Source organism: Helianthus annuus, chromosome 15 (assembly GCF_002127325.2).
Source record: "Helianthus annuus cultivar XRQ/B chromosome 15, HanXRQr2.0-SUNRISE, whole genome shotgun sequence".
Taxonomy (NCBI): Eukaryota; Viridiplantae; Streptophyta; class Magnoliopsida; order Asterales; family Asteraceae; genus Helianthus; species Helianthus annuus.
Window position 1 is genome coordinate 49889645 of NC_035447.2, and position 68503 is coordinate 49958147.

The window sequence follows — 68503 nt, forward strand, 5'->3', positions numbered from 1 at the left end:
TCCATAATCTCGATGGGTTCTTCTACAAACTGCAGCTTGTCGTCGATCTTTAACTCTTGAAAAGGTACCGTTAATGGGTCGTCAGCATAACACTTCTTCAACTGCGACACATGAAATACATCGTGAACATTACCCAGTTCAGTAGGTAACTCCAATCTATAAGCCACCTTACCAATACGCTCCAGAACCTTAAACGGCCCAACATATCGTGGATTCAGCTTGCCACGTTTCCCAAAGCGCACAACCCCTTTCCACGGTGAGACTTTCAACATGACTCGGTCATTCACTTCAAACACTACTTCTTTAGCACGCTTGTCTGCATAGGCTTTCTGACGATCACGAGCAGCTGCCATACGTTCTCTGATTTTCACGATCTTATCTGAAGTTTCGAGTACTATCTCAGGGCCTGTGATCTGACTATCACCTACCTCAGCCCAGCAAAGGGGTGAACGACACTTCCTCCCGTACAGTGCCTCAAATGGTGCCGCCTTGATACTGGTGTGATAGCTGTTATTGTAGGAAAACTCTACCAACGGCAAGTGCTTCTCCCAACCTTTCCCAAAATCAATAACGCATGCCCGCAACATGTCTTCGAGCGTCTGAATGGTGCGTTCACTCTGACCATCCGTTTGTGGGTGATAGGCTGTACTCATATCGAGACGTGAGCCGAACGACTTATGCATAGCCTGCCATAACTCCGAGGTAAAACGAGGATCTCGATCGGAAATAATAGAAGTCGGCACTCCGTGCCTAGAAACCACCTCTTTAAGGTACACCGCTGCGAGCTGCGAATATTTATCTGTCTCCTTGATCGCTAAGAAGTGTGCCGACTTTGTGAGACGGTCGACAATCACCCATATAGTATCGTTCCCAGCCTGTGTTCTCGGTAACCCCGTAACAAAATCCATAGCGATCTGTTCCCATTTCCACATGGTTATCTCCGGCTGCTGAAGTAGACCCGAAGGTTTCTGGTACTCTGCTTTGACCCTAGCACAAGTCAAGCACTTACTCACGTATGTTGCAATGAGAGCTTTCATATTCGGCCACCAATACAAAACCTTGAGGTCCTGATACATCTTATCGGACCCTGGGTGAATAGAATATCGTGACTTGTGTGCTTCGTCCATCACAAGCTCTCGAAGATCACCAAATAAAGGAACCCATATTCGTGCCATGAAGTAGTAAATACCGTCAGACCGTTGCTCGAACTTCTTCTTGTGTAGACCTCGTAATCCTTCAGCCTCGATATTTTCTTCTTTTAATGCCTCAATCTGAGCTGAACGGATCCGAGCAGGTAGATCAGAGTGAATAGTAAGCTGTAGGGCACGAATACGCTTCGGTTTTGGTTCTTTGCGGCTAAGAGCGTCCGCCACCACGTTAGCTTTACCCGGGTGATACTTGATAGCACATTCATAATCATTGAACAACTCTACCCAACGACGCTGACGCATATTCAATTCTTTCTGGTCGAAGATATGCTGAAGGCTTTTGTGATCCGTATAGATGGTGCATTTCGTGCCGTATAGATAATGCCTCCATATCTTCAGTGCAAAGACCACTGCTCCCAACTCCAAGTCGTGTGTCGTGTAGTTTTTCTCGTGTACTTTCAACTGACGAGAAGCATAAGCTATCACCTTCTCGCGTTGCATCAACACGCAACCGAGACCCTGAATCGAAGCATCACAATAAACCACAAAATCCTCGGTACCATCTGGTAGAGATAGAATCGGCGCGCTGCATAATTTTTGTTTCAAGAGTTGGAATGCATCCTCTTGTTTCGCTCCCCATGAGTAAACGACCTTCTTCTGTGTTAATGAGGTGAGTGGTTGAGCAATCTTCGAGAAATTCTGAATAAAACGACGATAGTACCCTGCTAGACCGAGAAATTGCCGCACCTCCGAAGGATTCTTTGGTGCCGCCCAATTTCTAATGGCGTCGATCTTGGCAGGATCCACATGTATGCCTAATTCGTTAACTATATGCCCCAGAAAATGCACCTCCCGTATCCAAAAATCACACTTCGAAAATTTTGCATACAGTTGCTCCCTCCTCAGGAGTTCTAAGATGAGGCGCAGATGCCGCTCATGATCTTCCTTGCTCTTGGAATAAATTAGAATGTCGTCGATAAAAACGATAACGAAGTCATCAAGGTATGGCTTGCACACGCGGTTCATGAGATCCATGAAAACCGCTGGTGCGTTGGTCAACCCGAATGGCATAACCAAGAACTCGTAGTGACCATATCGCGTCCGAAACGCTGTTTTGGGAACGTCTTCTTCTCTAACTCGCACCTGATGATATCCCGACCTTAAGTCGATTTTCGAATAGAAACTTGACCCTTGCAGCTGGTCAAACAGGTCGTCAATACGAGGCAAAGGATAACGGTTTTTAATCGTCCCCTTATTGAGCTCACGATAATCTACACACATCCGGAAGGACCCATCCTTCTTCTTCACAAATAGAACTGGGGCTCCCCAAGGGGAAGAGCTAGGTCGGATGAAACCCCTATCCAATAGCTCTTGGAGTTGGTTTGACAATTCCTGCAACTCCCCTGGCGCAAGACGATAAGGAGCACGAGCAACCGGGGCTGCCGCTGGGGCGAGGTCGATCTGGAATTCCACCTGACGATGTGGAGGTAAACCAGGGAGTTCCTCAGGAAATACGTCAGGATATTCACGAACAACTGGAATATCTTCAATCTTCCTTTCGTCTGACTGTGAATCAGTGACAAGAGCGAAAATTGCCGGATAGCCCTTACGCAGATACTTCTGAGCCTTTATTGCTGAAACAATACTAACTGGGGTCCCACTGCGATGACCCTGAACTGATAAAAATTCCCCACTAGGAAGGGGAACACGTATGATCTTCTCCTTACAGAGAATCTCCGCTTGATACTTGGACAGCCAGTCCATTCCAACGATCACGTCGAAGCTTCCAAGAGTAATAGGTATTAAGTCAATGTCGAATACTTGACCCAGAAGATCGATTTTACACCCAAGTAGAACATGTGTAGCTTCGATTGTTTTACCATTTGCGATTTCTACTATGTGTTTCATTACGAGAAGTGTAGGACTTAACCCTAACTGAGAACTAAATTCCAAAGACACGTAACTCCAGTCGGCACCAGAATCAAATAAAATAGAAGCAATAACACCGTTCACTGAAAACGTACCCGTAACCACGTTGCCGTCGTTCCGTGCTTCACCAGCCCCCAACACAAACCCGCGCCCACGCGCGACATTACCCGCATTGTTCCCCGCATTGTTGTTCCCATTACCACCCCCTGTGTTCTGCTTCAGCTGAGGACAGTCTCGCTTGAAGTGCCCATCGGCCCCACACTGATAACACCCTCTCTGAGTACCCTGATTTTGTTGAGATTGTTGCTTACCCATCTGCTGTGACGGCTGCTGCTGAGCTGGAAAAGTGGCCCTACAATCCCTAGCCATATGCCCTGGTCGATTACATCGATGACAAACCCGAGCACACTGTCCCTTGTGATGATAATTACACTTGCTGCACAAGGGTAGCTTCCCCGCATATGATCCCTGCCCCGATTTGTTACTCGCGTTCTGATTCACTGATGCTGTCTGACTGGAACTGCGGGTGCTGCCAGTATCCGTCTTCTTCTGAGGCTGTGCAGAATTGGACCCCTTGTCCGTATCGTTCCACTTACGTTTGCCATCAGCAGCAGATGTAGTGGAAGTAGTGGCAGCTGTGGTAGTGCTAGAAATACGAGGTGGCAATGAGTCGCTCTCCACCTCCTGGTCAACGATTTTATGTGCCAACCTAACAATCTGGGTTAGGTTATTGAGGTTCGCTGCTGTAACTAAACCCTTCACCCGTGGAGGTAACCCCTTAATAAACAGCTCAATTCTTCGTGGCATGGGTCGGGACAAGTTTGGACACAAATCAGCTAGCTCATATGACCGCTTCACATACGCCTCGATTTCAGACCCCACCATTGTCAGATGATAGTACTCATTCTCTAACTTCGCTATTTCATCTCGAGGACAGTATTCCTCCCTCATCAGTTCTTTAAAATCATCCCACGTAGTGGCGTTCGCCGCCTCAATACCTAGCAGTTGGACCTGGGCATTCCACCAGGTCAAGGCACCATCCTGAAGCGTGCCTGCTGCAAACTTTACTCTATCCCCAGCTGGGCAGTTACATATCGCAAACACTGACTCTGCCTTTTCGAACCAGCGTATAAGTCCCACAGCCCCTTCAGTGCCACTGAAGGTCTGTGGCTTGCAATCCATGAAAGTTTTAAAAGTGCAGACCGGTGGGTGAGGCTGGTTTTGAGGCGCCGGCTGACCTATTAACGAGAGAAAATATACCAACAAGTAAGACTCAAGTTTACTATTCAAAGGAAAGGAATGTCTGGTACATGTCATACCAGCCTGATAAGCTGCCAAGGCTGCAGCCACCTGAGCGTTGAGTAATGCTTCTAGCTCAGCTTGGGTCATATGGATTTCACCACGCCCACCACCACGGCCTCCGTTACGTCCACCACGACGACCTCCACCACGTCCGTTCATGATTCTACAAGTATGGGAAGAAGGAACGAATTAACAGACCATTTCAAGCGGATGTCAAGTATTGCTATAGTATTCACAGTTTTCGAGGTTCTAATATAAGATTGACTATCAACGTGGGATTCCTTTTCACACTAGTCGAGATTCACTGGGACTCACATGCACCCCACGTTGTTATTATGTGTGCACCCATAATAATAACCCGATTTGCATGCTTATCTCAGTTCCTCCCTACTCTTGTTAAAAGTTTCCCCAAATTCAGGCAGTTCGACCGACGACATCACAACATAGAGCATGTAAGTTCAAGTAGAGTCCCATTCTTAAAACACGTAGCATAAACAGATAGCATAGTAATTCGTATTGTCATATCAAGTGTGCGTTCGAGTGTGATACTAATCATGAGTATGTACTAACTATGCTATGTAATAATAAACAAGAGACGAACCTTGCTGCCTGGAGCTGAGTGTCATGGTCAATGTCGTATCAGTTCAGTTATAGTCTGGTTTTATGAATCATTTTTAAAACCAAATTCACTATAACCAGTGGCTCTGATACCAAACTGTCACACCCCCAAATTACCAACTAGGGAGTATCCCTGTTAAGCGTGTGACGACTAGTAATGAGCCACCAATTACATTGAATCACAAGTTTGAAATAAAATGCCATTACTTAATAATACTGAAATTCCAAACATAAGTTTTTCAAAAACCATAAGTTCAGCGGAAGCATTAGCGTATCACAAAGTACATGTTTCACACAACCAAAGTAGATAAATGTCTGTTGAATAACTCAACAATGTAACCATGACCACTCGTGCCCTCCAGCCAGCAAGTTCCTGCATTCCAAGTACCTAAGGACCTGCGAGCATGTAACACGTGTATCAGACAAAGCTGGCGAGTTCACAGTTTTAGAAAACGTTTGTTACCCGTTGAATATAAAACAGTTCAATAACCAATGCAAGTAATATTGTTAATATCTCATTTCCGAACAATGACGGCTCCTGTAATACACGACTGCCCTTCCCACGTACTCCTATCTAGTACTGGGCCAGACTGGGTCATTAGTTCACCTCCGTCCTCTACAGGCACGGGGTGAGGGTGCCAAACCTAAGTAGCGCTACTAACTAATACCCGATGAGGGACTTACAAAAGATGATAGGTGAGATTATTAACCAATATACCCGTTTTCACCCAAATCTTATCCCCCCATGGAATACCCACCGACTGTCCCCAACCACTGGGACGCATGCTCGAATGTAGTGAACTCACCTTGGGTTTGCTCGGTAGAACCAGTTACTCGATCACACTCAGTTAGTTTAAGCCTATAATATTCACATGTTGGTCACAATCAGTTTGCATTTAATTTAATCACATTGTTAATCACAACAAATTCCCATAGATACATATATATATATTATGCTCTTGATTCTTGTATTGCTCAACATGTCCTGTGCACACATAAATAATCCATGTATACACTCTTCAACTACCTTTAATAAACACGTGTTTTCTCATGTTTACAATATGTATATTACATCAACACATGCATTAGTAGTCTGTGTACATTTCAGTATATATATATATATATTCCAACTATTACTGTATATCCATATTATTTCAACATTTCCATTCAATACATGCATTACCCCATATATTAACCCTTCCCGTGGTCATGCCTTGGTAAGTTACCCGGCCCAGCATGGCTGGCCCAACCCCAGCCATATTATGTAATTGTTCCGGCCCTGTTGGTTTCACTTATGCGTAGCCGCCCAACCATTCAGGTTATCCGTTCAAAGATAGCTCCATGATCCTAACCATTGTAGTACTAATTCATGACACACAACAATTATTGTCTTATTTTATCATTCCTAATTCATTTACTCACATGTACCATCTGACACATACATCCCATCACATTGAATGATCCTTGATAATCTATATCACACACACATGTAATCTAAGCATCCAATGACATCAACAAATAAACAATTATATGCGGCCCTATCATATTCAAGATATTTTTAGTGGTGTCATCTCCACCCATGTGTACAATATCCCCCATGTGTCCTGTTAAGAATTTCGGCCCAACCCATGAAGTGCATATGTATGTGCCGCCCACTAGAACCAACCACATGCCTCCAACACTTCATTCCCCATTGAATTTTCAATTCAATATGTAATGTTTACACTTGGCCGACACTTATATATATCTAGTCAATATCTCATTGGACCCCCTTACCCACTAGCACATATAGTAATCAACATGAACACATATAATAAACTGACAACATGATTAGTGTGTGTTCACATGGTTTGATGAAACCAAGGTTACCCATGCACATGAGCCACCATATTACTAAATCAATGTTGTCCCCTCTCATCAAGACACCACCTAAAATTCTATTGGACCTCTTTATCAATTAGCACATATAGTAACCAACATGAACACATATAGCATGTAATCACCCAAAATACTAGCTCACATACCGAGTAAATGCAGAGACACAAAAGAGAGGTTGTCTTGAAAGTAGAAAAGCTTCGATGGGGGGGGGGGAAGGGGTTTACTGCCGTCGCTTATTTTAAAGGAGTGTAGGGTTTTAGGGTTTCAGATACGATTGCGTTAATTAAACGTAAACTATGGATAATTATAAGCTAAGCCAATGTACTTGGGCTATACTAAGCCGATTTGCACATTCAAATCATAGGGTGAGTCCAGTTTGGGCTTTGGTTTTCAAATTGGGCTCGTGTAACCAGTACAGAATACTTTGTGTGTGTGCGGCCCGGATTGGTGAACAAACAAGTGCGGCCCAAGCATGCGAGCAACGATTCTCGTTTACTTATAGATTCACCGCGACGTGTAATAAAACGTAATGTAAGAGGGGTAATACAAGATTAAAATTTACGAGGTTAGATGACACTAACCTTGAAAGTTCGGGTTGTCACAATCGGCTGGACCATTCGAGTGGATTGTTTCTTCCTCTGGTGTGTTTGTGTATGATGGTTTGAACTTTTGAAGTTTCTGTTGTAGTATATGAGAACACTAAAGTGTTCTTACCTTTCAGGTCGATCGATCGAACGGTCCGTTCGATCGGCCGGCTTAACCGATCGGCTAGGAACTTCAGAAGTAGTTCTCAACAGGATGTCGCTCAATCGAACAGCCTGTTCGATCGGCTGGCATCCCCTACTACGAGCGAGTTGTAAAATTGGTCAAGTGTTGAAGCATAGTATCTCATGATTCGAGGAGTAATGTTTACCAGTCGAGTAGCATATTCGATCGAACATCACTTCGTCAATAGCATGCTTCATAAAGTTTGAAAAGTGTGAGACCATGTGCTAGCCGATCGGCTGGCCCGGTCGATCGGCTGGTATGTTCGATCGGCTGGGATGTTCGTTTGAACAGTCTAGCCGTTCGGCCAGCATTTCTGACCTGGTCGGCCTGTCGTATATCACTTGGCTGTTTTGGTTGTTTTGATATGATCTTGAGGTATTTTGATAATGAGTTAAACCATTGAACGTGGGTTCTTACTTGCTTCACCGGTTCGGACAGGAATCACCCAAGTCCGGCCGGTGAACTTGTTCGGAATGGTAGTTTGGTGTTTAACCCGAAATCGGTGAACCTCGTAGATAGAATCCGAATCTTGAACCTCCTAACTGTTAGAGTGATTAGTTAGTCGGTTCGAGCTCCGTTTCTGTTAGTTTTAAGGTTTCGAGTGTAAAGGAGTTGAAGAAAGTTGGAAATCCTTTCGTGAAAATGTTAAGATTCTTGCAAATCTTAGGTTGTTTATGTGGAAATCGGTCAGATCTAAGCTATTCACGGTTGAATGAGGCCAAATCATGATGTTCTTCAAGAACACCATGATGACATCACCCAAGAACACTTAGATCTTGGTGATTTCACGGTTAGAAATCAAGTTTTGAAAGATAGAAAGGTGTAGAATCATGTAGTGATAAAAAACGTACAAGAATTAGCGTGAAAACTTACCGGAGTTGAGAGAAATCTTAGAAAAGTCGAAGAAGAAGAAGGCTGGTTCGGTCAGAGCTTTCCAAAAATAGTAAGGGTGACAATGACAGGGCTATTTATAGGCTCCAAAAGAGGAAAGTGTCAGCCGATCGGCCAGGAGCTCCGATCGAATGGGCTGCTCGATCGGCCAGGAGGGTGCTAGCCGATCGGCTGGCCTGTTCGATCAGGATGTTTCCTGTTCGATCAGCAACCCCTCTTGAGTATTTCGCGACGGTTTTCGATGTTTCGATTTCGATGGACGATGGCACGAATGCGATATAGTTCCTAGTCAAATTACTTTCAGTCCCAACTACTATATCTAACATACAATCTTCTATAAGTCACGTTTCGATGTCGGTTTTGATTGAGTTTGATTGGCTTTCGAGTTTCGATTCGATTTTCGACTGATTCGCTTGAATACCACACCAAACATAAAGTAAACACGCATAAGTAACACATAAGGCACACACACACGTATAACCATACCAAAATTCGCATAATTCGAGTCTCGAGTTTGATTGATGAATCGATTAACTTGATTATTGATTGATTAACTTTATCGCATTGTTACTTCCTACTATTCACAGTCGTAAATCGGTCGCATTGATTAAACATTCGATTACTTCGATTCTTTCTGATTACAGCACTTACTCCACAGAATACAACTAAAACATAAAATAGACTATCTACAGTCAAAGAAAGTCAAAGTTGACTTGGACTTTGACTTTGATTTTGACATTCGAAAACACGGGGTGTTACAGCAAGTATACGGTCCACTTAAACCCAACCGCCAGCTTCCGAGCCCTTATTCACGATTCATTTATGTTCAATTAATTTATAGTTATCTATGGATCTCACACTCAAAAGACTACAACGCCACCTAATCCCGTTTCAAGCTTATAAGGCTAAAAAATTTATAATCCACCGTCTTATATAAAAAACCTTTATGCTATTCCGATTAAACTTTTGATGGATAGATGGATGATATTGCGAGCTTTACATGCTTTTGCTTATGATCAGTTTAGCGGACATACGCCACACGAGTCACCATCCCCATGGTTAATGTCATAAACTTCACATTTTTTTATAACTCCACCTAGAGGGTATATACCGCATGAGTCGCTATCCCCGCGGCAATACCATAGGCTTTGTTTTTCTCTTTTTTTTTCAACATATGCTCAAATGAATGGATGGATTTTTTTTTCGGGCGCCACACAGTTTCGGATTTGTTTTCACAAAAAGAAACAGGTATGTCAATTTAATCGGAAAAACTTATAAGTTTTTTATTTATGACGTACCCCTTATACTCTCTACAGTTTCAGTTTTGCCACAGCTCCTAAGGTGAGAACCCACAAGATTCCTAATTTTTGGTATATTATATCATTCCTAAGAAACTTTTCAACTGGCTGGGCCTACCTACATATTCTAAGTTAGACGCGTGATTAGCTGTTTCATTATCTTCGACATATAATAATTAAATGCCAACGATCCAATTATACCTATCATCTTCCATTTTATTGCAAAAATTTTCTCAAAACATTTTCTATTTTTTCAATTTTTTTGGATTTTTGATTTTTTTCAATTTTTTTTACGACACAACTAGACACTAGTCTCCCCTCCCCACACTTAATTCCTGCGTTGTCCTCAATGTGGAAGGAAACTACGACTCAAAGATAAAAGAAAAAAAAATTATATGTACAAAAGATTGGAACAGACTCCCCTGGTTAAAGAAGTAAGATCCTCGTGAATATTCCAATGTGACCGTATAGCATTTCTTTCGTGGCCGCGTTTAGTAAAAACTCGGGTTACTCTCTACAAGTGATGTTCAAATCATCGCCGTCCAAATGGAGATTGAGTATGGACAGTTCTGACTGAATCTTGATCTGATGAGCTTTATCCATGTTTTGAAGAATTCACCTGTACACACTCAAACAGGACACCCAAGCGTAATACCGAACTAAACAAAAATAAATAATACAGAGTAAAAGAGAAATATTTTTGGGTTTTTGTTTTGTATTTTTTTTTGTATTTTTTTTATTTTGTTTTGTATATTTTTTTTAAACTAGAAAAACAATAAGCGCACTCATTCCCCGGCAATGGCGCCATTTTGATGACTGTCATCAGAGTCAATCAAAAACCTAATTAAACTACGTAGATAGCGTAAGTAGGGTATTGTATCTGTCACACCCCCAATTTCCACCTGCGGAGTACCATCCGCTTGAGGGCGTGACTGACCAGGATCCAGCCACCAATTATACTGAATAATTGAATTAATAACCATAGTAATACTTACTAACCATACGACTAGCAAATATCATGTTCAGAGCTTAAAGTTTTAAGTTCAAACGGTAGTAAGTAGCGGAAGCATAAGTAAAACAGTTTAAAACAAGGTTCATAGTTCATGTTTAATTAACACCCAACACAGGGGTGGACGAACACTACACATCCCCAAGCAGCAAGCTCCTCAGTCACTGGTTACCTGCAAAGCATGCAGTAAGGTGTCAACAATAATGTTGAGCGAGTTCACTAGTTGTCCAGTTTTAATTACCAAAAACTTGTTTCACCAGTTAATTCATCCGTTTATACATGCCATGGGGAGCTATCCCAAAAGTTAGCGACTAAACTGTTTTTCCAATACCGAACACTAGGTAACCGTTGCGTTTCCGCAGGATGCCCCGATGTCAATGTTCTATCATCATTGACGGATGCCTGAGTACATTAGTTCACGACCGATCCCATACCATGGCACGGTGTGAGGTTGGTAAGACCTAAATAGCGCTATCAACTAATAACCCGTTCGCCTGGCCCCGACGACTAATCGGTATTATGTAGTAGGGACTTGAGTGATAGAGTTTCGTTTAGTGCCATTTGTTGCAATCCGTATAAACAGTAATTAACTAAAGGTTCCCAATAACCAGGGAAGAAAAGTAAGTTGTGTCCCTCATAAGGGGATAGTGTTGTTTTTAGTTCCGTTTCCCAAACCACCGGGAACGCATGCTTTAGGTTGTGAACTCACCTTGGGTTGCTCGGTAGATTAAATACCCGGGTCAATCACGTTGGTCACCACATCCTAGCATGGTTACCAAATATAGGTCAAGTTGGGGTACAAGTAATCACGTATAGCAAACACGTAGAGACACACTTAGCATGCATACATTCAAACAGTTGGGTTATTGGGCCTGCCCTAACATATTCACAAACAAACAGTAACAGAAACACATGTAGCCCAGTCAACAGATAGCCCAACAAGTCGTGGCCCAATAACACGTAGGCAGCCCAGTCGAGACAAGGGGGGTCTCGACTCGAGAATACACGGTCTCGAGTCGCAACCGGGAGATCTCGAAGAATCACGTTTTGGTCTCGAGTGTGCTGCTTGCGAGTCGCAATCTCAGGAGTCTCAAGCCCAGTCTCGAGTCGAGATCATGTCGTCTCAAGTCGAGACTTAGTCGGTCTCGAGTCCCTGAAGTCCGTCTCGAGTCATCATGCTTTGGTCTCGAGTCGCAACCAAGGGTTCCGACTCGCAACCACAGTTACGTGCACCAGAATCCTTCTAGAACCTGTCCAATGTACTAGCCAATAGAATTTCATATTTGTGATAATGTGTACTAACCAATAACATTCCACCAACATGTTTTCTTGTCCGGTTATCAACCAAAATGGATCAAATAACATGATTTTCAAATATTTTTGTGACATTCATATTGTTCTTCATATTATTCATCATATTATCAAGCAATCACATTTACTAAGATTCAAACATTCATTTTCAGTTATGCATATCATTCGGTATCAAAACCATCTAACCATTCATTTAAATTATTCAAAGGGAGCAAATCGGAGAGAGAAGAGCGGAACTGCTTTTTCCAGAAACATCTAACATCAATCGGATAACATAGCCATTTAACAACTCATCTTAACAAAATCGGATAACACAACCAAGCAATTATGAGCAAAATAGCTAAGATAGAAGGATCACTCTAACACTTCACATAATCCGAATGGTTCTAATCCTCTTTTTACCCAACCGTTCACATACAAAACATGAAGGAGCATGGTTAATCAAGCAAAACATGTTACTCATATCATCAAACAAGCATCTTTACATAACCATCATACACAACAACAATCTTTAAACATTCAACCAAAAGAGATACTAACCGGCTAGACTTAAGGTGTGAGATTATGATGAACAAGCTTCAAATTGAGAATGATGAGCTAGAACCGAGAGTCCTTGGTTGAATCCGAGAGAAGGAGATGGGAGGAGGTTTGTGATGATGTTGCTAGGGTTTTAGTGAGGGAGAGGTAGAGAGTGTGAGAGTGAAATGAGGGAGAGTGTTTGCAAAAATGGTAAAGGTTGGTCACCCTCAAGGGTTTTATACCCGTCTCGAGTGGGTTGAGGGCTCCCGAATGGGCTTCTCGGTTGCATGGCCCAACCGGCCCGCTTGTTACTGTTCACTCGAGACCGGGAGTGGTCTCGAGTCGGATCCTTGGGGTCTCGGCTCACTTGTAACACACACATACATATAATATACATACATACAACACCTAATAACCGATAATTCATAGTTTTCATTTAATAATATACGTACACGCAATGTTACATCAAGAAGGTTGCCCGGGAAAACCCGAAGTGTCACATTATCCCCAAGTTTTAAGAACTTTCGTCCCGAAAGTTAAGGCAGTCACTATCAAGCTAGTATAAGTGAGAACGGTTCAACGGGGTGTCACATCATCCCCCCGTTAGTTTGGAATTTCGTCCCGAAATTCGGTTGTAGCTTCAGTGCTGGGGTTTTCATTTGGGAACAACTGGGGATACTTGTGCTTCATCTGGTCTTCCCGCTCCCAGGTAAACTCTGGGCCACGTCGCGGGTTCCAACGGACTCGTACAAGAGGTATCTGGCTACGTTTGAGGGTTTTGATCTCTCGATCCGTGATCTCAATCGGTTCCTCAGTAAAGTGTAGCTGTTCGTCGATAGTTAGTTCCTTAAAAGGAATTACGAGTGTTTCATCTGACAGACACTTCTTCAGATTAGACACGTGAAAGACGTTGTGCACCGCACTCAGTTCTTCAGGCAGATTCAATCTATAAGCAACCTTACCGATTCTCTCGGTAATTTCGAATGGTCCAATATATCGCGGATTAAGCTTGCCCCGTTTACCAAAGCGTACCACACCCTTCCAGGGTGAGACTTTAAGTAGAACCCGGTCACCGACCTGGAATTCTAGTGGTTTCCTGCGCTTATCAGCGTAGTCTTTCTGACGGTCACGAGCTGCCGCCATGCGTTGTCTGATCTGGGCAATCTTTTCCGTTGTATCTACCACCATCTCTGGGCCCGTGATTTGACTATCACCGATTTCCGCCCAGCAGAGAGGTGATCGGCATTTACGACCGTACAATGCCTCAAAAGGTGCTGCCTGAATGCTAGTGTGGTAGCTGTTATTGTAGGAGAATTCCACTAGCGGTAGATGCTTCTCCCAATTCTTGCCAAAATCGATCACACATGCTCTAAGCATGTCTTCTAGGGTTTGGATGGTGCGTTCGGACTGTCCATCCGTTTGCGGGTGATAAGCAGTGCTCATGTCCAAACGTGAGTCAAAGGATTTGTGCATAGCTTGCCACAATTACGAAGTAAAACGAGCGTCTCGGTCGGAAATAATGGAGGTTGGCACCCCGTGCCTCGAAACTACTTCCTTTAGGTAAACTTCCGCCAAGGTAGAAAACTTGTCTGTTTCCTTAATAGCCAAAAAGTGTGCGGACTTGGTCAATCGATCCACTATTACCCAAATAGTGTCATTTCCGTGTTGAGACCTAGGTAGCCCTGTAACAAAATCCATGGAAATTTGCTCCCATTTCCATTTCGGGATTTCTGGTTGTTGGAGTAGGCCTGCTGGTTTTTGATACTCTGTCTTAACCCTTGCGCAAGTTAAACATTTGCTGACATATGTTGCTATGTGGGCCTTCATGCCAGGCCACCAGTATGTAGTCCTCAAGTCGTGGTACATCTTATCCGAGCCAGGATATACTGAGTAGCGGGACTTGTGGGCTTCGTCCATCACGAGTTCACGTAAATCTCCATAGAGTGGAACCCAAATGCGCCCTGTTACATAGTAAGCGCCATCTTCTTTCTGTTCTAGTCGCTGTCTCGATCCTCGCAGGGACTCAGCCCTGATGTTTTCCGGTTTCAATGCTTCAACTTGAGCATTTCGAATCTGAGTAGGGAGGCTAGACTGGATAGTAAGTTGCAATGCTCGCACGCGCTTTGGTATAGTGTCCTTTCGGCTGAGGGCATCTGCCACGACATTGGCCTTGCCCGGTTGGTACTTGATGGCGCATTCGTAGTCATTCAAGAGTTCGACCCATCGACGTTGTCGCATGTTTAATTCCTTTTGCCTAAAGATATGCTCCAGACTCCTGTGATCGGTGTAGATAGTGCACTTGGTACCGTACAGGTAGTGTCTCCATATCTTAAGAGCAAAAATTACTGCTCCCAGTTCCAAGTCATGCGTAGTGTAGTTTCTTTCATGCGTCTTAAGTTGTCGAGAAGCGTAGGCAATCACTTTCTCGCGTTGCATCAACACGCAACCGAGCCCATGGATAGACGCATCGCAGTAAACCACAAAGTTGTCAGTGCCTTCAGGCAACGAGAGAATAGGAGCACTACAGAGGTTATCCTTTAGCCTTTGAAAGGCCGACTCCTGAGCTTCATTCCACTTGTAAGCAATGCCTTTCTGAGTGAGAGTCGTGAGGGGTTGAGCAATCTTTGAGAACCCTTTGATGAATCTGCGGTAGTATCCTGCTAATCCCAAGAATTGGCGAACTTCGGTTGGAGTCTTGGGCGTAGGCCAATTCTTTATCGAGTCGATCTTAGCAGGGTCGACGTGAATTCCGTCCTTATTGACCACGTGCCCAAGGAAATGGACCTCTCGAAGCCAGAAGTCACACTTCGAGAATTTGGCGTACAACTGCTCATTGCGTAAGAGTTCGAGGATAAGGCGTAGGTGTCGTTCATGCTCTTCTTGACTTTTCGAGTAGATCAGGATGTCGTCGATAAACACAATCACGAATTTGTCGAGGTAAGGCTTGCACACTCGGTTCATGAGATCCATGAAAACCGCAGGTGCGTTAGTCATTCCAAAAGGCATGACGAGGAACTCGTAATGACCATAACGAGTTCTGAACGCAGTCTTGGAGATGTCTTCATTACGAACTCTCAGCTGATGATAGCCTGATCGCAGGTCAATCTTAGAATAGTAGCTCGATCCTTGCAACTGATCGAACAGGTCGTCGATGCGTAGGAGAGGGTAACCATTCTTGATGGTAACTTTGTTCAGCTCACGATAGTCGATGCACATTCGGAATGTGCCATCCTTCTTCTTAACAAAGAGTACTGGTGCTCCCCAGGGTGATGAGCTAGGACGTATAAATCCTTTATCCAATAGTTCCTGTAATTGCGTAGAGAGTTCCCAGGGTGATGAGCTAGGACGGATAAATCAATTTATATATAAAATCCTTTCCCCCTTCCGTGTATGGCTGTGCCCCCACAAGTCTGCGAGCCCAGTCCATTAGCCGCCACTTTCTTTTTAATCCATCTTTTGAAGTCCATGTCCAAGTATATGTGAATGTCTCCTCTCCAAAAGATTCCCTATGTTGGCTCAAGTCCACGTGAGGTCTGATGATGTGTGTGATCATGGAACAATTAATTACCCCTTCAATGTATCAACATGTCAGCGCCAAACAACCCAACCCACATGGTTAAGTAATTTGATGGCCCATTAACTTCACTTTGACAATTATTTTACTTCGGCACTTGACCAGCCATTTGCTTCGATGTGCCAAGCGGGTCACGGACCGAACCCAGAACCTCTTCCGCATGTCGCGGCTTCCATCTAAGTGATTTTATTTCATTTCAAGTCTCGCATTAACCTGTTGAATCTCTTTTTAACTCGTTCACTCTCGTTTAATATTGTTAACACCTGTTAAGCCGCAAATAACAACATATAATAAATATATAACAATCACGACTTAACTTATTTAGCACACTAAAACTTGACGCTAACTAATACTAACTTAAATGGGTTTTTTTTTTTAAATAAACAAGATAAGTATATAAACATACAAGAATATCCAATACGATTACAAACTAATGGTAGGTAGACGAGCAACAAGCTGCGCCGCTACCCCTTTCTGAATAGCAAACCCTACCCTGCTAAACACAAAATTCTGCCCCTTAACATGTGCGGTGTTACTGCTTACCACCTGTTGAACCCGCTTTAGGAACTGCACCGCGTCAGGGGCGAGAGCGCCGAATGTATCGAAAGCGAACGGGACGAACACGTGCTGATTCTTGATGCAAGCTTTTTCGTGTTTAGCTACTTTGCCCGCCTCTGCCTTGGTTATCGCCTGTCCCGCCACAAACCCGTGATCCCTTAGCCCAACGAGGGGGGACACACCTGTCAAATCGACACACGCGTGTTTCCCTCCTTCCCATCCAAAAACAAGAATGTCAGCGGGCCGTAGCGTAGATCTCCCTTCTAATGGATCAGTCAAGAAGTTCACCGGAGCTTCCTTTTTTGCCGAGATCCCTGCTCGCTTAAGGACATCATACAGCACATCTCGAACTAAATCATGTCGATACTTAAAGCCCGGTAATTCTTTGCAATGTACTGCATGCTCCCCAAAAGAATCCAAGCAACACTTCCGACATACAGGACACGGGTCATCATCCGGGAAAAGGGGTATCATTAAACGGTACTTGAGGATAGCCCGGTATTCCACAGCCGACATACATTGCCCTAAACCTTTGATGGGAACAACAGACAGGAAATCCTGAGCATGGGGGGCTCGCAAGCACTCAAACACGGCTCGTTGGCGAGGGGAAAAGGCAAACTTCTCTTCAACTGTCTTGACGATTTCGCCATATAAGGCATTCGCCAGAATTTTCTGAGCTTTAATGGGGGCGGTGTCTTTAATGTAGAAACCGCCAAGATCAAGATCGGGAAGAGAACTATGCAGATTGTCCAACGCACCCTTGTAATCAGAGTCCAACAGCTCTCCCCCACATTCGCGAAGGATGTGGTCTTGAAGAACCCAAGATTGGGCCCTTGAAGCCACAAATGCGTAGGAAGAGGCATCCTCAGCTGAGCAAATCCCAAGCCCCCCAAAACGTGTCGGGAGGGAAGCTAACCTCCATTGTAGGTCCCTGAAAAAGGCACCCCCACAAACAACAATGTCCTTGATTGTATTCCGAAGCCCCGTGTCAAAAACAGAGACGGCTTCCCCGACATAAGAAGGCTGACACGTTCTAAGCCCAAACAGCAGTTTAACTACACATATTTTAACCCGACATCAAGGCGCCCGATCACTAGTCCCAGTCCTAACATACATATCCCCAATTAAGTCTATATACTTCCCAGAAACCCCTCTACTCTCCAAACCATCCCAAATCAGTATGTGTGCCACATTGTCATAGGCCTTTTCAAGATCAATGAACATCATATGTAGATCACGTTTCTTCTCCTTATACTTCTTCATCAATCTCCTTAGAATATGTATTGATTCTTTAATTGATCACCATTGTATCAATCCAAATTGGTTTACCGTAACCTAAGTTTCTCTTCTGAGTCTAGTCTCAATTACTCTCTCCCGTAATTTCATAGTGTGTCCTAGCAACTTAATCCCTTTGTAATTCCCACAATATTAGGCATCCGCTTTGTTTGAAAATTAGACTCAATAAAGTAGTTAGTCATTGAACTCCTTCTCCCAAGCACTTCCATACCTCAATCGGTATGTTGTCTGGCCCAACTGCCTTAGCCCTACCCCTCTTTCTACGGGTTTTCTTCACTTTTTCAAACGTGATACGTCGACAGTAACAGTTATTCCGTTGGTAGCTCCTCCCACCATTGAAAAGATTGTAGAAGTATGCTTTCGATCTCATCTTATTGTTGTGTTCGTTGAGCAAAACGCATTTGTCATTCACTTTAAAACAACTTTTCTAAAAAAATTCGTTTAAATATGATTCGAATTTAAAACAACTTTTGAAATTGTTTCATTTCATTATTATCTATTTAAATTAACTGTCAATATTTTTCTAATAATAACATTAGTAAAACATTGCAGGGTGGTGTCACACGAACGGAAAGCTCCTGTTGATGTAGTGGAATAATGTCCAATAACGTCCCATCCAATCATTACACAATTATTTATTTATTTTTAAATTAAAAACTTAAAATACTTCATTAAATTTAAAAAAATTACAATACTAGAAATTAAAAAAAAAACAAAAACCGACTAAACTTACAAAAGAACCGGAAATAAAAAAAACCGGAAATAAAAGAACAAATAAAAACCACAGGGGCCTAATTTGTCATTTTTAAACATAAAATAAAATCACAAGGGTCTAGTTTGCCACTTTTAAACTTAAAAACCCTATCTTATATTTTGATCTGCTTCTTCTTCTTAAAATAAAACCACAACCGCCTCCCCCTCTTCTTCTTATTCTGACCTCCATCTTCTTCTTTGACCTGTAAAAATTCCGGCGAAAACCCAAAAATGCCGGCCAAACTCCAACATTCCGGCAACAAAAGGTTGATGACGAAAGCTAAGTGGCTCCCATTGGTACATCATTTGCCCCTTCCAGCGTTATTCAAAAAACGCTGCATCTGATTTTTCCGAAGAATACGACCGAACACGCCCAGGGGGGCGGTGTCTCGGCGTTTTTGGGCGTGATTTGGCATTATTTTTGTAGAATAACGCCCGGTTACGCATGGCCTTGTGGTTTAAACAAGATGCACTTTAAAGTTCACTTCAGTTAGGCCACTGGGGGTGGTCCGTTATAAACAATCCATCACTCGTGAAACTATCACGAACACCGCCGCCACCTATTCCCATCACTCGTGAAACTTTAACGCGTTGATAATATCACTCGTTGAAGAATTGTTGAATGTATGTGTATGACTTGTATATTGTGTATTAATACTTGTACATTGGAATCTCATTACTAGTGATGACCACCGCCCACTAAAGAATGCTTGTGAGTGATATAATAGTGGTTGCAGACATGGCGTAACATGATTGGATATTTGTGAGTGATGTAATTTTATCACTAGTGACCACCCCCACTCCCCTTAGAACATCCGTTTACTACTTCAATTATCTTGGTTAACGAGTCCATACCGTTTACTATTTATATTTTTCTCAAACAATTACGTCTACGTATGTAATATAAGAATATACTAGTAATTTGCCATGCCGCGCGTTGCGGCGGCAACGTCGTGTTTATGAATATCATTACACACGTAACGATAGTGACATTAACGTGTGGTGCATGCACGTTAACATGTTTTTACTTTGTTACACAAATTATATTCATGACATTAACATCGTTAGACATAGATAAAAAAAGTATGTCTCGAACGTTATGGTTTAAAGTCCTAAAAGTAATTTAGATAGTGGTGTGAAGTCGTAAAACTAATGTAGACACTAACGTGGTTAGGTGTGACAAAAAAGTATAATAATCTGTCACACGTTACGGTGTAAAGTCGTAAAAACGTGGTTATGCATAGATAAAAAAATATAATAATTTGTCGTACGTTATCATGTAAAATCGAGTAATCTAAACAAAAGAAGGTATCAAGTTATTAATGTTATTGTTAATGCATTTAATATTACATCAAAATTTAAGATTATAACGTTATCTAGAGATTGAATTTAACTGTTGATATAATACAAAAATGATCAATAATATTTTGAATTAATCATCAAAGAATGTTAAAAATATGTAGTGATGATAACCTTGATTTTATTTCTGAAAATAATCAATGTTTTATATTTTCTTACTAAATAAAACCTTAAATAATATGTGGTCAACATTCATCCACGTTTGGAGGTGGACTTCAAAATGAATTAAATTCCAATTTATAGAAATTGTAACATCCTCCCTCAACTTTTTTTACCCAAAATCAAACCAAAACAGAGACTCAGATGACGTGTTGGAGGGGTGGGTTGTGGGTGGGGGGGGGGAGGGGAAAAGTGACTCTTCCGGCTCACGGCAGTGGAAATTCCAGTGGCAGCCGCAAGTGGCGCATTTTAGTGAGGTAGGGGAGGAAATTCCGGTGACAGAAGGACAAAATTGTAATTTCTATTGTACATGATGAACAAAAACTTGTAAGAGAGAGAGAGAGAAAAGGATATAGAGTCGGTTACAGTCAGAAGATGAAACAAACAAATTGATGTTCAACAAACACACAGTCGGGGTCATCAAATCTCCGTCCACAGCCGTTAAGTTTCGTCACTTATCAAATCTCCGGCCACAAATCCGTTGGGTTACCGTCTGTTATCAAATCTCCAACAACAGATCCGTTAGTTTTCCGTTTCTTATCCAATCTCTGGCCACCAGATTCGTGCGGTATTTTATATTTATTAAATCTCCGACCACCAGATCAGGTAACCTGTTCGTTTATCAAGAGATAACTGAACAAATTTTCCATCCTTGAATACCATTAAATTATCATCTCCAAACAACTTCGAATACCCTTCATCAAAAGATAGAATCAGTAGATCATTTCTTGAAAACCCATGAACAACAACGAAAGCAAAACATAGCATAACAAACATCAGATGAAAACTATCCATGTATGTTCTTGGAGGTTGCAATTATGAAGCACTAAATTTAAAGTTTGCCAAGTTTTTTTTGAAAGAAGATGAAGAGAGAGACTGTGGCAAATCTGATGACATGCATATAAGACAAAACAGAGACGTTGTCGGTGGCAGAGGCCACCGACTTTGTAATTTAAGATAGTACTAGTAAATTTGCCCGCGCGCGTTGCGGCGCGAGAACTTAGCGAAATTCAAGTTGAGGAATCTAAGTAAAACGTAAACCAATGTGAGTTCAGTAACGTCAATGTTCGAGATCCTCGTAGATATCAGACGGATGGGTTATTGCTTGCCTTCTATGTAACAGTCTACGCGTGTTGAAAGACAATGGAAAAACGTATTGCAGTATATAATTTTTGGCAAAGAAACTAAATTTAGAAACATATGATATCTCCCTTCAATGAAGATTTAAAACTCTAATGAAGAATATAAGTAATTAAATATCGTATTGATTTTTTAACAACCAAACACAACGATTTATTCCACCAAAACAAAGTCTTCACCTAAGTATCGATGCTTTGTAGTTTGAAGATAAGATTAAAAGAAATAATTATTATTTTGAAGAAAGACAGTTTATACATTTCTGCATACCCCAAAAAAAAGAAGATAAAATGTTTCAGTCAAATCTTAACTTCCTCCATCTACTCTTTCTTTCTCCCCAAACCACATTACCATTGCCGTCGTTACAACACCTTTACAACCACACCTGAGCCGCAGCCACCACAACCAACGTTCACCGAATTTCTATGAACTCTCTCTCTCTCTTAAAACCCTAACCTTTTCTCTCTCTAAACAAACCCAAACTTTTACCGATCAACTCGTACTCATTCACACACACATACATGAGAGAGAGAGTAATGCTAGAGAGAGAGTGGAGAGAAGGGTTTACGCCCACCCGCAACGGCAAACTTGTGGGGTCTATGGCGGTTCACGCCGGTGGACTTGTAGAACAAACCTGAGTAAACATTCAATTTTATTTATCAACCTAAATTCAACTAAAATTAAAAGGCTATATAACGGCTTACTTTTTTTAATATGAATAGGTGTTAAACCTCCCACGTTGCAGGACGGGGGCGTAAAACCGTGTTAATCAAACGATGACCAAAATAAAAAAAAAAACGTAAAAAAATGAATTTCTAACACCAAGTGAAATTCATAAACACATTATTTGTTCGGCATTGTTTCACTTTTTCACAGTAGCGACACTCCTTATAGCAATCCAAAAAAAAAAAAAACACACGGGTAAAGTATTTTGGGGTCAGAAGCAAGTTAATGCAAAGGTTTAAATGAAAACTATATTGTTGAAACCGTTATTTAGTTTTGCAGTGAACATGTAAATAATTAAAAGAACAAAACACTCATTTTCCATGCGAAGTCGCATTCGTTTTGTAACATAACTAATTATGCATCTACTTTCTTCTCCGAAACTTAATTTATCATTTCACTTATTGTAAAGATAAAACGAACACATAGTCTCATACAAATATTATGGCATGATATATAATAACTTAAAAAGGTTAATAAAACTTATAACTTTTTTAGTTAGCCATGTTGTGTCAAGTAGGAAATATAATGCTAATATATCAGTTTCTTTATAAATTCCATCAATTTTTATTTAGTATATAAATTTTTTATTTATTCTCATTTTTGTTGAGCTGTAACCCACACATGTTACATACCCCAATGCTTATTACATTTGAGCTACACATGTATTCACCTTCCCACTGAAAACACACTTGTACACTTGTAGTCATAAAACCTTATTCATCTCAACTACTCACTGCCAATCCCACCGTTGGTCCATCGTTGATCTCCACCAGTACCACCGCTAGTCCACCACCACTCACCGGTAGACTTTACTCTTTCATTTCACTCTGATTTCATTCTCTCTCTCTCTAGATGAGATATAGATATCTCTAACCGGCCGTCACTGCATGTGTTGATAAGTCAGCAAAAACGGTGGTCAAACAACAAATTGGGGGTCAAGTTTTCGTCTTTCCGACCAACCTACCATCTTCTCCCGGAACAATCACCACCACCTCCCCCGAAGCCAGACGCAATGGGTTGCGATGGTGACGTCGCCGCCAAAGAAGACCGCCGGAAACGGGAGCCCTCGTCTATCTATCTTTTTCTTTTTGTTGTGCATCCACATGTTGTACCTTGTGCTTCCTTTGTTGTGTACGATTTTCTTGTGCAGCCTGATCTTGTACCTTCTGCTATCTTGCACATCATCAAAGGACAAAATTGTAATTTGAGTTGGATTGTCGGTGGCCTTTGCCACCGACTTTGTGTTTTAAGATAGTATGAAATGAAATATAATATAATATCAAAGACCAATTCCCCCTCAAAAGCCTAAAATTTTAACGTCTTAAACCCACCCACTCACCATTTCCACTTCTCACCCCTCTCACTGTCACCACCGCCACTTCATGAGATGGGAGTAGTTGTAGCCACCACCCTCAAAACCACTGTGATCCTCCTCTGCTTCTTCTCCGCCCTCGCAAGGTTCGAAACATTCACCCGATCCTACCCCACCTTCAACAAATCTTTAGAATTACAAGACTTCTCCGACCTAAACTTTCAAAACGACGCCCGAATAAGCCAAGACGCCTTGCAAATCACCGCGGACACCAGCAACAACGCCGTATTCGACCTCCGCAACCAATCCGGCAGGGTCATGTTCCGCCAGCCCTTCAAACTCTGGGACGGTGATTCCGTAGCCTCCTTCAACACCTCATTTCTCGTCAACATGTTCCCCATGAACGGCAATCCCGGAGAAGGCTTAGCCTTCTTAATCGCCCCCACCATGGATGTCCCCGATAACAGCTACGGCCAGTACCTCGGCCTCACAAACCAAACCCTAGACAACGAAGCATCAGACAACGTCTTAGCTATCGAGCTCGACACCGTCAAACAACCCCACGATATTGATAATAATCACATCGGCCTCAACATCAATTCCATCGTATCTGTCGTTTCCACACCGTTAACTCCCTTAAACATCACTCTTGCTTCCAAAACGACGTCATTCCACAACGTCTGGATTCGATACAACGGAAATGAAAAGGTCATACGTGTTTACATCGCTGAACAGCCGGGAAGAACCTCACCCACGCCTCCCATGCCGCAAACACCGGTCATTGAACATCCGCTACATCTTAAAAAAGCAGTTAGCAGCGAATCCTACATCGGATTCGCGGCATCCACGGGAACCTTAGTGGAGCTAAACTGTGTGTTGCAATGGAACATCACAGTTGAGTACATCGTCAGTACCGGCTCTAAAAGTCCGTTATCAATGATCTTGATCGCCATTGTGGTGTTGGCGCTGGTGGCGCTAGTGGGTTATTTTTGCTACCGGTTGTATAAGAAGTGGTTGGTGGAACGGTCGCAGTCGAATATATTGAGCCGGCTCAGGACGCTGCCCGGAATGCCGAAGGAGTTCCGGTTCCGAGAGTTAAAGAAAGCGACGAATAATTTTAATGAGAGGAGGAAGCTCGGGCAGGGCGGATACGGTGTCGTTTACCGGGGTGTTTTGCCGGAGGATAATGTTGAGGTGGCTGTCAAGTGGTTTTCGCGGGAGAGTTTGAAGGGGGAAGACGACTTTTTGGCAGAGCTTACGATTATTAATCGTTTACGGCATAAACATCTTGTTCGTTTACTCGGTAACCATTTCTTACAACTAAACTTTAAAATTATAAGGCTATTGAGTGTGGGATAAAGCCCCTAGAGGTTTTATCAGCACGTCAGATCCACGAAGGTGAGGTGGCACGATGACGTCCTCCATACCCTCCGGCCTAAGGTCGGGTCGGTACTCCAAATCAACCTAAACACCAAATCAAAATCATATCACACCAAAACAATACCAAATTACACCGAATGATACCAATTTAATCCATAATAAGTTTAGTTGTTGCCAATTTATACCATCTAATCACCTTGTCAATCCAACAAACACCAAGTTCAATCTGATTAAGCAACAATTTATTTAACAATATTGTTATCTTATTTTTAAATAATATCTGTCACAATATATTGATGACGCTTATTGGTTTCATAAGTTTTATTGATTTCGTGTCATCAAACAAATATTTTAAATAGTTGTTAAACTTTATATTGTTCCAAAATTTATTATTTTTTAAATGGAAAAGTAGTTGTTGAGATCGACCAAATTATTTTTTAAATGGAAAAGTAGTTGTTGAGATCGACGAAATTACATAGAAACCTTGTTAGTGTGCAAAAAAGTCTAGCATCAAATTCTTCTAGCTTGAGTTTGACTTGAACTTGTCAAACATACACATATCGTTATCATCACATTTAACTTTTAGTTATGATTTATGAAATTAGATGTATGATTTCATTTTCACGCTTGGATACTTGAACATTAATTTCATAGACAAGTTGCAAGTTTTATATATTTTCCTCTTGACACTTTAAATTTGATGTATACATTCAGATTTGTTTTTTTATATATACAATAACAACAACAATGCCGAGTAAAATCCTACAAATAGCAAATATGTTGGTAAGATCTGAGGAGGGTGGAATGTAGACACACCTTACATCTACCTTTGGGGATAGAGAGGCGTCTTCCAGCGAGACCCTCTGCTCTAAAACACCCAATAAAACAATAAATAGCGCATGAGGTGTGTGTATGCATATATGAAGCAACCAATATAACATGAGTGGAGACAAAGTACATGGTAAACAAATATAACATCACAACAAACTATACACATAGATACAAGATGACAAACGCATGGAAGTTCCATCAAATGAGTAAGCTTATCTACGACAATACACCACACCTAAGACACAGTTTGTACCCTACCCTAGAAATCCTTAATCTTAATCATATGTCTCCACGAACTCCTATCATGGACCATGTTCTCAGAGATGTGCAATCCTAGTAAATTCTGCCTAATCCACTCATCCTAAGTAAATTTGGGTCTGCCTCTACTCCTCCCCTCCACAACGAGAGTTTCAACCACTCTAACTGGCTATATCGTCTGTCTCATCTTCACATGCTCAAACCATCTCAATCTTCCCTCATTCATCTTATCTGATATACTAGATACTCCTAACATTTCCCTAAAAACCTTGTGTGCCCATATATCCAGCGTAGCATTCTCATCTCTACTACCTCCATCTTGCGTGCTTGTACTTTCTTGATGGCCCAATAATCGGACCCGTATAACAAAGCAGTTCTATTTGTAACCCTATAAAATTTCCCCTTCAATTTAGTTGGAAACCTCATATCGCACAAAACCCTAGTGGCAGCTCTCTACCTACACCATCCAACCTTGATGCGCTGAGAAATGTCACTATTTATCTCCTCATCTCTCTGAACAAAAGATCCTAAATACTTGAACTTAGCCACGTACGGAACCACTTGACCATCAATGGTGATCTGAATATTCTCGTCATTACCTACACCACTGACAATACAAGTACTCGGTTTTGGTTCGACTAATCCTTAAACCTTTGCCCTTTAAAGTTGCTCGCCACTTTTCTAACCTCACATTTACGCATATTTTATTATTTGCAACTAACACAATATCATCCACAAAAAAAAGCACCACAGAACAACCTCCTGAATTAACTTTGTCAACTCATCTAGGATAACCGCAAACAGAAAAGGGCTCAAGGAAGACCCTTGGTGGAGTCCTACCTCCACAGGGAAAAATCAGTATCCCCTATAGGCGCCCGATCACTAGTCCCAGTCCTAACATACATATCCCCAATTAAGTCTATAACTCTATATACTTCCCAGAAACCGCTCTACTCTCCAAACTATCCCAAATCAGTATGTGTGCCACATTGTCATAGGCCTTTTCAAGATCAATGAGCATCATATGTAGATCATGTTTCTTCTCCCTATACTTCTTCATCAATCTCCTTAGAATATGTATTGATTCTGTAATTGATCACCCTTGTATCAATTCAAATTGGTTTACCATAACCTAAGTTTCTCTTCTAAGTCTAGTCTCAATTACTCTCTCCTGTAATTTCATAGTGTATCCTAGCAACTTAATCCCTTTATAATTCTCACAATATTAGCCATCCCTTTGTTTGAAAATTAGACTGAATAAAGTAGTTAGTCATTGGACTCTTTCTCCCAAGCACTTCCATACCTCAATCGGTATGTTGTCTGGCCCAACTGCTTTAGCCCTACCCGTCTTTCTACGGGATTTCTTCACCTTTTCATACGTGATACGTCGACAGTAACAGTTATTCCGTTGGTAGCTCCTCCCACCATTGAAAAGATTGTAGAAGTATGCTTTGGATCTCATCTTAATGTTGTGTTCATTGAGCAAAACGCATTTGTCATCCCATTTAAAACAACTTTTCTAAAAAAAATTCGTTTAAATATGATTCGAATTTAAAACAACTTTTGAAATTGTTTCATTTCATTATTATCTATTTAAATTAACTGTCTCTATTTTTCTAATAATAACATTAGTAAAACGTTGCAGGGTGGTGTCACAGGAACGGAAAGCTCCTGTTGGTGTATGAGTATATGCAAAAAGGTAGTCTTGACATGCACCTGTTCAACGTAACTGGCGAGCCGCTGAGTTGGACCCTCCGTTACAAGATTCTTGCCTGTATCGGCTCCGCCCTACACTACCTCCACTATGAATACGACCAAAAAGTCGTTCACCGTGACATCAAGGCGAGCAACATAATGCTCGATTCCGATTTCAACGCTCGTCTAGGTGACTTTGGTCTTGCCCGTGCCCTAGACAACGAGAAAACAAGTTATGCTGAGGCCGAGGGTGTGCTTGGAACCGTTGGTTACATAGCCCCAGAATGCTTCCTCACCGGAAAAGCCACTCAACATTCTGATATTTATGCGTTTGGCGCGTTACTAATCGAGGTTGTTTCTGGTCAACGCCCCGGGACAAAAGTCAACGGTTTTCAGTTTATGGTGGACTACGTATGGTCGTTGTATCGGGAAGGTCGTATCTTGGAAGCTGTTGATAAACGCCTTGCAGATGATTATAACGCAGAGGAAGCCACACGGTTCTTGATGTTAGGTCTAGCTTGCTCGCACCCGATAGCTGATGAGAGGCCGAAAACACATACCATTGTGCAAATGCTAGCGGGGTCCGTGGCCATACCACATGTTCCACCTTTCAAACCTGCTTTTGTGTGGCCCGCAATGATGCCAATTGATGATCTTTCCCAAGCTACCTCGATCAACACAGCCCCACATTCGATTAGTCAATACGAGACCAATTGGAGTCCATTGAGTAGGCAAAATTACTCGGGTTACGCGGATCAATCAACGGTTTAGTTTCTTTTGGGGTGCAATCTTTACAGTCCGTTTTTGTTGTCATTTTACAAAAAATATATATAACAACAATAATATTATTATGTTTGGTGATGATCGTGGAGAAAATTTTATGCTTGTTATAATATTTGAATCATGCGTTTCCTAGTTTATAACACTAAATATGTTTGTTTATAGGGTTGGGGACAAGTGATGCTTGTGTTTAAATTTTGTGGGCAATAAATCTTTTATTTTTAACATAAAAAAACATGATTTCCTTTTTAGCTGCTAACTCGAATTTCATCATGTGTCACGACAACGACAGAGAGTTCTGCTTTTGTAGTGGCACGACTGTCAAGTGCAGCCAGCGGTATGGTTTCCTGGGGGAACACCTAAGCCAAACTCTGAAGCCAGCGTGGCCCCGTTTAAGACAACATAGTATGGCCAGAGTGGGGTAACGGCAGTGGCGAAACCAGCCTATTAAATCAGGGGTATCCCAAAAAAAAGTTATCGTGCAATCATATAATATTAAAAAAAACAACAATAAATTAATAAAGTAAAAATCATTTTCGACTGCACAAACTATGCATTGTTCAAAAATTTTTGGCCCATTCGATTGCGTATAAAACAGACCCATTGTCGCCCTCATAATCAACATATAAATGGGCCTTGTTTTATTATTATTTTGGGTATTGGACTAATGGGCTAATTTAATAGGGTATTAACAATTATGTTTGGGCTTGTAAAAAGAATTAGATTTAAACTCTTATTATATTATCATATTTTTATGGTTAGAGGTGTCCTCATATTATTTTATTGGTATTCTTTGTATAAAAACGAAAAAATAACACTCTATTTATATTTTGGTTCCGCCCCAGGGTAACGGGGCTCTCCAATTTAAAAAGTGCGTTAGCCTAAGAAAGTTGTCATTCCAAAAAAAAAAAACTTATTAGTTTACTTTATATATATATTTTGCTTGAGTTAGGATATAATAGGAAGTTTATTTGGGTAGAAAGCCTAATAAGTAATCTTGACCATCCATTTACTTAATCAAGGGCTAAGATTAAATGGGTGATATTGAAAGAAAAAATGAGGCGCGTGGGTTTGTTCAGGAGCATTCTAGTCAAGTCAAGGCAATAGTTTCTCTCTCCTCCAATTCCACCCATTTTTTAAACGTTAATAACTCTTTCATACGAGATTATTTTTTTATAAAAATCGCACCAAAAAAACGAGAGTTTTTTATCTTTAAAACGAGTATACTATTGCTATATTTTTGAAATTTTTTTTGAAAACCCAGTTGCGTAAAACGCAATGGAAAAAAAACCCAGTTGCGTAAAACGCAATGGAAAAAAAAAACCTAAAAAATGACATTTTTTTTTAAAACGCAATGCATTAAAAACACAAAGAACTGTCTTATTTGTAAAACGCAATTGCCAGAAAACACAAAGATATATCATATTTCTAAAACGCAATAGCCTAAAAACATAAAAGAAAGTGTACTTTCTAAAACGCAAAGGACTGAAAACACATAAAAATGTGTTTTACCTAAAACGCAATGCACAAAAAACACAAAGAAATTTCTTATTTATAAAACGCAATAGCCAGAAAACACTTAAAAATGTCTCCTTTCTAAAAGCAATGGCCTAAAAAACAAAAAAAAAGTGTTCTCTCTAAAATGCAATGCACAAAAACACACAAAGAAATGTCATATTTATAAAACGCAATGGCCAGAAAACACTTACAAATGTCTCCTTTCTAAAACGCAATGGCCTAAAAAACAAAAGAAATTGTTCTCTCTAAAACGCAATGGACTGAAAACACCTAAAACTGTGTTTTACCTAAAGCGCAATAACTAAAAACACTTCAAAAATGTGTTTTTCTAAAACGCAATGGCCAGAAAACACATAAAAATGTCTTAGTTCTAAAACGCAATGGCCTAAAAACACCAAAGAAAGTGTTTTCTCTAAAACGCATTGAACAAGGACAATAGTTTTGTCTGTGAATTGTCTGAACCAAGAAGCAGGAGATCAAAAACTGTCTACGAATGCAGTTTTCCAGAAGCAATTTACAGAAAATTAAATTTTCTGATACATTTTTATTAAATTTTCTCTGCCCCTTGGACCCCGCCAGGGGCTGTCGCCCCCTGGACCCTGCTACCAAGGGCGCTGCCCCCGGACCCCACCAACATCGTAAAACGCAAAGTCTAAATCAAAAACCCAGATCGTAAAACTGAAATTAAAGAATTTCTTACATGGATCAAAGCCGATTTCTTCAACGATTGACGAAATTTGAATGATAGAAACACTTATCAGCGACAATCGAACGGATCGAGTGATTATCTTCAAAATCATGAGAAAAAACGAGATTTTGTATGAAATTAAATTGAGTTTTCTTCAAAAAAAGCTGAAGAACACGTTGATCGAGTGTTTAGTGTTTGAATCATTGATTGTTGACAAAAATCGCACTATAATGTAGTGATTATTGAGATAGAAAGTGAAGAAAAGTTTGAAGATGGTGAGTTTTGATGTTACTGGGGAGAAGAAGAAAGGATACGATTGACTAAAATACCCTTGTTCTTTATTTTAAACGAGTTAACTCTAACCCGCGCGTTGCTGCGGTATATTGACTAACTGCAAATGAAATTATTAAAATGAATGTCATTAATTTCATAGTTAACTGTCTCATCAAATGACTGTTATGTTTAACATGACTTCAATAGTTATCTCATTCAATTGGTTTTCCTATCAATCTTTCAAGTACTATTTAGAACTTTATATTTCAAGCCGGAACATCATTTGGATAGTCAAATATGTAATACCCTAATTCTTGAATAACAATAATAATGTGTTAATTTAAATTTTGAATGAAATGTATTATGAGAAATTCAATTGAATCTGAATATTATTTTGATTCTATAAAAGAAAACGTAAAGTTTCTTAAAAAAGGAAGTAATACATTAATATGCTTATTAGTAATTATCTACATTTCATTTCCATCTCTGTTCATGTAGTTTTTTTTCTTTATCTCCGTCGAAATGATCGATCTACCTAACGATATTGAATTCTAAAGCAATTTTTGTTGAATGCCTAATTATACCGACACCTCCTTTTTTATACATTTATTTTTCTATTTTCCTTTAACCGTATATCTTTGCCTTTTATGCGTTTCTTTTTCTATTATCCTTTTGAACCGATTTGTACACCAAGAAAGATGACGAATCTGTTGTAAATCGATGATGTAAAAAATCGTATGAAATGATCAAATCAAACCGTCCAAATTTTTCTTTGATTACCAATAAGATGATTTAAACACTCATCGTTAAATATAAAACATGTTTGTGTCTTGAATGAATCGGTGCCTTCTGATGAAGCAATGCGATGGCGCGTTATAAATATATTTTGAATTTGAATGAATCGGTGCCTGCCGATGAACCACTGCGATGGTTCATCAAATTAATAACCTAATTTTTGAAGCATGGATAGGACTCTATAATATAAAAACGAAGATTGTGTTAACATACCAGAATATTGTAACTGCCAAAGTAACATCAATTAAGTCTAGAAATTGAAACTTTCATCAACTTAGTCTAGAAATATCGGACTCTTAAGTCTAGAAATTGTAACAAACTGAAAAATTGTGCCCGGAATATTGCAACTTTTATCAACTAAGTTTAGAAATACCGGACTCTAAATCTTCGATAAAGAAGAATGAAGAACAGGGAGTCACGATAGTTCCTCTGGCCGTCAAAACTGAAGAGTTAAACCATATTCAAATCGTTTTGATAACGCGAAACCTAATTGATTTTCCTGTGTGAATATACATATAAACATGGGAATTTTGTTATTGATTATCCTTTCAAATCTCGTTGACTTCATTTGGAATCAAAAGAATTAGGCTTTTCTTGACAATCATTTAAAGCAAAAGGAATCTATTATCTATTATATATAATAAACATAAAGATTTGGGCTGATGTGGCACGTTCTTAGGGCTTCTCAGGATTCATTTTGGCGGGAAAATGAGCTGAGTTTTATATCATCCGCGGATACCCATTTTGATGTGATCCGAACCGTTTTATGACCCGGGTATATAAGTCACATAAAAAAACCTAATTTCCTATAGCCCCATTCTTTTCCTTCACCACTTCACAACCAAACCCTAGCCTCCGTCTTCCTTGAAGCTTCTACATCTAATTTTCTCTAAAAAGATAGGTGTCGTTTGTGCTTTGAATCGACTGATAAAGGATTCCAAAATTAAACCGATTCACTTACAAGTATGTGGATTCTTTAGTCGATATTGATTTTATTCGTTTTATTTGTTTCATCGTCTCAGTTTTTTTCTAAAAATTTGACTGTTTCGTATGAGGAAGATGGTGGTGGCCTGAAGAGGAACGATGACAACGACATTGGTTGATTTAGGTTTTCCCAGTGGTGGTCTTATGATGGTTGTGGTTTAACGCAACAACGAAAGGGCGGTGGCTAGGGTTTCACCAACACATAAATCGGTATCTTTCTATTTCATTTTTAATCCTCTTATTCAGATTTGATTTGTTGCATATCCTATTTTCATATAATTTTGTTCATGATTTACTGTGAGTTCGTCAGTTCTAATCGTTTTAAGGTTTTTACTGTTTGTTTTTTTTTGAAGGTCATTGTAATAAGGTTTTGGATGTTGTGATCGGATGAAAATGATCTATTTTAAGAGTATTCAATTACAAATGTTAAATAAATTTGCCAGTAATTTGATTGAAAAGCTTTTGTATAACATTATGTGATTGTTTATATATTATGTTTACTAATTATTAATCTGATGGTGATTTGTCATAGTGTAGTTTTTTTTATAACCTAGAGTGGATGAATAACTGAAATCTATCAAGTGAATGGACTAATTTGTTCTGATAAAAATCACTCAGCATCTACGGTCTGAATTATCAGATGAAACTTTCTACTTCAGTTTTGTTGTTTGATTTTGATGATTTGATGTGTTAGTAGATACGTATGTATGGATGTATGCATCGTAAGTTTGTACTTTGTAACAAGCTTTTGGAAGTTATGATTGTAATCTATGCTCGCTTTAATTGGTTAGTCGGATACAAACGATCAGTTGTGATTGTGGTGATTGTGAGCGTGTGTGCGAAGATTGTTCTTTATATGTGTATATTATGACAAAATAACAATATATTTGTATTTCTTTTCAAAGTCTTTATTCGGTTAAACAAAACTATAGAGCATATCCTATTTACTGAATAAAAAATATACACTTCCAATTCATTACCATTAGAATGAACTATAATACGCAACATGTATTCTGAATAATCTGCTGATACTTTCTATTAAACACTATTTGTTCATTCTAACCATCATTTACCTACTTTGATAACAGGGCACCCAAAACGAAAGCCCGAGGGGGTGATGCGATACCAGTCACTACTGTGCGAATAATCCGAAAAAAACTCCTGAAATCCATATATACGAAGGCTAGGTGTCGCCTACTTAAATGATCATTAGAATGAACTATAACATGCAACATGTGTTCTGAAAAAAAAATGTTGATACTTTCTATTAAATACTATATATGCATTCTAACCATCATTTACCTACTTTGATAACAGGAAACCTAAAATGGAAGCACAAAGAATCTCAAATAAAGACCCAAGGGGTGATGCGATACCATTCACTGTGCGAATAATCCGAAAGTGGAATCTGTTGATACATACGAAGGCAAGGCGCTGCCTACTTAAATGATAGATAAACATGCAAGTATACCAAATAATTTTAATCTTCAATTCTACTTGATAAATTTGAATACACATGGAGCGCATTTCAAGGTGACATCCATTACCTTGACAAAGATTACATTGAACAGGACAAAACAAATGAAAGAAATTTGGGCCACGTGTCACTAGATGAGGGCCTCTTATGTTCAGTTTTGGCGGGAAACTGGTGGGTTGTTTTCTTCAACAGTGAAGCCCCGATTGAAGCTATTTGACCCGACAACTTTTTTCGGATCCTATTTAAAAAAACACGCTCCTTCACTTTTTAGTACTTAGACCCACAATCTTCTCCTCCATGCTTCCTTCTGAAGCCTCTAAAATCCAATCAATTCAACCATCAGGTAAGCAATCCCATTTCGTTTCCTTATCTTTGTTTCTTAATCGCTTTTTACATCCCTTTCTAAACTTGAAACTCTAATCTACCACCACTCTCCGCAGCCATTGTTAGATGAAGGATGTTTAGACCGTTTGGGGATCAATTTTGTCATTCGGTGTTCGTATAAGCTTTTGATGCTCAATTCTTTCCAGCGATTTTGGTCCGTTATATTAAGGTATGATTGCTTTGATCGTTAATTACATGTTATTATGAATTTTGGGCAATATACAAATCAACGGTAAAATAATTTTGTTTAAATATCGTTAATTTATTTCATAAAGTCCTAAAAGATATCGAATGTATAAAGAATTATCCTTTTTTAAGAAAAAATGATTCTGCAAATTTTCAGAATTATGAACAAGCTTAGAAAGCCCAAGAAATGAGAAATAGAATGTCAACAAATGATTTGTGTTTTAGAACCAATGTGATTCAGATGATTTATTAGTGGACCATGTTGCACCAAGAACAAGTGGGGTGTTTGGAATTATCATATAAAAGAAATAAAATAAACCGCCATAAGAGAAAAGAGAGATTAAAGTTTAAAGACCTGTTGGATGTGATCAGTAGTCACACTTGTGGTGTTGATCGCACCTGTGTGTTGTTGCTGCATGAGTTGTTGCTGCATGTTTGTTTCTGTGATCTGATCTGAACTGAACTGAACTATCTTCTGCTACAAATTTATTTATTCACCTGATGACCCCCCTTAGATGCTTTATTTCTGGTTTCAAAACTCGAGTGTTATAAAAGTGGTAGCATCTTGTGATTTTATTTAAAGATGTCATTTATTTTAGCACTTATATTAATTATACATTTATACCTTATCTTGGGATTCTCCCTCACTCTATTCTATGTCACAACTCTTATCTTTATATTTTAACATCACCTGCCGCATGCATGCGTGCACCCACTCACCACATTTCATACTTCAATCATATTTTCATAATGTAGCGTTTGACATTATTATGTTCTGAAAAGAGTCAACATCAAGATCAAGCCGTGTCAGACCGTTGGGCTGGTTGGTCAAAGTGGGTCAGACCGAGGGAGTGATACTACTCGATGGGATTGATATAAGTGTTTGGCCTTTTGCCCGTTTGGGTCGAAGGTTGGTTTTAATGAAGTTTAATTTTCAAAAAAAAAGTTAAAATGGTTAAGAAGTCAAATGGATTTGGTGAGCCAAGAGCCTATACTATTTGCAACTATCAAAGAGAATATTCTATTCGGAAAAGAAGGTGCTACGAGTGACGAGGTTATTAAAGCTGCTAAAAATCTAACGCTCAGGGTGTACGGGGCACCCTTCGGGGACCCCTTCGGTGACATGAAACACCGATCGGCAAAGCACCGCCATTGATGCGGGAGAGGAAATCGGTGAGGTGGTTGGGGGTAAATCCGGTGGCGGCTCACCGAAGAGAGAGGGAAGAGAGAGAGAGGGAGTGACCAATGACTGTTTTTCTTTTTTTTTTTTTTTTTTAAAAAAAAACCAATTCACCTAAGAGGGGAGTGCCGCCATCAAAAAGGGGTATTAGGGGAGTGTTAGAGGGGAGTTGACGTGGCATTTTATGGTTGGTTATGTGTAAGAGGGGGGACTCACCTAAGAGGTGAGCACCCCTTACACCCTCATAACTTCATCATGCAACTAACGAATGGGTATTAGTGTCAAAATTGATTGAAGAAGTCAAAGCCGTCGCAATCCTTTGGGTAAAAAACAGATCAAAATAAGTTAGTAATAGTTTTTTGGCTGTGTCTTGGCGCTTTATTTTGGGTTTGTATTGTAGTATGGCTGATGGATTGCCTCCATGTACTGTAATATGTTTCTTTTTTGATGATTCTATACAATTGGTGCTTGCTACTCGCAAGATTTCTAATGATATTATGTTGGCCTTTTAAAAAAAACATCGCTCAAGTTGAAAAAAGACTACATTTGTAAGCGAAGTTTGAACGAGAGAGAATACACTCTTTTGGATAGATAATTGTTTGGATGGCTGAGCAACTTTATAACTCTAATTATAGCCAAAACATTAATATGGCATACATTTTGTATCATTTTAAGTATGTATTAATCATAAATAATAAGTATATTAATAACTTTCTCTAGCCCGGGAAGCATTCCCGGGTGATAACCTAGTACATATGTAAACGAACACATTTGTGATCAAAAGAAACTTGTCATTTAATCAAAAAAATATATACAGACAAACAAAGAACGGATATTCAATTAATATTTTTGTCTATATTTTACCATGTTCTTTGAAGTTTTTTTACTTGATCATGTTTTATCAGTTTATCTACATCTCCATTTTTAATCAAAAGAATTGTATGTATCAAAGAAAACACAGAATCGAATAATCGTAAACAACGGAATTAATCACTATCTTAAGAGCAAATGGGGATAAAAATTGTTTTTCTACTGACAATTTTTGAATTACAATAACGAAAACATATAACGATTACAGTGGAACATACCGGAAGTAAAACTGTATATGGAACAATTGAAGTAGATGGGCACAAAGTAGAGATGAAGGGGAGTGTCGAAGATCGTAAACACAAAAATATAAGGGGAGAAGGGATCAGAGTTGCGAATGAAATTTTGTGGTAGTGTCGGTGGAAAAGATTTATGTATATATTTTGAATTTGAATCATCGGTGCCTTTCATTTCCAAGAAGCAATGCGATGGTAACTCTAAAACGAACTTAAAATATATATATTTTCAATGAAATGGTGCCTTCTGACGAAGGGATGCGTTGCTTTGTTAAACGTAACCTAAGTTGCTTTTTGGAGGGTACGATAATATACTTTCTAACTAAAGTGACTTTTAAATGAAACTGTATAAGTATAAAAGTAGTTTGAATGGTTGTGTTTTTTTATATATGTGTGAAGGTTTGTTGTATGTTTATAAAGGGCTGTGACTTTTTGTAAGGGCGTGAAACATATAAAAGTAGTTTAACGTGTTGTGATTTTTTAAAGGGGTGCGATATATTTAAAAGTTGTGACTTTCTTTTGTAAGGGGTGTGATATATTTAAAAGTAATTTGAAGGGTTGTGATTTTTTGAAGGGATGTGAACCAAAGGGTGTGACTTTTAAACAAATTTAAAAGTAATTTGAAGAGGTTGTGACTTTTTGAAGGGATGTGACTTTTAAACAAATGATTTAAAAGTAATTTAAAGGGTTGTGACTTTTTGAAGGGATGTGAACCAAAAGTTGTGACTTTTAAACAAATGAGACATAACCTAAGTTGCTAATTGTATAAGGGTATAATGTTGTCACATGCCATAATCCTATTATTTCCTACACTTCCTAGCCAAAATAAACTTTTTATTTGATCCTCACCCTATTTTGCTTTATAAAATTACAGTCTTTATTTATCGGCTCTTAAACGTTGGAAACATTGCAGTTTCTATCTAATCACTTGTGAAATAACATATACGGGGATGGTTTAAATGAAAACCACTTTTATTGTGAAAACTCGAAAACTAACTAAAAAAAGCCTAAAAACACACAAAAAAAATTTTCAATTTTTTTTATAAAAATAGCTGGTTTTTATATATGAAAAAAAACTTTTTTTTCAAAAAAAAATAAAAAAAAATTTGTAGTACACATATGTAATAATACGCATATGTAGTACACATACACATATGTAGTATTACACATATGCACTATACAAAAAGATTTTTTTTTTTTGGAAATTTTTTTTATATAAAAAAACCTGCGAAAATTATTATACAAAAAAAAAAAAATCGGTATGTTTTTTTGACTTTTTCAGTTAGTTTTTGAGTTTTCACAATAACTAGTGGTTTTCATTTGAACCTTCCCCTAACATATACTTGCAAGTAAATAACGAAATTTCATGTATAAAATTGTGAAAATAACATATACAGTTTTCACATTTGAATATAAACTTCTATTTTTCCTAAATTAAGAAAATGCTAACGCGTAAAAAACTTTATCAAGCAGATCCTGATGCAGAATTTTTAAAGTAGAATAATATTTAATTCTTTAATTATCTTTAAGTTTGTTAGTGTCTAGTAAATATAGTGGTCTTGGTTTAATGTTTACAATGAGTTCCTTTTTTTTTAATCTATACATATCATAAAGTAAATCATATATGAGACACATGACACTCTATGAAGTGGTCTCATTTTAGGTGTTAACTGCTAGTTACCTTTTTCGCTTAATGTTTATAATGAGTTCTTTTTTTTTTTTGAATCTATACATATCATAAAGTAAATCATATATGAGACACATGACACTCTATGAAATGGTCACCATATAAGCATTTAACGGAAACATGCATGTGAATAGGATATCTAATGAACCAAGTTGTATAATCTCAGAGAGTTATACTAACATGTATATAGGTCCAAAAGAAGCTCTAAGGCAATCCTAAACTTGGCTTAAACGGGTCAGAACTGAAAGTCAAAGCAGAAGTCAAACTATGCTACTTTCGGTTCCAAACCGAGCCTAAACTGAAAATTGTCGAGTTGAACATGTTGGGACATGTTCTTATATTAATTACCAAGTTATTTTAATGATCAAACAGGTTGCATGTATCCTACATTGTTAATTATGCATTAATTTGGAAATAAGCATTCTGTTGACTTTTTAAAGTAAGCTTTGACTCGACAATTAACATAGTTAGAATGGGAATCTGAAAACACCCTTTTAAGGGTTTGTTACCCACATAATTACCTACTTATAGGTATTTTTAATTCGAGATTTTACTGGGTAATTATTGACTAATCTCGAAGTCAAACCTTAATTACGACGGTTTGACTTTTAGCTAATTAACTAAGTTAAAACGAATTAAGAAGGGTTAAGGACACTTACAAGAGTCCTAATTAGGATTAGGGATGCTAAGAATGCTTGTTGTTGACCAGATGAGCTCCAGAAGTGAACTTATGCAAAGTTGTAAATGGATGAATGAAATGTTCACAACTCCATGTCCTTATATATGGAGTTTAATCTCCTAAGATCATGCCAAAGGGGTCTATGATTGTTACCAGATCAAGACAAGTGCCCCCTATGCATGAAATACCATTGGAGAGGCCTCTGGTAATAGAAAACAAGGTTTTATGGCGGTGTAACGGGCTGGACAGACACCTGCAGGTGTTTTCTGTCGCTGGCACTTTCTCGCGGGCCGCGTAAACCCTTAAGGGTTCTTTACGCGGGCCGCCTGGCCTGTCCGAACCAGCCAAACAAGTTTAAACATTTTACATTTCAGCCCTCTAACTTGATTTTTAAGGGCTCTAGGACTTTTACTAACTTAGTTAAGTCCTTGACTAACTTTGAGATCATCCATAGGGCCTTAGAATTCAATGTTGACGCTTTTAACCCCTCGTACACGAATTTGATCATAACTTTCTCATACGATAACGAAACTTTATGAAATTTTTACCACACATTCTAGTGAGCATATTTTACCGTTACAAAGCTTCAGGTCTGCTAAAAGGTCACTCAGATGTATACTTTGCACATGTTGACACATTTAGCCCCTGTAGTTTATAATTTCTCACTTTCTTTCATATTTAGCTTCGTATGATCCATGATTCATTCGTTTGAAGGTATAAACATCTTGTAGGGCTATTTTTAAACATAATTATCCATCGTTGACACTTTGGACCCTTATATTCACATAGTTTCCCCGTTTGTCAACATTAGTCCCTCTAAAGTATTCTTTTACACGTTCAGAGCTTATGACACGTGTTCATACATTATTGGACATAAATTTTCAAGGTGTTACATATTATTGTAATACCGTATCCCAAGCCCATATAACGGAAAATAAGTTAAAAGTATTTACCTGAGCTTAAAATGCAATTTATACTTAGCCATATATTCTAATCAGCAAGCACAAGTACCTCTACTGGGGCTCTCAATCTGGAATGAAGGTTTTATTAACCTATTAGATTCCTAACGGGTCTTATTTAAGTTGTAACTTAGACCGGTTAGTTTTAAGGAAAGGTTTACGGTTCAAAACGCAAGATTAAGCCAAGACCGGATTTGAATGTGATTTAGACCCGACAAGTTATAGAGACTTGTATAATATGGGTAAACCAAACACATTCTGAATTTTGAAGTGAAAATGATAAGGTTTGACCCGTTTAGGTTAATTTATGCAAACTAGTTACATAAACCGTACCGAACGCGAAAGATGCATAACAGGTAACCAAATGAGTCATGAACATGTTCCACAAGTTAATATGCTTTTAATATGTTGTGATATCAGTAGGATACCTTCCATTATGCCCAAAACGAATTTAAAATCAATTTAAGCCCCGTAGGGGTATTTTGGTCATTTTAAAGATTATAAAAGAGGTTAAACAACAATCTGAGGTTCTGGTCTAAAATGATCAGTAAAAATATTTATTTTAGTAGGTTATATCAGTAATATATCATATATATGTGTGAAATTTATCATTCATGGCCAAACTATGCACCATAGGGACATTTTGGTCATTTCACACAAGTCTTAAAGGTCGAATTTGGAAATCTGAGCTCAAAACTTTTGTTTACTGTTAAAGTATAAAAATTTATTCATAACATCAGTAGGTAACAAGCTTTAGGTGCCAAATATGGTTTTAAACCATACTCTGCGCTTAAATCGCATAAAAGTCGGTATTTGACGGTATTCAGGTTAAATAAGTAAATCTGAGTTTTTGAACAGTCTTTACTGCTTATAATAATTTATTTAATATATAGAATCAGTAGAAAAAGCTCTGATATGTAACCTCAGCTAATCTTGGCACCATACAGCAAATCGTCAAGTTGGCTCATCATCTCACTGATCAGGCAGTTGAGCAGAACAGGCTGCCCAAGCGTATTAGCGCTACTACTGCTGATGCTCCCAATGATAATAAGCGCAAGTGGGATGGAAATTTTGGCAAGGGTTCTGCTTCAGCTCAATCCCAGCAGCGAAAGACAGACGAGTACAGGAGCCTCGGTCAGCAGTCTTCTGGGAATCAAGGTCAGGGTGGGTACAAGGGAAATCGCCCTAAGTGCAATCGGTGTAATCTGCACCACAGCGGGCAGTGCAACAAGGGTCGTTGTCAGAGATGTCACAAGTTGGGCCATGAAGCTAAGGATTGCAGGAGCCCACGTCCTGCGAATCAGAATCGCCAACAACAACAACAAGCTCCACAGAACCACCACCAGCAGCAACAGCAGGGCAATAAAGGATGCTTTCAGTATGGCGCTGAAGGCCACTTTAAGAGGAACTGCCCTCAGCTAAACCAGAATCAGAACAACCAAAGAAACGGGAACCACAATGGAAACAACAACGGAGGTAACAATAATGGCAATGGCGCCCAAGGTCGGGTGTTCGTGATTGGTCAGGGTGAAGCAAGGAACGATCCCAACGTTGTGATGGGTAAGTTTCTTCTGGATGATTTCTTTGTTACTGTTTTATTTGATTCGGGTGCCGATACTAGCTACGTGTCCTTAAAAGTTAGTCAGATGCTTAAGCGTACTCCAACACTTTTGAACACCAAGCACATCGTAGAGTTAGCAAATGGTAAAAGTTTAGAGGCTACACATATAGTTAAGGGTTGCAAGCTTGTCCTTGCCGATAAGACCTTTTCTATCGACCTCATCCCTATCGTTTTGGGTAGTTTTGACGTTGTCATTAGGTTGGATTGGTTATCTCAACACCAAGCGGAGATTATTTGCAAGGAGAAAATCATCCGTATCCCTCATTCTGATAAAGAACCCCTCGTGATTCGTGGCGACAAGAGTGGTGCTGTTGTAGGCATCATCTCTTTCCTTAAGGCCCAGAAGTGTTTACGAAAGGGCCACACCGCTATCCTAGCCCTCGTTTCTGATTCATCCGCGGAAGAAAAGAAGATAGAAGACATACCTATTGTACGCGACTTTCCTGAGGTATTTCCTGAGGAATTACCTGGTCTTCCGCTTCATCGCCAAGTTGAATTTCAAATCAAGCTAGCTCCCGGAGCAGCACTAGTAGCTCGAGCACCATATCGTCTAGCTCCATCAGAACTTGAAGAACTGTCCACGCAACTACAAGAACACTTGGACAAGGGTTTCATACGTCCTAGCTCTTCGCCTTGGGGAGCTCCAGTATTATTCGTAAAGAAGAAAGACGGTACCTTCAGAATGTGTATTGACTACCGCGAACTCAACAAGGTGACCGTGAAGAATCGTTATCCTCTTCCACGCATTGATGACTTATTCGACCAGTTGCAAGGGTCGAGTTATTACTCTAAGATTGATTTGAGATCGGGAAACCATCAGCTGAGAGTCTGAGAGGAGGACGTCTCCAAAACAGCATTCAGAACTCGTTACGGCCATTATGAGTTTCTGGTTATGCCTTTTGGATTAACGAATGCACATGCGGTCTTCATGGATCTCATGAACCGAGTGTGCAAGCCTTACCTGGATAAGTTTGTCATAGTGTTCATTGACGACATCCTGATCTATTCTAAGAGTCAGGAGGAACACGAGCAACATCTAAGGCTTATTCTGGAACTTCTTCGAAAAGAGCAGTTGTATGCCAAGTTTTCGAAATGTGACTTCTGGCTTCGCGAAGTCCACTTTCTAGGCCATGTGGTAAACAAGGATGGAATTCATGTAGATCCATCCAAGGTTGACTCAATCAAGAACTGGCCTGCACCCCGTACACCAACAGAAATCCGCCAATTTTTTGGTATGGCAGGATATTACAGAAGGTTTATCAAGGATTTCTCAAAGATTGCGCAACCGCTCACTTCACTGACTCAGAAGGGTGTCACCTATCGTTGGGGTGATGCACAGGAGTCCGCATTTCCGAACTTGAAAGATAGACTTTGTAGCGCGCCTATCCTCTCATTTCCCGAAGGCACAGATGATTTTGTGGTTTATTGCGACGCTTCCATTCAAGGACTTGGTTGTGTGTTGATGCAACGTGACAAGGTCATTGCCTACGCATCGCGCCAACTTAAGGTTCACGAAAGGAACTACACTACACACGACTTAGAATTGGGAGCAGTTGTTTTTGCGCTTAAGATATGGAGACATTACCTGTACGGTACCAAGTGCACCATTTACACCGATCACAGGAGTCTCGAGCATATCTTCAAGCAAAAGGAGTTAAACATGCGAAAACGCCGGTGGATCGAGCTCTTGAACGATTACGAGTGTGCGATCAAGTATCATCTGGGTAAAGCCAATGTTGTGGCTGATGCCCTCAGTCGAAAGGATAGTATAACTAAGCGTGTATGTGCGTTACAGCTTACCATCCAATCTAACCTTCCCGCTGAGATTCGCGATGCTCAGGTTGAAGCATTGAAAGCAGAGAACATCAGGGCTGAGTCTTTACGAGGATCGAGGCAACGGCTAGAACAAACGGAAAACGGCGCCTACTATGTTAATGGACGCATCTGGGTTCCACTTTATGGAGACTTACGCGAGCTGGTGATGGATGAAGCACATAAGTCTCGTTATTCAGTACATCCTGGTTCGGATAAGATGTACCACGATCTAAAGACTACATACTGGTGGCCTGGTATGAAAGCCAACATAGCAACCTACGTCAGTAAATGCTTGACTTGTGCTAGGGTCAAGGTCGAATACCAGAAACCATCAGGCCCACTTCAACAACCAGAGATACCTAAATGGAAATGGGAGCAAATTTCCATGGATTGCGTTACTGGCCTGCCCAGATCTCAACGCGGAAACGATACCATTTGGGTGATCGTGGATCGACTGACCAAGTCTGCACATTTTCTGGCTATCAAGGAAACGGATAAGTTTTCTACTCTAGCAGACATTTACCTAAAGGAAGTGGTATCAAGGCACAGAGTGCCAACCTCCATCATTTCTGATCGTGAAGCGCGTTTTACTTCGGAACTGTGGCAAGCCATGCACAAGTCTTTTGGCTCACATTTAGATATGAGCACCGCTTATCACCCACAGACGGATGGGCAATCGGAACGCACCATCCAGACCCTTGAAGACATGCTTAGGGCATGTGTAATCGATTTTGGTAATGGTTGGGAAAAGCACCTTCCGCTAGTGGAGTTTTCGTACAACAACAGCTACCACACTAGCATCCAGGCCGCTCCGTTCGAGGCGTTGTACGGACAGAAGTGCCGATCACCTCTCTGTTGGGCAGAAGTTGGTGACAGTCAAATCACTGGCCCAGAACTGGTAGTAGATACAACCGAAAGGATTGCTCAAATACGACAACGAATGGCGGCAGCTCGTGACCGTCAGAAAAGCTATGCTGATAAGCGAAGAAAGCCACTCGAGTTCCAGGTTGGGGATCGAGTGCTACTCAAAGTCTCACCTTGGAAAGGTGTGGTTCGTTTTGGCAAACGAGGCAAGCTCAATCCGCGTTATGTCGGACCATTCGAAATCATTGAGAAAATTGGCAAGGTGGCCTACAGGTTGAATCTACCTGAAGAACTCAGCGGAGTTCACAATGTCTTCCATGTGTCGAATCTGAAGAAGTGTTTGTCAGATGAGACCCTCATAGTTCCCTTAAAGGAGCTCACAATCGACGACAAGCTGCGATTCGTCGAGGAACCAGTAGAGATTACTGACCGAGACGTTAAGATTCTCAAGCGCACAAGAATACCTCTCGTCCGAGTCCATTGGGATTCCTGTCATGGCCCAGAGTATACCTGGGAACGAGAAGACCAAATGAAACTCAAGTATCCCCAGCTGTTTAAGAAAAACGCAACCACTACTGAGGCCGAAGCTACTGCAGAATTTCGGGACGAAATTCCAAATCAACAGGGGGATGATGTGACACCCCAGGAAAACCAGGAAACCAACGCAACATAACTAGCTTCCTTATTAACCACGAGCTAAATTTCGGGACGAAATTTTCTTAACAGGGGGAGAATGTGACAACCCTCAAAATTCATGTATTCCGTACAATTTATTAATGATAATTAAAGTGCTTAACTGCTCTCTGATTTCTGTGTTATATTTACATGCGCTTGTTAACATACTAGTAATGTACAGAAAAGTTACCAAATAGTCCGTTATGATTTCCTAAGTGTTAGAAATTAAAAGTGTTACAAAAATATATATACAAGACACCTTACGGATTAATTAAGCACTTTAACGGAACAGTGTCAAACCGAACAACCGGACTTTACCCGGAACATAAAAATACTGCCAAACACATTGTTTCTACTTTTCTGAGCTAGTTAGGGTCCCCGAACACCCTAACACACTTTATATTAAATAACACATAACAACACCCTAACTAAACACTTACATCCTAACTAAATAAGTAACCAAGGATCACCACCCAACCCCATACCCCCCCCATACTCGACGGTCACCTTAAGGGGTGACCCACTCTTGTTCGTTTGATTATTTTAATGGTACATGTAGGAGAATTAGAAACATATTGTATGTTGGACATTCACAAAATTTGGTCTATAAGTAAACACATAAGACTTCCACTCTCTCACTTCAAACACTCACCACCAACAAAGCTTCTCCTCTCCTCTTTCCATACCCCACGGCCGCCACCACCTCACCATACAACCACCATCAACCTTCTTTCAAGCCATTCTACATACACACAAAGGTGCAAGAGGTTCAACGAACAAGCTTGGTGCACTCGGAAGTTGAAGGACCACTCTCATCTTCTTTTATCCACCACTTTTCTACTCTTGAACTTCCCTAGTCTTGAACTAGTGGTAAGAACTTAGATCTTTGCTTCTTACATCTTGTTTAGGTGGTTAAAGATGTGTAGTGATCAAAATGATTAGAAACTCTAAAGAACCTTAAACAAGTCTTGAACATAAACTAGTCTAGTGATGAAGTGATGTTAATATGATGTTGTTATGATTCTTGTTGATTTCCTGATAATTTTCTGGTTAATATTGATGCTTGATGTTGTTGTGATCACTAAACATGTTAACAGAATCAGTCAAACATGCGTTAGAAGGTAGGGAACTAAAACAGAAAGCTGGTTGGTGTTTACAGCCAACTTCAGTTGGCTGTAACCAGACCGTAACTTAACGAAAAATGTATTTTCTGAAGTCTAGATTTATGTATTATGAAATATGGTTCTAATGGCACTGGAATCATAATTTTTGGACTTTGTTTACTATTTTTAAAGTGTCGTTTTGTAACAGCAGCTAAAGCTGCATTTTTGCTGCTGAAAATATGTGTTATATTCTTCATCATAACTTGAAACTTGAGTAGAACTAGGTCACGAAATTGGTACTGTTGATGGACACTGATGTCGTAGTAATTTTCCCACTGGAATTTCGTCAATCCGGCTTACAATGAATTTTTAATGAATTATTCCGTGGACTGCAGTCAGAAAGTTATGAATCTGATTGCAGTCCGGTAAATGATTTCTTATAAAATATTGGTAAGGAATTGGATCCCGAGATTTTTACAAAATAATATTTGGATCGTTTAAGATATTCTGTAAAAATTTGGGAATTTTTGGAATAAGTTAACTATTTTATTAAAATGCTCGAAAACAGCCCAGTTTTGGATATTTAAGTTGAAATGACATAAGTAGTAATTTGCGTGTCTAAATGTCGAGTTTGTTATCTGTGAATGATCTAACATGTTATGTGTCAATGAAAGTAATATGTGCAATATCTTGTGCTTGTTCTTGAGTAGCTATAGGTGGAACGTTGATATGAGCATGAACTATTGATGTGATGCTTGTTATGTGATAGATGCGTGTAGGAACTTTGTGCTTATTTGAAGTCACTAATAAACTAAGTGGTAATCCTAGTAGGACGTGATTGACCGACTTTGACTGTTAGCTATATTTGATAATCTAACCAAGCAAACCGAGGTGAGTTCACACACTTTTATAAGGCATGGGATTCCCGGTGGTTGGGAATGGGTTAAAGAACTTAAAACGGAATCTACATGCCAATATTAATCCTGCGTATTCTCCTTGGGTAGAACTACGTACGTTCGTCCTCCTTGGGTAGGACAACAAACTTAAAACTTACTAGACAAAACTCTATCATGAAGTCCCTCATTTTATATCGACTTAATCGCCGAGGCCAGTGGCGAGCAGGTCATTAGTTAATAGCTCTATTAGGTTTAACAAACCTCACACCGTGCCAGTCGCACGGGCGTGTACTAATGGACTATGGCAAATTGTCAGTGATGATAGACACTGACGTAGGGCACAACTTATTTGCGTTAGTAGTCGATATGGTAAGGTCTAGTGGTTCACATAGGAAAGCCCCCACTGATCATGGATATGGTTTGGGTAATAAAGAATGAACTGGTTAATCATACTTTCAACTACGGGATAACCCCCACGGCAATTACGCCAACGAAAGACAAACCACGTTTTCGGAAATAACTTAAAACCTAACAACCAAACGTGAACTCACTCAACTTTGTTGTTGACTCGTTGTTATATGCCTTACAGGTCGTTAAATGCTTGGAGCTTGCACGAGTAAGGAGTCGTTGTGGGATACGGACTGTTATGTTCCGTGCTTAATATTAAATCCTTATGAATTTATTAAACTTACAATTTGGACATTAAACTTATAAACTATGGACTTATGTTTTTGGATTTACGTTTATGCTTCCGCTGTTTAATTTAAAAAACTTGGTTAACTAGCTTTTGGTCACCAATTGTATTGTGGTCGGTTTTATTTACTTAAATACATTGTTCAATATGATTGGTGGCTCGATCCTGGTCACGTCATGCCTCCAAGCGGTGGTACTCCGCATGGTGGAATTTGGGGGTGTGACAGTGAGCACCTGAGCTTCTTGGTTTCTCGATCCATGATCTCGATAGGCTTTTTCACGAAGTGTAATGTTTCGTCCACTTGTAGATCCTCAAGTGGTACTTGTAAATCTTGCTTAGCCAGATACTTTCTGAGTTTCGAAACGTGGAAAGTCGAGTGGACGTTGCTAAGTTCCTCCGGCAGTTCGAGTCTGTAGGCCACTTTGCCGATCCTCTACAGAATCTTAAAGGGTCCCATATATCGAGGCGCGAGCTTTCCTTTTTTGCCGAATCTGATCACACCCTTCCAAGGTGATACCTTTAGGAGCATGTGATCGCCAATGTCAAATTCCAGGGGCTTGCGGCGTCTATCGGCGTAACTTTTCTGACGACTTCGAGCTTTCAGTAGATTGTCTCGAATTTGGAGGATTTTGTCGGTCGTTTCTTGCAACAGCTCAGGACCGGTAATTTGTGCGTCTTCGATCTCGTGCCATACAATCGGCGATCAAAATTTTCTTCCGTATAATGCCTTAAACGGTGCCATTTGGATGCTAGAATGATAACTGTTATTGTACGAGAATTCGACCAAAGGTAAGTGCGCGTCCCAATTACCACCGAAATCTATGACACACGAGTGAAGCATATTTTTAAGGGTACGAATCGTTCTTTCGGTCTGAATGTCGGTTTGGGGATGGAAAGCGGTACTTAGATTAAGAGTAGTACCGAGAGCAGATTGACACGTTTCCCAAAGACGCAAGGTAAACCGACCATCGCGGTCAGAGATGATATCGCGAGGCGTCCCATGTCGATAGATGATTTCATCAGTGTAGATTCATGCTAATCGTTCTACCTCATAGTCTTCTCGTATCGGTAGAAAGTGAGCAGATTTAGTAAGACGATCAACTATAACCCAGATGCTATCGTGACCTGATGGCGTGCGGGGGAGTTTCATTATGAAATCCATAGCTATACTCTCCCATTTCCACATAGGGATCTCGGGTTGGACGAGTAAGCCAGAGGGTCTTTGTTGTTCGGCCTTCACTTTCGCGCAAGGCAGGCACTTCGAAACGTAGATAGCGATATCCCTCTTCATTCCAGCCCACCAGTACCGTTGACGATGGTCGTGGTACATCTTGTCGGCACCCGGATGAATAGAATAGCGAGACTTGTGGGCTTTATCTAGCAAGATTTGTCGTAAGTTGGTGCACTTAGGAATCCAAATTTTGTCTAGATAATGGAATATACCATTTGATTTATTTACAAATTGAGCGCCATCATTTGCAATTCTTTCCTTCTTCAAGGTGTGTTCGGTCAAACAAGCATGTTGGGCATCACAGATAAGAGCTTCGAGATTGTGCTGGGCGTGAGTATTACGAACGCTATGCAAATAGCTTCGTCGGCTGAGAGTGTCGATAACAACATTTGCTTTACCAGGATGATAATGAATTTCACAGTCATAATCGTTAAGAAGTTCAACCCATCGGCGTTGGCGCATGTTCAGTTCTCTTTGGCTCAAGACGTGTTGTAGGCTCTTATGGTCTGTAAAGACCATACACTTAGTACCGTAAAGGTAGTGTCGCCAGATCTTTAACGCAAAAATAACTGCACCAAGCTCGAGATCGTGGGTTGTATAGTTCTTCTCATGGATCTTGAGATGTCGAGACGCGTAAGCGATAATCTTGTCCTGTTGCATAAGCACACAGCCGAGACCAAGGTTCGAGGCATCACTGTAGTCTATAAAGTCGTCGTCTTCGTCAGGTAGAGTAAGTACGGGAGCATTGCAGAGTATAAGCTTGAGAGTTTGAAAGGCAGTCTCTTGTTCGGTTCCCCAAACAAAAGGCTTGTCTTTCTGCATGAGAGATGTAAGCGACACATCGATTTTTGAGAATCCTTCAATAAATCGGCGATAATATCCCGCTAGTCTGAGAAAAGAACGGACTTCAGACGGGTTCTTTGGTGTAACCCAGCTCTTAACGGCTTTGATCTTTGCGGGGTTGACGTGAATACCTTGACTATTGACAATGTGACCGAGGAATTGAACCTCCTTTAGCCAGAATTCATACTTGGAGAACTTGGCATAGAGTCGATTCCCTTCGAGTAGTTCAAGAACCAAACATAGATGATGCGAGTGTTCGGCTTTTGACTTGGAATAGATCAGGATATCGTCGATAAACACGATGACGAAGCGGTCTAGATAGGGTTTACACACGCGATTCATCAGATCCATAAATACCGCAGGTCCATTGGTTAAACCAAAGGGCATCACGACAAACTCGTAATGGTCGTATCAAGTGCGAAAGGCGGTTTTCAGGATATCTGCTTCCTGAATGCGTAACTGGTGATAACCTGAGCGTAACTCGATCTTCGAAAAACATGTAGCACCTTGTAACTGATCAAACAAATCATAAATTTGGGGCAGGGGATAGCGATTCTTGATGGTTAGCTTATTTAATTCCCTGTATTCGACGCACATCCGGAACGATCCATCCTTCTTTTTGACAAAAAGGACAGGCGCGCCCCAAGGAGAAGTGCTAGGGCGAATAAAGCCTTTTTCAAGCAATTCCTGGAGCTGACTCGAGAGTTCCCGCATTTCTGACGGGGCGAGTCAATAGGGAGATTTAGTGATAGGATTTGCTCCAGGAATGAGGTCAATACGAAAGTCGATATCACGACTTGGAGGTAAACCAAGTAAATCATCAGGAAAGACAGCGGGAAAATCACGAACCACAGGCATCTTATCCAGTGCCTTAACTTCCTTTTTCTTCACTGCTACAATGTGTGCCAAGAAATCTTGGTATTCCTTGCGGAGATACTGGCTAGCCTGGACACACGACATGAGTGGGAGTTTCTTCGATGCGACTTCATCGTATACACATAATTTATCACCATTAGCGAGAAGGAAACGAATCATCTTATCAAAGCACACAACATCAGCATGATTCTCCCAAAGGAAATCCATGCCTACTATGATGTCAAAACTTTCAAGTTGCATCGGAATAAGGTCGATAGGAAAGACATGATTGTTGAGTTCAAGCATACAATCACGTAGAACGGAGTTAACGGCGATGGTTCTTCCAGTGGCAACTTCAACATCGAACGTCGAGGGGAGATGGGCGCGCTTACGATTAAGGAGTTTTTTGAATTCAAACAATACAAAACAGTTATCCGCTCCAGTATTAAACAAACACGAAGCATATATACCATTCACAAGAAACGTACCATTAACCACGTTGTTGTCTGCTCGAGCCTGGCGGGCGTTGATGCTGAAGGCACGTCCGCGGGCTACTGGCTGCTGCTGTTGGTGTTGTTGCTACTGTTGCTATGGCTCTTACTTCACAACCCTGTTCAGGAATATGTTTGCGAAATGGTTGGGATCACTACACGCATAGCAGGCTCGTGCATTAGCTGCGGGGTAGGAGCTACTTGTGGACCCTGTGGAGCAGGAATGAGAGCTTGTGGTGCAGAGGCTTGACCTTGAGCTTGAGCTTGTCGGGGACCAGTGCGACAGTTCGCAGTAAAATTCCTATAAATGTTACACTGAGCATAGAATCTACACGCAATTCCAACCGCATGGTGGTAAGTGCAGGTAGGGCAGAGCGGGTGAGGGCCAGTGTATGCACGCTTGGCTGGAGGTGCATTTGTTGCTGGTGCTGCTACCTGGCGGTTTTAGTTTTGCGGTGGAGCTGGAACAGCTTCGAGTGGAACGGCGTTTGTGACAGCACAGTTCTTGTTATTCTTTCTCTTACGACGGGAGGACTTTGAACCCTGAGATGATGCGGTTTCAGTGGTAACTTGATGAACATTCTTGGAGGCTTTATCAAAGAATCCAACTCGAACTCGCTTGTCGTTGAACTCAGCAGCGAGTAAGAAGGTTTCCTCAATAGTTGTCGTCTTCGCAGCTTGCATGAAATCAGCCACACAATCCAGCAGAGCACGGATGTATTTCTTGATGGTGATTTCGGGGGTAGTAACTTGGTCAGGGCAAATGATATTCAACTGCTTGAATCGGGCGGTTAGTCCAGAGTTGTCGCCACCCTCTTGCTTAATGTGCCAAAATACGTCCTCCAGCTTCTGAAGCTCGTGGGGAGGGCATAACTCCTTCATCATGATATCCTTCAACTCGTCCCACGTAAGCCCATAGGCTGCATCATTCCCTCGTTTGTTCCTTTCGGCAGTCCACCAATCTAGAGCCCTGGATTGGAAAACGCAGGTGGCGTTAACAGTGTGAAGATTATCAGGACAACCACTTTGGCGCAGGGTGACGTCAATAGAATCGAACCATTGAAACATAGCAGTAGGTCCATCTGTTCCGGTGAATTCTTTAGGTCCGCAGGCTTTAAACTGTTTGAAACTGAATGCCGTTTTTGGCGAGTCAATCCTAGATTCCTCTGAGGACTTGCTAGCGTTTTCATGCAGTTCGCTGACTATCCGCGAAAGAACTTTAACGATCACCTTCGTGACTAGAGCAGCGGTACAGTTGTCCTCATGATTGCGGCGAGCGGTTCGGGAATGGTGCGATCCAAATGACGACATTGTCTGCAACAGACATTTCCATAGGATTTAAACGCAATACGATTAATCCTAGTTTAGCCTTAGCGTACTAACGCAGAAATATTTAATCACAGGAACACGTTGACACACATGTACACGATCACATGTCATCCCATACTAACATGTGGCCCGTGTAAGCACGTAAGCAAGTAGGCACGTAGTTCAAATAATCCTTATAAGCACGTAAGCACATAAGCACATAGTCCACGTAAGCACATCTTCCACTATATTTTGCACATATTCACCTACATATCTTGCACATATTCACCTATCTTTCAAGTTGCGATTGCGGTCGAGAGTAGCGGGTGCGAGTTGCGAGTAACGTAGCGATTCATGGAGTAATAACAGCGATTTGGTAGCATTTTGAGGTAAATGTGCAGTGCGATTTGTGCGTGTTGATCGAAGCGAAGAGCGAAAAGTGTAAAATTACCACAATCAAGGCATAAAAACGTGTAAATTCACATAAAATCACAGAGTCGGCGGTTGCGAGCTCAGTATCGAAACACATAACACATAAAATCAGCGAAGTCGAGCTTTAAATCGAAAATGGATTGTCTTGACGTGTTAGACATTGACTACCCAGAGTGACTCGACTATTCACAACGGCCTCGAGTACACGCTTTAGCTATCGAGACTGTGCTCTCACACCGCATTGCAGTGTCTGGCACGCGTCCTTCTGGTTAAGACGTGAAACTGGGTCGTTGGAGTCCGTCGAGACTTTGGTGAGAATGTTGTAAAACAAAATAGATGACGGAACAAGTCATCAAGATTCGGGTTTCACCCCGCTTAACGACTGTGTTTCTGTTTGTATAGTGAGGGATTTGCGTCGAAGTATGGATTTCACTCCTGATTCAACGCAAATTCTCGTGTTTAATAGTAAAAATCGTGCGTCGTGCAAGTGAATTAATCGAGAGTGTACGGTTTTCACACCTAATCTCGACTAAACCGCTTGATTGTGCTGTGCTAGCCTTAGGAAAGGCTAAAACGACTTGACAATCTTAGGAAAGATTGTCGAGCGTTTGGAGATTGAGCTGGAATACTTTGTACAAAGTATATAACTCGGGCAACGTGACCTACTTCATACGAGGTGTTTCACTTGAGCGAAGTAACTCACCTTGTGCGAGTTGTCCCAATTCATAGTGGTATTCCTAGTATTGCATAAGCGATAGAGTTCACACAAATAGAGGTCGCATTGGGTACTTAGACTATAGTCTAGGTCGATCCTAAGACACTGACCCAGACTAGGTCGTGTCTTGCCTAATTCCCTATAGTTATGGCTCTGATACCAATCTGTCACACCCCAACCGATGGCGGAAACATCGGGGCATGGCACTGAGCGAAACAGATTATCCATGAGAAATCCATAACAACTAAATTACCAGATATTTAAATATTATGTCCCATACCATAACATACCAAAGTAAATAGTTATTACAGACCAAGTATCTCAAAGACAATTAACATGTTCCGACAACTCAGATTTAGCGTGACATATCTAGACCCCTAGCTTGATTCACCAAAGCACAACATTCCTAGCATCTTAAGCACCTGTCACTTACGTTAAAATAGAGGTCAATACACATAGTGTAAAGGTGAGCATACAAGTTTAATAGTAATAATAGCGAAAGCGATTTACGCATAACCAGCATGTAGTACGTTAAAAGTGATGCACATAAGTTATCGACAAAGATCCTATCAATACCAATGACTGCAAGTTGTAGAGTGCGCAACAGATGTTCACCACTGCGAACACGTGAAGTAAGATCCTTAACAACCCCTGAGTAAATAGGTGCTGAGTCCAAACTATAGTACTATCATTGCTAAGGCGGGTAGACATCAATCAATGTGTTAACATAACAAACAGGCATTCATCGAATCACGTATAACATGCGAGAGCGGTTAGCGTTAAAAGTGTTTGCGTTGTGTGATGATGTGATTTGATATAGATAACGTATGTAACACCCAAAAGTGCGTTAAGGGAAAAAGGTTTCGAGTATACTCACAGTGATGGTAGTAATGGATTGAAGGGAGCGCTAGAGAGATTAGCCTGAACAGAACGATAGATAAGCGATAAGTGGTGCGTAAAATGAGGCAAGTGAGGAAGTGCTGGAGTGTGTCATTCGATCGGATGGCTATCTGATCGAATGGTCATCCGATCGGTTGGCCACTCGTTTGGGATGGATGTGTTTGTGTATGATGGCTTTAAAGTTTTCATTGTAGCATTTCAAGATCAGAGAAGTATCTCTACCTTTCAAGTCGTTCGATCGAATGGCAATCCGTCCAGTTAGAAACTAAAGATCTTTGAAAATTGTGAAGTCCGATATGTCAATCGATCGGTTGGTCGTTCGATCGGATGGCAATCCGATCGAACGACAATCCGTACGTCATTCAGATCTTCTTGAAAACTTGAAATGTTTAAGTGCTGAAGCTCAAGTGCAATCTGATCGGATGGTCGTTCGATCGGATGGCAATCCGATCGGACGGCAATCCGATCGGACGGCTATCCGTCCCGACGGTCTGATCTTTTTGAACTTGATTGTTTTGCAAGTTTGCGGCTTGATTGAGACGGCATGACCTTGTTTTAAAAAACTGAAACTCCACCAAGACCCAAGCTATCCGATCGAACATGAATCACCCTAGTCCGACCAGTTAACTGTTCATGATGGTTGTTCATGTTTAACTTGAAATCATTGTCTCTTCGATGGAAATCAGATCTTTCAACTGACACTTCACTAAGAATGAGTAGAAGATCAGAACGAGATCCGATTCCATCAATTTTGGATGCATGAGTGTAAAAAAGTTGAAGGGAAGTTAAGAAACCATCTTTCAATCCCTCTTGACTTTGGAAAGTTTAGATCTATGCGAAAACCAAGTTTAAACGTGTGGAAATCCTTCAGATCTGAGGTATTCGAGGTCAAAACTTGAAGTTCCTAAGAACTCCATGATGACATCATCCTAGAACACCTCAAATCCACTGATTTCACGGTTAAAAGTGAAGATTCAAAGGAGAGAAAGATGAATCAGTGTGTGTAGATCATAGAAGTACAAGGATTGAGTTGAAAACTTATAAGATTCGGGAGAAATCAAGAGAAAAGAGAGCTTGAGTCGCTGGTTCGAGAGGGAGAGCTGTCACATCACTTGTGATGTGACAGAGGGGTATTTATAGGGTTTCTAAAAGAGGAAAGGGGCAAGTGCAACGGATCGGATGACTATCCGATCGGATGGCCATTCGATCGAATGGTCATTTGATTGACGTGGCACGGCGAGTTAGTTTTTGATGTTTCGTTTCGTGCGTTGAGCGTTGCGATGCGTTTAAGAGGGCGTTGATTGAGCGATGCGATTGATTAACCAATAGTTATACAAATAACCTAACTAATATATAGTCATAAACCTAAACAAACCATTTTGCGTTCTGTGTTGCGATTGAGATTGCGATAAGATAGAGTTGCCACCTCAAACATAAACATAAACACACACATTTAACATATAATTAGCACACACACGTAAAACAATATCCAGAACCTGAAATTCACTGCGATTCGTATTGCGATGCATTGGCGATGAGATTAGCGTTAAGTAGGTTAGCGTTTAGTTAACTCTATCGCATTGTTACTTCCTATTATTCACAGTCGTAAAGCGATTACTGGTGATGAATATTCATCGATTAAACTGCGATTATTAATAATACTCCACATAATACAACTAACGTTCAAATTAAAAAGAGACTCAGTTGTAAGTCAAGAAAATCAAATTAATAGTTAAGCAAGGAGTGACAGATCGCAATTAGCAATCTTTTCTTCCTTTGACTTTGACTTTCGAAATACGGGGTGTTACACCAGTGGTGAGACAAATGATCTGAAATATGCTAATTTTGCAGGTATAATGGCATGTTCTTCTATTTCTAATTCCAATTCAACATGGATCATAGACACAGGTGCTAATGATCATATGTGTTCAAATGAAACATTCTTTTCAAGCTTAAAAATTCTTCCCAAACCTGTTTCCATTCTTCTTCCAAATGGAACAATAATAACAGCTACAAAATCTGGAACAATTCATTTGTTACCAAACTTGATATTGCAAAATGTTTTACTGGTTCCTCAGTTTAAACATAATCTTTTGTCTATATCAAGACTCTGTGCAGATACAAATGGTTTGGTTTATTTTTCTAATAAAGCTTGTATGTTGCAGGCCCCTTCTCAGAAGAGGCCTCTGGTTCTTGGTAACCTGCTTGATGGACTTTATCTTCTGAAGACAAATGAGCTTGTTTACAGTTCTCGTTATGTTTCTAGTTTAAAAATAATACAGTCTACTTGTAATGCTATTGTTACTAGTAGAACTTGGCATGACAGACTTGGTCATTTGCCTTTGTATAAACTGAGACAGTTGCATGTGTTTTCATACACTGATGTTAAACAAGTTGAATGTTGTGATATTTGTCCACAAGCAAGGCAACATAGATTGCCTTTTCCGCATAGTCATAGAAATACAACTCATATTTTTGACCTCATTCATGTGGATGTGTGGGGACCGTATAATACTCCTACTCACAATGGTTTTTGATATTTTTTGACCATAGTAGATGACTTTAGTAGAACTACATGGACGCATCTCTTATCAATTAAGAGTAATGCTTTTTCAGTTTTACAAAATTTCATTCAAATGGCCGAGACTCAGTTTAATGCAAAAGTTACCAAACTAGTTGTGTTGGAACTCCACAACAAAACAGCATTGTGGAATGCAAACATAAGCACCTTTTAGAGACTTCGAGAGCTCTCCTTTTTCAATCAAAACTTCCTCTCAAATTCTGGGGCGAATGCCTTTTAACAACGACTTATCTCATAAATCTTTTTCCCACCACTTTACTAGAAGGTAAAAGTCCACATAAGCTTCTATTTGGTAAACCACCTTCTTATTCTCATTTGAAAGCTTTTGGTTGTTTATTCTATGCATCGACTTTACAACAAGGCCGAGACAAGTTACAACCAAGGGCAAATCCTTGTTTGTTTATCGGGTATCCAATGGGAAAGAAGGGTTATAAACTCTATAATCTCACCACTCATCACATTTTTGTATCAAGAGATGTGATTTTCTTTGAATCTTTATTTCCATCCATACCTCAGTCATCCTCTTTTTTTTTGTTTCCTTCATTTGACATTTCTCATGATTCTTTTGATCATATTCCTGTTTCTGATCCACCTCCAAATGTTCCTCAATCATCTTCATCGGTTCCACCATTGAGAAGGTCTTCTAGACAATCTCATACACCTTCTTATCTTGATGACTATGTTTGTTATTCAGCCTCTTGTTGTCCTCATACTATCACTCATACTTCTGTTATGCACCATGTTCACACTCCTGATCTTTCTGTTTCTAGCAACACTCTTTTTCAAAATCTCAGTCATCTTATTGAACCAACTTCTTATAAATCAGCTGTCCTCTACCCTGAATGGTAATCTACCATGCAACTTGAACTTGATGCTTTACATGCTAACAACACTTGGATCATTACTCCTTTGCTTGCTAGTAAGAAGCCTATCAAGTGTAAATGGGTTTATAAGCTTAAATATAAAGCTGATGGTACAGTTGAAAGATGCAAAGCTCGACTGGTTGTTAGAGGAGACACACAAAAGGCTGGTATTGATTATCATGAGACTTTCTCTCCAGTAGTTAAAATGACTACCATCCGGAGTCTCATTGCTGTTGCCACTAAGAAGGGATAGTCTATGCATCAACTTGATGTAAATAACGTTTTCCTTCATGGAGAGTTAGATGAGGAAATCAACATGTCACCTCCTCCGGGTATAGTTTTGGAAGATTCTACCCACGTTTTGAAACTTCAAAAATCATTATATGGGCTTAAACAGACATCTAGGCAATGGTATGGTAAGTTGTCTGATGCTCTCAAATCAAGGGGTTACAAAAGATCTCCAAATGATCATTCTTTATTTTCTAAAAGCATGGGGTCATCTGTTGTTCACATTGCAATTTATGTTGATGACATATTGTTGACTGGTAACAATCTTGAAGAAATGACTGACTTAAAGTCATTTCTTGATCATACTTTCAAAATTAAAGACCTTGGTTCACTTAATTACTTCTTAGACATTGAGGTTTTGGCTATTGCAAAAGGCACAATTTTGACTCAAAGGAAGTTTGCCAAAGATTTGTTAAAGGAAATTTTGGATTTTACTCCTTCTGAACCAAAGTTAGCTCCCCTGCCTGCAAATCTTCAGTTGCCTTCTGATATTGGTCCTTTGTACTCAGATCCCTTACAATATAGAAAATTGGTCGGTAAACTTGTTATCTCACTCACACCAGACCAGATTTGTCTTTTGCCGTACAATTCTTGAGCCAATTCATGAACGAACCTCATGTTCCTCATTGGGATGCTGAGCAGTCCATACTCTTGGTTATGTTAAAGGTTCTTTTAATCAAGGGATTCTTTTAAATAACTCTGCAGATTTCAAGCTTGAAGCTTTTTGTGACTCTGACTGGGCTGCATGTCCAAACACCAGGAAGTCTGTTACTGGATACTTTATTTTATTAGGAGGCAGTCCTATTTCATGGAAATCTAAAAAGCAACCTACAGTTTCTTTGAGTTCTGTAGAGGCAAAGTACCGGTCTATGCGCAGAGTCACAGCTGAACTCACCTGCTTGACAAGGTTACTTACTGAGTTTTCGGTTCCTTCCATTACTCCTATTTCCTTAAAGTGTGATAGTCAGGCTGCAATTCACATTGCTAAAAATCCTGTATATCATGAACGAATGAAGCATATCGAGATAGACTGTCATTTTGTGCGAGGAAAGCTTCAAGAAGGTCTTATCATTTTGTCACATATACCTACTAAAGACCAACCTGCAGATTTGTTCACAAAGAGTTTACCTAATGTTCAACATCAATCTTTGCTTTCCAAGTTGGGAGTTTCATACTCTCCAACTTGAGCGGGGGGAGGGGGTGTTAGTTTATTTATTCAGCATTTTATATTATTAGGTAGTTAGTTTTGTTTCAGTTAGTTAGTTGGATGTTAGTTGGTGTCACGGCCCCCGACCCGGTTTGACCCGTTTCAGGAGCCGCGGGACAGAAATCCTGCGGTACTTAAATTTTAGGCGACAGCGGAAGTCTTTTTAAAACAGGATCTTTTAATAATTTAAACTGCCCGTTTTATAACTGAGGGATAAAATCCCATAATTTACAATAATGTGATTTCTCCGGGAAATCTTTATTTTCAAAACATGTTTCTTTTATTTATTTACACTGAGCCACTTTTCTAAGCTGGGAGTGCTTCACAGCACTTCTCTTTCTTTGCTCACAACATATCACCTGAAACATGTTTGAAAAAGGTTTTGTCAGCGGGGAAATACTGAGTGAATCATTCATTTTACTAAAACGACACATTAGTTATAATTCACAATATTAAGAGCGATTACAATGTTTCTGATTATCAAACCAACTACCACCCATTGGCTGCCCCAATGTTGAAGATTATCAAGTAATGTATACAAAACCCCACATACCGGCTGTAATATGGTGATTACAAAGACTTAATCCCTGTAATTATAACTTTGAAAATAATTTGGAGTTTTGTAAAACAGTTGATAAAAAGAAGAATGACTCACATTGCAGATTTAACGAGCAAGATATAAGCCTACTGATTAGCCTGGATTAAACCTAATTTAACACAATGCACACACAAACGGGTTAGTAACTAATACAGCAGTTACGTCAATTCACGAGATCAAACCCTCACATCGATTAACAAGTGCGATACTTAATAATTCAATCGGATTCACAACGAATAACAGAGCATAGTCCGAATTCGAACAGCACTCAAATATTCAAGTCAAAATCACAACGAATAATCAAAGTACAAGCTCAATTTGAGCAGCACTCGGACAATCGTTGGATAGTTATAATCGATCGGACGTTGAATCGTAATAGCGATCGAGTTATTACCTTGATTGCGGCAGCACCTCGTGATCGTGTGTGTTTAATTGTAATTATTCTCTGATAATTCGACGCACAGACAGAATTCTTACGTCGTTTTCATTTCAGTGTTCAAGTCCCAAGGTCGGCTATTTATACTAATTTTTGGGACTCGCTTACGGACCGTATGCCTGATCCCTTACGGTCCGTAAGCTAAGCAGTCTAATTATAGGCTGCCTAGGCTCGGGACTAGGCTTGCTGAATCAAAATTTCAGCCAATCAGATGCTAGCAACGTTTATTTTAGATAATTATTAAGAGTAAACTGCCATTTTGGTCCCTGTGGTTTGGTCATTTTTGCCACTTTAATCCAAAACTCAAACTTTTTGCATCTGGGTCCCTGTGGTTTCAGTTTTATTGCCATTTTGGTCCAAAAATGTAATCAGGTCATATTTGCCTTATAAAATCCTGCTATTTTGTCATTTTTCGCAGGGGCAAAATGGTCATTTCTCTTTTATAAATAAATACCATATTTTATAAGACAAATATGACCTGATTTGCCCCTAAGGAAAAATGACAAAATTGCAGGATTTTATAAGACAAATATGATCTGATTTCATTTTTGGACCAAAATGGCAATAAAACTGAAACCACAGGGACCCAGATGCAAAAAGTTTGAGTTTTGGACTAAAGTGGCAAAAGTGACCAAACCACAAGGACCAAAATGGCAGTTTACTCAATTATTAAACTAGGGTTTGCCCCCCCTTGAGTTTTAGGGGCCCTGATCCTGATTCCGATTGTTTTGAAAATTTTAGGGCTAATGCAGAATTACTTGGGGGTCTCAATTAGGGTTTTCTTATTGACTAATTATCATCCTAATTATTGATTTTAGTGACAGTTGTTACAGTTGGATATTAGTTTTTCTGTTTTGTAATTAGGGTTATAAATAGCTCATCTTCAATAAAGTTTTTCACTTTTCCCCAATCCATTTCATTCAAATTTACACATGAACATAAACTTATGTTCGGTATGCGTTCGTGAACAGTTCACGAACATGTTAATTTCCTTATCAAACGAACACGAACATGACCTTGTTCGTGTTCGTTCGGTTCGTTTACAACCCTACATGGGCTCACAAATAGTCACCGAATTATTAGTGATTGGTGGAGTTGTTTCGTGCCATCAAATGTTACTATTACTCAACGTGAAGTTAGGCCTTTATGCAGCCCAAGACGTATTCATTTCGACAAGAATCGGGTTGGTATTTCTTTTGATGGTGGTGGTTTTGGTTCGAAGCCAAAACTCGAGTACGAGTTTTCTTTAAAGATGGGGAGTATGATGCAAAACTATCTTTAAAGTTAGAATAATATTTAGTTACTTAATTATCGAGTCTTTTATTAATTATCGTATCTTTTATTTATTTAGTTTATTCATGTATATCTCTAAGTTTGTTAGGGTTTGTATATATAGTGGTCTTGGTTCAATATTTACAATGAGGTTTTTTTTTTTTTTTTTTTTTTTTGTTGAATTTGATTATAAAGAAAATTGTTCTTGAACCTTTTGGTTCATTTTATCGTCTTTGATAATCAATTGTTTCTTGAGCCATTTGATTGTACCGTAACTGCATCAGACCCAACGGTGATAAATTGATTCTTAATATTTATATTAATTATTTCTAAATATGAAGTCTATTGTCACGGGTATTTTAATGCGTCGTTAGTTGGTATTGCAAAAATCATAAAGAGTGATGCATCAAATATGCAAATGTTTGATGCAACTAACATAAGCATTATGAAACGTTTAATTTTCTAGCATCTGCCCCATAACCCAATACACGTAAACAATTAGCAGGTTCGTCATAAGCAGCGTTCCATTAACTTGTAACCTCTAGAGTGTGTATGTGTTATAATGTGAACTAGTCCCCCCCCCCCCCTTTCGTGATGGAAATGTGATCGTTTTTTCCACACGCAACGTAGCAAAATTTTGATCATTATCGGTTTTGCTTGTTGAAAAAACATAAAAACGAGCACCGATGGAAAAATACAGGCAACAATGTTTTTCGCTTATAAGCGGGTGGGTTCGCCATCGTACTGTAACGGTAACTTAGTCGCTATAACATACACTACAAAAAAATACACTTGATTTTGAAGACAACTTGGTTTTCGAAAAAAAAACCTATATTGAAAAGTTCACAAAAATAAAATCTAATAACAGCCGTGCCTTTCGTTTTTTAGTTAAAGAACGAAGGTTATTACAGAAAAACGAAATTATAAGAGAAACAAACGGATTAAAAACGTGTGTGTATATATATAGTATAATTGGTTAAATTGAAAAGAAAAACTTAACGCGCTAAGGGAAAAGATGAAGTTTGTTTTAGATATGAAGTATAGGAAGCAATAATAGAGTGACACATGGCAAAGATAAAAAAACACAAGAGGGGCATTTTAGTCAAACACAAATTAATCATATAACCCTAGATCTAAGAAAACCCAAATCAGTTCATCCTACCTCGACCTTCACACCACCACCACCACTCCACCACCCACCCCTCCACCATCGGAAGTGGCACAACCACCACTTGCCGCCGTGCCTCCGTACAACCACCACCAACCTCCACTTGAGCTTCCCCTTCTATTTAATAATTGTTACCGATTTGGTTCGAATTCGAATATAAGCTCGATTTCAATCTTCGATCACCGCGAGTTAACTCAAATGGAACAACCGAGTTTCGATCTTAGAAAGGTGAAGCCGTCGTCAAAGTCGTCGTCGCCGTCGGACCCAGTGCCAGAAGTTTATGTGAGAACGATGATGTTGCGTTTTACTTCCTAAACCACCGTCGCCGCCGTCGTCTCTTCCCGGTGATATCTGTTCTTTTCTAGAAAATTAAAAGGATGATATTGTCGATGCCATGACAATCCGCAAAGAGGGTTTATGCATTTCATTATTTTAAGAAATAGGTACAGATGGAATTTTTGAACAATTGTGATTTTTTTCCTGTAGCAAAAATAAAATTCCAGTTTGTTACTGTTAGTGCTTTTCATCTTGTTCCATTTTAATTTGTGGGTTTATGTTTTGTAAAAGAGTAAACTGCTAAATTCGTCTCTGAGGTTTGACTCAAATTGCTAGATCAGTCCAAAATCAAGTTTTGTTGCTAAAACAGTCCCTGAGCCTAGTTTCTGTTTCTATTTCAGTCCAATAAATTAACACCGTTAGAACCTCTGTTAATGAATGGGTAAAACTGCTAAATTCGTCCCTGAGGTTTGATTCAAGTTGCTAGATCAGTCCAAAATCAAGTTTTTTGAATTTGTTAATTATAAACTTATTTAGGTATATAATTTTTCTAGACTTGCATTAATTTTTTGAATTTGTTAATTATAAACTTATTTAGATTATAAACTTATTTAGGTATATAATTTGCAAGTCTAGAAAAATTATTTGTTAGTTATTTTGATTATTATTATTATTATTATTATTATTATTATTATTATTATTATTATCATCATCATTAAATGTTTACTAATTATATACTTAAGTATTTAAATAAGATAATCCTTAATTTAAATAAAATTAGTTTTAAAAATATAAATGTAGCTTTTTTGAAGAGCGCAATTTAACCGGCCCAGCCTTAAATACTGATTTTATTTTGATGTTGTTATTGTTGTTGTTGTTGTTGTTACCATGTAAATATTTAGTATTTATTTAAGAATTTAAATAAGACAACAGTTAATTTAAACAATATTTAGGGTAGACTTGTAATTTATCTTAAATTTTAAGACATTTAAGAAAATATATAATGCATTTGGTACAAGTATTGATGCATTAAGAACCTGTCATTTACCATTTTTTTTCTCTTGTGATATTAATGATTTATTCAACGAACATAAATATAACTGGACCCGCCTTAAACTGTATTTGGGTATTATTATTGTTATAACTTTGTAAATATTTAGTAGTTATATACGTAACTATCTAAATAAGATCACACTTAATCTAAATAGTATTGAGTTATAATTAACAAATTATATACCTAAATAAGTTTTTAATCTAAATAAGTTTATAATTAACAAATTCAAAAAATTAATGCAAGTCTAGAAAAATTATATACCAAAATAAGTTTATAATTAACAAATTCAAAAACTTGATTTTGGACTGATCTAGCAACTTGAATCAAACCTCAGGGACGAATTTAGCAGTTTTACCTATTCATTAACTGAGGTTCTAACGGTGTTAATTTATTGGACTGAAATAGCAACAGAAACTAGGCTCAGGGACTGTTTTAGCAACAAAACTTGATTTTGGACTGATCTAGCAATTTGAGTCAAACCTCAGGGATGAATTTAGCAGTTTACTCTTTGTAAAACGCAACAATGATTTTCATTACATAATGTAAAACGCAACAATGATTTCGTAAAACGCAACAATGTTTCGTAAAACGCAACAGTGTTTCATAAAACACAACAATGATTTTAATTTGTGGGTTTATGCTATTGCGTTTTAGAAAAAAAGATATTTTATGTGTTTTTTGGTCCATTGCGTTTTAGAAAAAACACATTTTTGAAGCGTTTTTAGTCCATTGCGTTTTAGGTAAAACACATTTTTATGTGTTTTCACTCCATTGCGTTTTAGAATAAACACTTTCTTTTGTGTTTTTAGGCCATTGCGTTTTAGAAATAAGATATTTCTTTGTGTTTTCTGACTATTGCGTTTCAGAAATAAGACATTCTGTTGTGTTTTTGGTGCATTGCGTTTTAGAAAAATGTCATTTTTAGGGTTTTTTTTCCATTGCGTTTTCGCAACTGGGTTTTCAAAATTTTTTTTCGAAAATATAGCAATAGTATACTCGTTTTAAAGATAAAAAACGCTCGTTTTTTTGGTGCAATTTTTATAAAAAAATAATGCCGTATGAAAGAATTATTAACGTTTAAAAAATGGGGGGAATTGGAGGAGAGAGAAACTATTGCCTTGGATTGACTAGAATGCCCCTAAACAAACTCACGCGCCTCTTTTCTTCTCTTCAATTTCCATCATTTAATCTTAGCCCTTGATTAACTAAATGGGTGGTCAAGATCACTTCCTAGCCTTCTTAGCCAAATAAACTTTCTATTGTATCTCCACCTAACGCGCTAAATCAGGGGTATCCCAAAAAAAAAATTATTGGGAAATCAACAATATTAAAAAACGATAATAATTAAATTATTAAAAAGGACAATAAATAAATAAAGTAAAATAAGTGCCTAATAAATTTGTCCTTTTTTCATAGCTTGAAATCGTTTAATCACATCGTCATCTTTTACTTTAAAAAACAAATACCTAAGCAGAGGCGGAACGAACGGATCCAGTGTTATCGCAGTAGCAAACAACAGGATTGTGGATTCTTTTATCGAACCGGTGTTATTGGCAGTAGCAAAACAGGAGACCAGTGCGTAAAGGATGACCAGCGACGTTTGGTTTTCTTCCAGAACCTAAGTGACGATAAGAAAGAATGCCGCCATACGTAGTTTTGTGTGTTTTTTTTGGGCTAATCTAATCAGTTGGGCTTATCTAATCAATTGAGTCATTGTTTCAATCGGGCTCCCTTATTTGATAAATTTGGGTTGGTTATGGGTATACTTGTATTATTTTATGGGTATCTTTTGTATAAAACCAAAAAATATATATATATATATATATATAAAATACACTACGCATACGGACTTCAGCCGTAGCACGGCTACGGCTCACATACCTTTAGTTCCGCCCTTGGCGCTACATGTCACTAATCTAGTGGGCCACGTCACATATACTCATGTTGGCATATATATATGAAGATCATTTAGGAACCTCTATTTATTTATTGCGAGAACCAGTGTGAACACAACCCAAACTACTTAAAAACACACAGAATTGACATTTAGGAACCACCATTTATGGCGATATATATATCTGTGTGACGTGTTTAGAAAGTAACAACTAAATTGACACAAAACACAACGAGTTTTAAGGATACTAACACTAATACTATTTATACATGTTCTAGGCAAACATACCTAACGAAATATAATATAGCTAAGGTAAGTACCCAAGTATCAATCAGTGAACACGAAATCTATCAATTTATCTCTTGCGTAATATCTAACCTAAGTATCTTTTAGTAATCAATAAAATGCAAAACAACCTTTTTTTTTCCTTTCAAAAAGGTTAAGAATCATCTTAATACATTTGCAAAGCAGTTGATTATGGTTCTTATGAAAAAGCTCATCATAGTTAATCATAGTTAATACTAGTGATGAGGGCATAGTGTTAAAAAGTCGTTGCCCTATCAGGTTAACCTCATGTCCCCAAATAACCATGCTATAGACACACCCACTTATCCGGTTCTAGGTAACTAAGTCATTTACTAATCCCTTGTGATCTAAGAGTTTCTTATATTGTTCTAGCACCATAGATTAACGAACCGAGCAAATAACTATTTAGGCTACTCAATTTAAAGAAAACCTTTAACTAGTTTCAAAATCCTTTTAATTAGATTCTTCCCGTAGGTGACCCATACGAATTACCAACCATCAAAAGAGTTTGTCATTTGCCTACTAAACATCCAGCCCTAGACTAATGATCGATATATAGCCTAAAGATAAACAAAGCAGATCTAACATGCATACTAATTTAAACATCAATACTCAACATACAGATCACACTATCACAAGATCGATATATAGCGTAAAGAGTTTGTCATTTGCCTACTAAACATCCAGCCTTAGAAAGATCTAAATCATCCACACAAACTAATTTGAACATCAATACTCTACATACAGATCACACTATCACAAGATCATAAGCAACCCTTACTAAAAACAAACTTTCATAACAAAATCAACCAAATCCTTGCAAAGTATCAAGAATCATCCTACCCTAACCGACTATGGCACGGTTAACTACTCATAGTAACAAACAACACTACCGAATTCAATGAATACATGATTGAAATCAAAAGGACAATGATAATACAAAAGGTCTAACTCAGTTGGATCGATGTCTTGACCTCCTCTACGCTATTCTTCCTTGAATCTTCCTCTTAGTAATCCGATCTTGAATCCTTGTTCTTCAACAACCCTTTTTTCACTATTCTGCTTCCGAGTTCGTCACTTCTTAGGATTTACACATAATCTCATTCTATAAATACGATCTAGGTGATGTTTGGGTGGGTTACCACCAGTAAACAAGATCAGGGTTATGGCACATATACTTGCCACATGTTGCATTACCATATTAGGGTTTCCAATCTTTAGATCGGTGCACTAACTTAGCGCCCACGACTCGTAGCTCGCATATTGGTTCACGTCCCGTAGGGTTATATATCGGGTTTGCCTTCTGCCCATCTTCAGTAATTTCCAAATCTGGCTCGTAAATCGTTCATTTCACCAAGGAATATGCAAAAACACTTAAAACAAATATTTAATCTATTACAAGCAAGGTTTACAAAAAACAACTACCAAAATGAAGGTTTTAACACTATGAAAACATGTTGTCTTTTAGACATATTAAATAGCCTCACACTTGAACATTACTTGTCCCTAAGCAATACATTTCATATAGGGCTGGTATAACGGGTCAACCTGATCTGTTAAGACATAAACATGATAAGACACGAACCCGAAACACGTAAACACGAACATGACACGAATCTTATCGTGTCAGATTTTTGAAACACGAACACGAACCTGTTAATAAACAAGTTACACGAAACGACCTGTTAAGACACGAAAAAATTACCAACGTATCA

The 68503-nt window shown here is 39.4% G+C and overlaps 1 protein-coding gene and 3 long non-coding RNA genes across 4 annotated transcripts; 2 read left to right on the plus strand and 2 right to left on the minus strand.

Annotated features, from left to right (window-relative positions):
- Positions 1–22794: 22794 nt before the first annotated feature.
- On the minus strand, positions 22795–23288 carry LOC110911585. The gene is made up of 2 exons (XR_002577168.2): positions 23198–23288; positions 22795–23116 (listed from the first exon to the last, which is right to left on the minus strand). It is a non-coding gene; the product is annotated as an uncharacterized LOC110911585 (long non-coding RNA).
- On the plus strand, positions 22929–28639 carry LOC110911584 (probable L-type lectin-domain containing receptor kinase S.5). The gene is made up of 2 exons (XM_022156205.2): positions 22929–24848; positions 27660–28639. Exons 1-2 carry the CDS (start codon positions 23621–23623, stop codon positions 28478–28480), a joined length of 2049 nt encoding a protein of 682 aa, XP_022011897.1. The 5' UTR covers positions 22929–23620; the 3' UTR covers positions 28481–28639.
- Positions 28640–32422: 3783 nt separating this feature from the next.
- Positions 32423–34913, plus strand: LOC118487590. Its single transcript, XR_004881988.1, has 5 exons — positions 32423–32726; positions 32823–32957; positions 33836–33934; positions 34065–34567; positions 34665–34913. It is a non-coding gene; the product is annotated as an uncharacterized LOC118487590 (long non-coding RNA).
- Positions 34216–35363, minus strand: LOC118487591. Its single transcript, XR_004881989.1, has 2 exons — positions 35150–35363; positions 34216–34540 (listed from the first exon to the last, which is right to left on the minus strand). It is a non-coding gene; the product is annotated as an uncharacterized LOC118487591 (long non-coding RNA).
- Between the last annotated feature and the right edge of the window lie 33140 nt (positions 35364–68503).

Coding starts and splice junctions, on each gene's coding strand:
- LOC110911584 (XM_022156205.2), top strand. CDS start 23,621: ATGGGAGTAGTTGTAGCCACCACCCTCAAAACCACTGTGATCCTCCTC. Junction 24,849..27,659: donor ACATCTTGTTCGTTTACTCG/GTAACCATTTCT, acceptor AAAACGTTGCAG/GGTGGTGTCACAGGAACGGA.